The sequence below is a fragment of the Sturnus vulgaris genome, chromosome 3, assembly GCF_052056855.1.
Source record: "Sturnus vulgaris isolate bStuVul1 chromosome 3, bStuVul1.hap1, whole genome shotgun sequence".
NCBI classification, from domain to species: Eukaryota; Metazoa; Chordata; class Aves; order Passeriformes; family Sturnidae; genus Sturnus; species Sturnus vulgaris.
Genome location: NC_142245.1, coordinates 22,737,620 through 22,809,708, shown reverse-complemented (window position 1 = coordinate 22,809,708; position 72,089 = coordinate 22,737,620). Strand labels below are relative to the sequence as shown.

At 41.5% G+C, this 72,089-nt stretch overlaps 1 long non-coding RNA gene across 1 annotated transcript; it reads right to left on the bottom strand.

Annotated features, from left to right (window-relative positions):
* Positions 1 to 21,420: 21,420 nt before the first annotated feature.
* Positions 21,421 to 25,676, bottom strand: LOC148224226 (uncharacterized). Its single transcript, XR_015802840.1, has 3 exons — positions 25,602 to 25,676; positions 23,916 to 24,069; positions 21,421 to 22,256 (listed from the first exon to the last, which is right to left on the bottom strand). It is a non-coding gene; the product is annotated as an uncharacterized LOC148224226 (long non-coding RNA).
* Between the last annotated feature and the right edge of the window lie 46,413 nt (positions 25,677 to 72,089).

Here is a 72,089-nt window from a genome sequence, read left to right as displayed (position 1 = left end):
AGAAACCTGTGGGCAGCTCAAGTGATTGTTAGAGCTGGATGTGTAAGGAGTACCCAAGCCTAAGGTGTAAAACACCAGGGAAAGAAGAAGACTTGAACAGATTACAGAATGAAATTAAGAGTGCAGAAAAGAGATAAGAAAAGCAAATGCTGAGGATGAAAGGAAGCTTGTACAGGAGGTTAAGAGAGAGAATGAAAAATGCTTCCAGAGTGTCAGGGCCATGAGGTCAGTGAAGGAGAGCATAAGGCTTCTAAGATGCTACAAAGGTAATTTATGGTCAGAAAACATTTCTAAATGTAACGTATGCTGTGGCTTGATACTCACAAAAGGAGGACAGGGGACAGATGCCACAGGCGGACATAAATTTCCCCAGAGAGGAAGAAGAAATATGGGGAAGGGGGAAGGTGTCAGGCTGACACAGGACTGCTTTGTGACCTTCGAAGACTGGCAAACAGTGTCAGGATGGGATATTAATTGAGAAAAATAATGTTTTATCATTGTGCCAGCTGAACTGAAGAGAGCTGAAAGCAAAACCAGTCTGTCACTTTGGGCCACGACTAACGCCTTTGAGTGGCTTTTGTGCAGCATCCTGTGGCCTCACAAAGAACCAATTTGTCTGGAAAGTGAACTTTACTTTGCCAAGTGTGAGTGAAAAGACTGCAAAATGCTTCTGAAGTCACGGCTAGCTTTAAGTTACTCAGTTTATATATGTCTTGTTTTCCTGAAGTCCTGAAATAAGGGAAATACTTAACTATTGTGGGGAATATGTTTAAGGCAATAATGACTTCCCATGGTACTAATAACCAATGGCTTCAAGCCAAGATGTTTGTACTCATTGAGAAATAATTGTGACTATATGAATGTGTATAGGGAACTTTCTCATGATAGGCCAGTAGGAAATATACCTCTAAGCTGTAGTCAAATTACCTTTAAAATACTGCATTTTGCTATTTGCCTTCTACAGATGTTCCTGGGTAATCATTGAACAGACCTTTTCTTGAAAAAGCCTGGGACTTGACTCTTAGCTGGTGCAAGTCAGTATTGCTGCAATCAATGGAAAATGGAGTTTGATGCAATACTCCAAGTATGTTTATGTGTCATTTTGCTGTTCCTAAGGCCCTTATAAAATCTCCCTATGGTTTCCAGTGCTGTTTTCTCTGTCTAGACTTATGAGGCCAAATTATTTTTAATTCTCCCAAGTCCTTTCCCAACTATTGTCTGACAATTTTTAATGAAGAATTTATCTGAAAATGAAGAATCTCTAAGGATGAGAGTTACTGGGTCTGCCTCCTGCACCAGGTGTTCTCTCCATTCCCTGCATAAGGCAGAAGACAGGGAGTGTCCTGGGAATAGCATACAGCTGTGCTTTGTTCTGCTCAGTTGTCAGCTGGTATGAAGATACTCACTCCAGCAGCATACACAAAACCAAGGGAGTTGAGAGAGCCACAGATGGCTTTTCCTTTTACCTGGGGCAGTTCAGATGGAAGCAAAAAATCCAGTCTAAAGTTGATGAGGCAATAGGAAATTTTTCACGTTCTTCACTGCAGGTAGGTTGAGTTGGTACCACCATATCACACAGCCCTTAGTTTGGTGAGTGTCTCTTCCCAGGATTATTCCTGTTTGTTCCTGTGGGGGTAACGTGTGTGAGCTGGTGCGTGCTCACTCATGTGAACGAGGGGGATGTACTCTATCCAATAAATGCTTGTGTGATTAGTCATTCCTGTAGTGAGGGAACATCTAAGTCAATTGCCTCAGTTGAATGTAGCTCACAATATCCATTCTCAAATTCAGTAACCACTTGTTTGACACAGCATTTAAATTAGAAGCACATTTTCTTGGAGACGTCTATGGGCATAACCAGTCCCAGAGTGCTGAGAACACTGACAATCTCCTTTTAAAGCCCTGCTCACTGGTGATGTGGGCATAAAGAACAACTGTTAGCTTTGCACTGCTTAATACTGACATGTGTGAAGCCTGGGTAGATTACAGATTGGCTAGTCTATCCCAATATATCAGATGGTGCCAGTCTGTGGGACCAGGCCTTGGAACCTGCTTGTTTATATGATTAAATTATTGGTAAAACTTTTTCTTTTGTCACCTACCAGTGTCTAAACAATTGTCTGGCATGACTTGGGCTTAGCACAGCCCAGAAGCTCTTCACAGTGAGTGTTTTGGATGTGGCCACCCTGTTTTGGAGACAAGGAGAGTTAAATGCCATAGATGTCCCCTGTTTCATGCCAGTTGTCCTCTGTGCCCAAGGGACTTTTCATTACAGTGGAGACAAGCTTTATCTGTCAGTAAGTGACATAGCATTAATGTCAGAGGATGGTGTGGAGGATCTGACTTGTATTTCATTCCAGACTTGCACTAGTGTCACCATCCCTAAATTCTTCCCTGGTTTGTTCTGCTACAAAAGAAAAGGAACACGACTATGACAGTAGGTTTCCACAGAAAATCAATGTCTGGCAGTCTAGTGGTCAAAGCATGAACATCCCCTTGGGTGGATCTCCACAGGAAGGCAGAGCTCTGTATCAAGGCCTGAGGTGTCTGACTGTTTGCTGTGACAAGTGGTGCATGTGGAGATGTCCCAGGGCAAACAGAAGCAGTCTGTGTAGTCTGTGTAACTTGTGCAAACACCAGCTCAAGGTACTGTTCAATCTTGCAGTCATTGGAAAGCCTTCAGACTACTTTTTGGCTACCTGCTTCTCCAAAGGTCTGTGATCCCTAATTTGAGCCAAGGCTTGTCTCTTGGTTGCTGTGACAGGAGCCTTAGAAGCCTGAAAAATCCCAACATGATTCTCAGGGATGTGGGGCTCTCTGCTAGGGCTGGCAGAGATTTGGGAGCATGCCACTCTGGAAATGATGATTGAGTTGAGCTACAGGACTTGAGCTTGCAGGAATCACTCAGGTTTTAAGCGTTTAAATAATTCTTGTATAATCTTATTTTTACAGAAATTAGATGTTTCCTGTGGAGTGGAATTCTAATATTACAGCTGAAGAGATTCTAACTAAAAGTTGAACAGAAAGCAAAAGGATAACAACCAAATTATGGCTGCTCCTAGTCAGCATACTAAGCAAGTCACTCAGCAGAGGACAGCAAAGAAGGAACTAGTGAATACTAGACAGTGCTTGATTGAAAAAACTTTGCTGAGAGGGTTATGGTGGGCGGGGGTGTCTGGTAATGCAGAAGAGGAAGCAGACCTAGATGGGCTTCCTGACCCTTGTCTGTCTTAAAATTTCCTATGTAATCTCCACAGACATCTCCTTCAGTGCAAATATACTTTGGCCAGTAGCCTTGAGGTTTATTAACACCATGGAAAGTAATTATTGCCTTGTCCACACTCCCCATGGTGGTTATTGTTTAAGTATTTCCCTTATCCTGGATTGCAGGAAAACAATCCACTACATAAATCTACTGACAAACAGTTATGCTGCGGCAGCTCGGGAAGTGCAATATTCTCTGTGTGCTAATTTCAGTAAAACAGCACGTTTTTGTAAATGAGCTAATCCACAGAAAGTGACAGAATGTTACATTGCAGAGGCCTGGCTGAGCTAATGGTACAAAATGAAAGAATGTTTTCACTGCCTGTCCTCTGAGTTCAGTTGGCATAATAAAATGCTGTTTTCCCCAGTAGAATATATGTCCTTCTACTTTGCTTCTCTGTCATAATAAATGACTGGCCTGGAATTAAATGGGTTGTTCCTGGACAAGGGATGTTAGTGATGGAAAAGACCTGTTAGATCACCCAGGCCATCTCCTTGCCAGTACAATGCTACTTACCTTGCATTTCATAATGCTCTTTCTAATTTAGTTTCAAAAGTCTCCTGCAGCCAGCCTTTCAGTGCTCTCCTTACAGTCTTTTGCTCAGCTTCAGAGTGTGAACTTGTAAGCAAAGACAGACAGGTTACAGAGGCTTAACGAAGTAGCCCACTGTAATTATGAGGAAAAACATATTAACCTGCCCCAGTAGCAAAATACAGTATGTAAGCTTAAATTACAGCAGCTGTAATTAAGAAGAAACCTCAATACCACATGTTAGCATGGTTTATTCCACGACTGGGCTGGAATAAAAATTCTTAAATCATCTGTGATGCTGATAATTGAGAACCAGGGTAACTTGGTCAGTTCTGCTCACAGCAGTTGCAAAGTTTCCTCTCAGTGTTGGTCTTCCTCATTTCATCTTAGAACTCCCACCTATAGGTCTGTGCAGCAATAATAATTTCCATTCCTATGGAGTTAATATGTCTGAAATGTCTGAAGGCTGCAAAAACATCCAAGGCATTGTTTCCCCTTGTAGAAGATCCAAGCTCTGTGCTTGGCAGAGTTGTGACAGCCCAGAAGTTGCTTTTTTATGTTCTCACTGGCGCTTTATGCCTGGCCATAGGGCCTCAGTTCAGGTCTGAGAAAGGATGACAAATATCCCTGCTGGTTTGGCCATGGTTTGCAGCCCCTTAAATCAGTGTTTAACACAGGTTTAAGCCACATAATGAATAATAAATACAGAAATCAACTTTCTTTCCACTGAATGCTTAGTTCAGTGTCATGAAATCTGCACTCGTGCCTCAGTGTACACTGGTAGTCTCTTGGGTCTAGGGGAGCCCATTGTGTCTGGTTAGGATGAAAATTCTGAGGAATTTAGTACAGAAACCAAATAGGGGGATTAAGTCTGCATGAAGTAGGTGTGATTAAGCATATGTTTGGATTAACTAAGCCTGAAGCAGAAATGGTTCAAACACAGCCCAATAAGATGGAAATCTCTGTCTGAGAGTGACTCTCCAAATGGCCCAGTTAATGGAAAGCCACTATTAGGTAGAGCTGGCAAAGAGCACACTAGTCAATATTCCTTACTCTCCAGCAGATCTGTGTCTCTCTGCAGCTGAATCACTGGAACATTGCAGCTCTTCCAGAGGACAACAAACAGCCTTGCCAGTCTGCGCTGCAAGGATCCTGAAACAGAGCCCTGCCATTACAATTTGTGTAGAAGTTTCTACACTTCAGTGTGCTTCTACCACCTTTTTCCACCCCCCCCTTAACTCCCTAACTTCCCCTAAATTCATGTAACTTTGGGGTGATTCCAGAGAACAAGATGGAAAGGTCTCTAGATAAAACTGCTGTAAATGAGAATGAAACCTGATCCCTACATGATTCTAGAATGTTCTTTATTAACTGACATAATTCAATTGTAAAGCAGCACATTCTATCCAGGTTTAGAGAAACTTGGTTCTTATTTTAATTATCACTATGTGCATCAAAAAGTAGCTGTTTCCAGAAGTGTGGCTTTGACAAAGATGACATGTTTAGATGTCTTTTCAATAAGGCATCTGAGGAATTTACTGGATGCTGTTCAGTATTAGAGTTGCCACCAATCTATCTCGGACTTCATATTTTTCTGTGTTAGGCCCTTAAACTGTTCTGTCTCTTCTCTCATCTTGGCCTGATGTGCCAAGTATTTTAACCACAATGAAATTAGTGGCTGCTCCTCTCATCTTTAAGAGACTACATCTTGTGATCAGCTGGACCTTTAGCTTTATGCAAACATGTCAGATAACATGTATTGCAAAAGCTTTACTTTGATTTTCACCACTGAGTCTTGATTTGTTCATTCAAATCTCCCTAAGCCAAACATAGGACACTCAGAAATAACTGGCTTGATAAACTCTGATTTTAAAACTGCAACAAGAAAAGCTCAAACACACTGTAAACCTTAAAGGGAGATGTCTACTGCAGTAGTGGAAGTGATCCAGTATCCATTGGGGAAGTTTCTTCCTTGAATTAAACTTGGTGTAATCTTAGTTTTCCTGTATTTAGAAGAGCTCTGTGGCAGAGATTAAGTTTCTGGCAAAGCAGGGATGAGCACATAGGAATGTCACCCTCTGCTGGGATTCAGGATCTGGCTTTTCTTCATGAAAACCCTTAGCTGTTTCCTATAGTGAACTTGTTGACCCTGGGCATGTTTTATTGTCCATGGTACAAGAGGGCTCATTTAAAGATCAGAAATTGTAAACCGAGCTTCTTATTCTTACAGGAAAGGGCTCATTTAACATTAGGTTACTAGAAAAGTCAAAAGAATATCCTAAGGTACTGTGAAGGGCTTTTAACTTGTACTGTCTTCTGTACCAGCTTCATGCTAATCTTACTGGAATCACTGCTTTGTTTGGAATACCATAGTCACAGATCTAGTTTCCATTTCTTTGATCCATATATTTGGGCATATATCAAATTGATATAGCATGGCCTTGGCCATGGCTTATAACAGGTGTGCCTGATATAAAGAGGGTTTCTCATATATTTATGTGTTGCTGATTAAAAAGTCTGAATATTCTTGTGCTCACTTGCAACCTGACCACCAAAACAAACAAACAAACAAAAAAAAATCAGTTGCATCATTCGTTACTGCAGCAAGTTCATGAATCCACTGATAATTGTGAAAGCAGTTGCCCCAGGCAACTACTAGTGGAATGACTGACAGCAGTTTGGGGTTTTGGCATTGTGGAGAGCTGTTATTGCAGATTCATTTTACACATACTAAATGTTTGGAAGATAAAGAAGACTCTCCACAATTATTTTCTTAGCCTTTTATTTCCTTCAAAAATATGTATGTCTTTCTATTACTTTTCCTGTTGTTTCTGGACATCTCAAATAGGCTCTTCATTTTGTATAGTGAGGTTTCTATCTATTTATCTATCCAGTAGCAGCAATGCTGTTGGAACTGGAGTGCTCTAGCATATTCTCTAGTGTTCCTGAAGGAGGACCCTTAACCCCACAGCTTGTTCCCTTTTTTCAGTTGTATCAGCTAGTCTCATAAAAGATACTAGCTCTTCCTACAAACTCTCATTTATCTAGATATTATCAAGAATGTTATGGCAGAAACACATAAGAGCAATAGTGTATTTCTGTCCTGAATATGATGGTGGAAGAGGAAAGACAGGCAACACAGGTGAAGTGCATTCTGTAAGGACACCAACAGAGCTGAAAGTTAAACTTATGCCAGCTGAGTCTTCATCCATGGCCAAGCCATAGGTACATTCATTCTGCTTTCCAGGAACACGTAGAGATTGGCAAGCTCTGTTATTGAGCAAATAGGAAATCCACTGTGAAATGTAGAATGTGCAAGGGACCAAAAATATCTATAGATTAGTTCTCTCCTTATCGTTTTCTGTTTGTTTTTCTGTAAAGTTGAAATATTTTGCTCGTATGCATTTCAGCCAGTACAAAGCAAGTGTAGAGTTCAAAGTGACATTTTTATTTTGAAATGTTGTTTTCAAAAGGATTAAACAGCTCAAAAAATGAAATCAATTCTTATTTCATATTGGGACTAATCAAATAGTTCAATAGTCAGCCAAACACATGTTTTAGCAAGGGAGATGGCCTCACAATGCTTTGTTCCTGTGTTTTTTTCCACTCCCTGCTCCTGTGTCATTCTGACCCATTCATATCACTGATATCATTACTTTACAATGTTCAGGCAGGTTCTTGTAGCAGGAATTGGTAGTGAGATGGAAGTTTGAGGGTGTCATCAGCCTGGGTGGAAATGGCTCTCCTTTAATGGCCTGTGTGAAATAGGGGGGTGGGCTCAGTTTAGTTGCTGAATGTGCCCACACTATGAACTGGTTGGGTCTGTGTTTCCCATCCTGTGCAGGCCAGCAGCAGCAGGGCTGCTCATCCCTACAGCTGGAGAGGGGGATGAGGCTTCTCTGTGTCTTCTTGACACCAGGCTTTCAGGTCTGCATGGTCATGGGCCTGCTGGTTTGGGGAAGTGTTGGACATTGTTTCACTAGCAGGGAGCAATGTTTCACACATTTTCCTTCCCTGTTGAACCACTCACAGGGGCCAATAAAAGTGGACTCCAATCCTGGACTTCAGGCTGTGCAAAAAACAAAGAGACTATGTGGAAGACAAGGACCCTCTTGAGCCTGATGTCTTGTTCATAGTTATTCCTTGTTTTTTTCCCTCCTGGCAGAGATAAATACTCTTCCACTACAAGGTGCAGCTTTGTATTTTTGCATTTATTCCAGCAAAGAGGTGACAGCAGCAGGCTCTTAAACACTGAGCTGCTCTTTGTGTGAGCGTCTACCTTGCAAGGAACTTTGGGTTGTTTGAAATCTACTAGATGCTTATTTTGATGGATATGAGCACCTGTCAGGAATAATTCCATGTAGTATTTAGTCTCTGAAGCATTCCTAGCAGGAATGAACATGTTTTTGAGACCATAAATTACATCTGCAACTTCACTGAATAGCAAGAGAAATCAACCTTTCAAGTGACGCCCGGACATTCTGCGAGTCTGGTTTGGTTCACATCTGTGAATTCAGAGCCTCTCTGCTGCCATGTCATGTGTGAATTCCATGGAAGACACTTATATCTTGCAAGCTTAGCACCTTTAATTTGGTGGCAGTACTTTGCATAAGCCTTTAGAGTTTGGTATCTTCATACTGTACACTTGGTAAGCCCTAACATTTGAGAGGAGGACATGAAAGACAAATAAAATGAATCTGAAGTAACAAGAAGTCAAAAGCATGTCTTCCCTTATTTTCTTTCCTGTTTGCCTAAGGATTATTTATTGTGTTTGCCTTGATTCCAGCCACTTAATTTTTCCAAACAGATGCAGCTGATTGATTAATGGCATTTCATGTTTAAAGTCAAAAGTGTCAGCAAGACTCTTGCACGCCTGTGTCATTCTCTCCTAGAACAATAGCTTCGGCTGAGAAGTAGGGACTTGTGCCAAGTATTCTTGAGGATAGGAGGTCATGTGCCACTTTTCTGCTAGGAGACAGATATATATATAAGGACAAGGGGAGGCAGGAGTTTGGGGGCTTGGAGGGCTAACTCTGTTCTAATAATAGGTGGATCACATGGTTGCTAAGTCACCTACAACAAGGCTTAGTTTGTGGAGGTGAATCAAAGTGCCGGGAATTAAGGACATTTCTTCGACTATCCTATGACATATAAAAATAGGCCCAGGGAAATACATATGTGATGAAGAAAGCATTGACTCTCTAGGCCAAAACTTGCCAGAGGAGCAGCGGGACTTCATTTCTCTCACCTTCTTTTGTGATTACTCTTCTCTTACTTTATAATAACCCTGGGTGTAAATATAGCCTACAGGTGATCCAGGTTCTCAGCTAATATGTAACGTGTATTTGTGTATAGTAGGGTACAGGGCAGAGCCTCAGCTGTTGGAAACAGCAATAGCTTGCCTGATGCCAATTACCCCAGTCAGGATTGGCCATATCTGCTTCTCCTGGTGTGGGAATGGGGTGAAGAGTTGCAAATGGAGGATTACGCACTCGTGCACCACATTGGAAACCTATTGCGTAGTCTAGTGTCAGTAATAGAAAGCATCTATATTTGTGGATCAAAATGAAACTGGCATAGGCTCCCCTTTGACAGCTGTTTCAAATATAGGGCTCATCACGTTGTAATTCTTTCCCAGTATATGCTTAGAAACATGCAAAACACCAAGAAGCCTGAGACCCTATTGTTCTCTTCTGCACGTTCTGAGTGTTTTGTGTAAATGTATCTTGGGCCTTCAGGGCCAGATTCCTAGATACTGAAGTCAGAGACCAAGCTTTGTTGCTTATTGTCAATGGCATTAATCAACAAGTGGGGAGTTCTTTTTGTTTCCCTGACCTTCTGTATATTTTCTGAGCCTCACAGGCTCACTAGGCTTCAGAGGAAACTTCCTCTGAAACTATAAGCCACTAGAGGCCTCCTGAATACTTGAATTGATTTTGCTTCCAGGAAGACAGAGTCTCCTAAAAAGTACATCAGGCTTGTAGAAGAAAATTATTTGCGTTTTGCCAAGCTGGGCTGACACACAGTGTGGCGAGGGTGAGCGAAAGATAGCACAACTGAAATAAAGAACAGAAACGCACTTGAAATTCAGCTCTTAAAATACAGCCCATGTAATATTGAGTCACGGTGAATTACTCATTTCTATTTAGCCTTTATCTGTTGCAACCTGATTAGAGAGAGAAACTACATTCCTTTATTCAGGCACGAGGCCAATATTCATATTAGTCATTTTTGGCCAAAATAAATTCTACAAACTTTGGTCAAAATGCTTAATCCAATAATGCAAATGTAGGGACTCTTTAAATAAACCACCCCACAGCAATCTCTCTGTTTATTTTTTGTTTACATCCTCACACCTTCTCTCTCTCTTCCAGTAGCTCTTTTTTTCTGTTGTACCAGCCTCATTTGTGTTTACCTCTTTTGCATAAGCATCCATTGCAAAACCCCCATGGATATCAGAGATACTTCGATGACACAGTTGATGCTTCCTCTCTGAGCTATGCCAGGTTTGCCCATTGATCCAGGAGCATGTTACTGTTCATTAATGCAAGGTCACCCCTAATTCCCTCCTTCTCCTCTTTACCTCCCAGCCCTCAGGGGGGCAAATACTTGGAGGAGAAACCCGTTCGCTTTCTGTGTCAAGAAGCTCGTTGGTAGCTTGCTGCTAATTACTTTGGCTACAATAATTCTTAACCCGATTACAGTGATACAAATTAAAGCACTCTTGGCGAAGGGCAGCTAAATCCACATGTCAGACACCAGAGCCTTGGTTTATTTAGGGACATCTCATTTCTTCTGATCTTGTTACCCAGTTTTCCATCTTCTTTGGGTAATCCTGAGTAAATCTTTCTGCAGTGGAAATCAGCGCCATACACATAGGCCCAGATTATTAAAGAGAGGCCTTTGAAATCGTCTCATGAGGTTCATCCTGCAACCCTTTGGGAAGGTCAGGTTCTCCTGCCCCAAAGGATGAAGAACAACTGGTGATTTTGAGAGCTCCCAGTGGTGCATCTTTGACAGGGCCTAATTTTCAGAGACATGGCCTGCACCCCATCCTCAAAATCATCCTCTGCAATGTGTTTCAGTGTCAATCCACCAAAGGAACTTGCTCTTGCTAAAAATAGAGGTCTATGTACTTGTGCAGCCTTTGGCCTTTGCTTATGCAAATTGGACAGTTGTCAGATAACCTTGTCTCCAGTACCTTGTGTACAAAAAATTGTTTTGCTTTCTGCATTCCTTGAAAAATGTTATCTTTTTTAAGCCCTGTGGGCTGGGATGCAGAGAGAGGAATTATTTCCTGGATAAATTGGTGTCAGCTTCTATAGATAAGCAGCATCTTTCTGCATCTGTTTTCTTTGCTGTGGTGAGGACCCTTTTTATTCAGTTTGTTAATGAGACCATGTTGGCAGGTAGGAAGTTGGACTCCTCTCTCTCATATGTCAAGCTGGGTCAGAGAAGCTGATTTTCTCAAATGCTATAGTCATGTGCTATAAACTATGAAGTACTTCTGCTAAAATAATGTTTCCAGTATCCTGTGAATAACACAGTGATCACTGAATTAGTTCCTTAGTGGGAAGGAAAGTAACAAGATTAAAGAGAAACCTGGGAATGGATTTAGTTCTCTTTTACTTCTTTTACTCTGACATTTATCAAGCTGAACTCCCCACAAGTCAGGACTATATAAATATTGAGTAAAGACTGCAGGATTTAACAGTCAGTTCATGTCACATAATTATTAGCCTCTGGCACCGTCTTATTCATTTGTAAAGCCACTAACATGAATGTATTGTAACAGATAACAATATTGCTAGGTATTTTATTTAGCAGGTCTATTCTGTTGCAGCTTCCTTTCAGAACACCTCAGCTGTACAGTATGCAAAAATCAGAAAGTACATTTTCTTTACAGTCAGGTACTGCTACACTACATTACAGCTGATCTCAGTTTTCTTAGCCATGATATAACCTTCCATTGCAGTTTCACATCTCTTCTCTGAAGTGGCACGCTGCTGTTCACACTGAATTACATAAACATAAAAATATTTTTCAAGGGGGTTTAAAATCATGATGTAGTGAAGCTTAACCTTATATTTAGGATTTTCCAATGAGTTTTATACAGTTCTGGATTCACTGATTCATCTGCATTTTTAGATAGAAGCCACTACATAGCTGTAGAGGCATTATATGAATTTTGTGGACTGGGACTTTCAGGTAATATAAACCTCCCCCTAGATAAGGTTGAACTTGGCATGATAGGAAGGTATCCACTGCCTTGCTGAGAGCCTGTGCTTACATCTTACATGTGCCTGGGTTAGCCCTTTAAACTTCCTGACTCATTTTCAACAGATTTATTTTTTCAGGTGTTAGGAGTAGAACTGAAAGATTGAGGCCAAAATCTGTAAAATTTATCTGGAGAATTAGATGTATGAGCCCACACTTAGTCATGTTCAAGGAAAAAATCCTGCTAACTCCTGTTTTGTGGTGCTGCAGGGCTCTCTGAAAAAGCACCTATGGGAACAGGTGACTACTACTCGTGTATGTAGACACGGGCTTTAAGTTTTGAATTTCAAGTGTTTGAAATATTTGACTCAGCACCCCATTTGCTCTGCACCAGAGCTCTCAGGAGATATTCCTGAGGGCATTTGCACCCAGCCTTGGTGTGATCATGCCCACGTCTTCCCTCTGTGGATTCTGACTGACTCTCAGCTCTCGTCTCTCCTGCTGTTTCCAAGTGCTGATTCTGGTGATGTCAGTGATTCCTTGTGACCTTGCAAAAGCCAGCAGGCTCCTGGGCAGACCAGGACCCATCTCCCAGAGGAAAGTTGCAGGAGGTCAGATATTCCACTCCTGTCTCACTGAGCTCATCCGTCCAACTTCTTTCCTTTTCCCCCCCTCCTCGTCCCTTTTTGTTTGGTTTGACCTTGGTCACTGATGACAAGGCTGCTTTTCCTGCCAAACCAATCAATAAGCTAAACAGAGAGAAGATGAGTATTTAGAATATGGGAAGCCAAACTCAAACACAGATAGGTTATCAGCCTAGCCCAGAGCAGACTTCTAAGCAAATATTTCATTAACAAATTTTTCATGGCAACTTGCATGTTAAAAGAAAAAAAAAAAAAAGCAACAACAGGAGAGGGAAGAGTAAAGGGGATAAAGTGAAAAAACTGGGCTGGAGCCATTGGGCTTAGGCTGTTGCATTGCTGTCTTTGGTTACCAGTACTTTCCACAACACACTGCTGCTCCCCAGGGAAATGGTAAGCAGGAAGGGTGAAGACCTTGCACAAATGGAGCTTTGAAAGCCTGCTCTGAGCCACTGCACCTCGTGCTTTCCTCTCAGACAGGGAAGGGCTCGGGTGGCTCTGTGGCCATACCATGTGTTTATGGTGGAGCAGCACTCTGGGCACAGGCTGAAGTTTGTGACTGTGCAATCCTTGTGCCTCTGGTGAGGCTTTTATACATTTTCTGTTAACAAACAGGAGCCAGGTACATCACTAAGTTCCTGGTTAGCTGAGTGACCTGTAGAAAATGTATTTGTGATATTGCAAAACCTTGTGAAAACGTATCCAAAGATCTCTGATGTGTCTCTCACCCCTTCCGTGTGAGACACAGCTTTTCCTTGCATGTATTACTGCCCTTCATTTAAGACAATAAACACAAATTAATGCATTTTTTGAAGACCAGAATATTTTACAGCATTCTTAGCATAGGTTAACAAACCCTCACTTTCATATGTCATGGAAATGAGGAGCAGAGTCTTAACCATATTTTTGTCTTGACAGCTATTTTAAAAGGTTGACTGAAGAGCAGGGAAGTAACTAAATAACTTTTCAAATAATATAGAGGAAAAAAATATAGGTCACTAAGCAATAAACTCCCTACATCCTTCTGGCTAAGGAAAAGACTCAGAATCTCCATCCACCTTTTACGAAAATGAGACCAAAATTCAAATCCAACATAAAGCATTACAGCTTTAAGTACTGAAAATATTTATTATTTTTATACCAGTAATCCAATAGCATAATCTCAAGAACATCAGTGCTCCAGGAATGTCTAGAAACACAATGGATTTGCCTTTATTCCTTTATCCAGATGTTTCTATAAAATACTCTGGATACTAGGAATCTGTAGGGGAATTAAAGATTTATTTTTAATACTTGAAAAACTTGAATTTCTAATAACTATGATCCTTTAAAATGTTTTAACTGTGGATGCAACATGCTTTGACTCTTTGATGAGCTTTCCCTGTATCTTTTATCTTGCTTTCCAAATAATGGGAAACTCTTTTACACAGGCAGCTGCAAGCCAGTCACAGGACACAGACACTTTCGTGCTAGCTGTGAGTGTGAAAATTAAACTATGTGCTGGCTCTCATTCAGAATTTTATCCTTATTCAGCAAAACTGACTAGATTTTGTCTGTACAGCTCTATGTCGATGTACCTGAGCTAGGGAAGGAATCACCAGAATATTAAATAAATCCATGTGGGGCAATAGCCACCCCTGCTTATTGAGGACTAACTTTCATTCAGCTATTGCAGGGTGGAAAGCTTTCCTATATTATGTTACAGTCTGTAATGCTGCAATTTTACCTATTTCTGAAATAAGATGATACCTTTTTCTTTATTTCTGTTACAGATACTGTAGTAAGAAAATTATTTCTGAACCTTGACTGCTTGCACATACACTTTATGTTCACCTCCTGAAATAGTCATGTAGCTCCCAGAGAGGTGGTGAGCACCAGGACCCTTTTCAGGATCCCTGTAGGAAATGTTGAAACAACATAATTTCTGTTGTTTATAAAACGCTATGGATTTAATGACTTGTTTAATAACAAGATGGGTCCAATAATCATGCAGGATTTTAGAGGCAGACATCCCAAAAAGTACTGTGTTCCAAATACCAGGTCAGAAACTGACCCTCTGAGGAAATCCAATGTAGAAATTTCATGGCATGTCAGTATCCTATTTCATTTTGGATTTGTCTATCATTTATGCACTTAAAAATCTTTAATATAAGTGGAGCACTACCTAGGTTTTTATGTAACGGTTCTAAAATATTTCTAGATTTCTACATCTGATGATAAAGAGATGCTTTTAATGTAAACAGAGTGAGGTCAGAAATCAAATATTCATCACAATTTCTTCGGCTTATTTAGTTTACAAATTTAACATGAATTTGGGTCAACCAGGTTCACTGTGTCTCTTTAATGGTCACTTAGAAATTTAATAGATTTGATCTAGAAATGGCATGAAAAAAATGAAAAAATTAATCAAAAGAGATGAGCAGAACACACACAAAGAAATGCTGCTTCTTGTTTTAAAAGTAGTGTCCTGTCCACAGCTGTGGACTTGCTTGCAGGAACTGAAGCGCTGAATCAGCCAGAAGCACTGATTTCCTAAAACATGGATTAGTAGCCCACGGTAGTTTTTTGGCCTTAAAATCTGAAAATAAATCAATTAGCCATGTCTTTTGCAAACGGAGAACAATTTGGTAAGAAGGGAGGATGTAGGAGAAGAAAAGAAGAGAGAAAACTGGTTGCAAAAACACAGATACTGACAAGAGGGCACGGGGCACTTGGTACTGTTTTCATGGTCCAGTTCCTGCCACAGTTTTCCTTGATGACTTTTGTGGGCCTGTCCCTCTCTTCTGAAAACAGTGATAAAAGGCCTACCTTAGAGGAGTGGCGTGTGGATGAACCAGATCAGGGCAGGACAGAACCAGGACAGAACAGGAATTCCCTTTGTTTGCAGATCCTCTTGAGAAGTGTTGGTGGCTAAACTGTGCCTGTGGCTTTCTGATCTGAGGGGTTTGTGGCCAAGAGATGGGCACTGTGTTCATTGCACTAAATTATGGAAGGGAGATGCCTTACCTGCATCTGCAACTGCAAATAGGAACCCTCTCCCACAGATTTGACACCATAAGGTGCTGAGCACAACCCAGCAATTGCTCCTGACTTCAGCACATGGTGATGCTGGTTATGCTGACCTTTTAAAGGTGGCCTCCTACCATGATGCAGTCTCCAGATGTGTCTGTAAGGACCAGAGGCAGTGATGTCAGTAGGTGTGTGCCTGCACCTTTGCGTTGCCACCTCCCCAGCTCCTGGGGAAGAGCAGAAAGAGGAGGGCAGCCAGCTGTAGCAAAAGCTGCTCTCTCCCTGCAGCAGGACACCAGGCTTCTCTCAGTTTTCAGGGCGGAGGCAGCCAAAGGCAGACAACTAAATCTTCCTTCTTTTCTCCCAGCCTACCAGAAGACTATATGGTAAATGCCCGGCTGATGTGTCAGAGTGCCTCCTGAATTCACTTCACAGTGCTTCTGTTCAAAATGCAGTAAATCATCAAATCCCAGTCTGCCTGCAGACCACACAGTGAATTAAGAATGCTCCTCATGTAATACTGACTTGATCTCATCTTACACATACCCCAAAGCAATAGCAAGGGGAAAATGCTGTGAAGCATTTTTTCCTTTGTTAGTGCCCTCAGGGCTCAATCTGAACTTTGTAAGAGACAAAAAAGAATAGCTGGGGAAAATGGTGAATTTCTGCACGCCATAAGGACCGGAGGAGCTTACGCTGTCATCTGCTTCTGTTGTGCGGGGGTGTGCAGATGTGACAGTGAGCAGGGCTTTTTTAGCCACACTCAAGTCAAACGTGACCCATATTGCATCTCTTTAAACAACCATCCTCCACTTTCCTCTTACCTTTGTTCCAGGAGGCAGGAAGATACCATCTCTGTTGAAGATTTTTTTTTTAAATGCACTTCTTAGGCTGCTAATAAATTATGATTGTTGTTTTTTTTTTCCTTCCCAGATTCATTTATTTTATATCTATTTCATTACTTGAACCTATTCTTTGCAGAATTGTCTCTCCCCAACCCAGCTAAATAGGGAGTAAAGCCTTTGAGGCAGGGATTATATTCCTTCTTGCATTTAGGTATGAGTGGCTGGAGTTCCCAGAAAAGGGCTGCTATAAACCACATCAATTAAAATAATCCTTGGGAATAGCTGCAGTGTGATATCTCACATAGAAACTCTAGGAAAGAAAGGGTAGGCTGCTTTCTGAAAATTATTCCTTATGAAAAGTCTGTATTATTTGGCAGTAGAGAACACTACAAACCTGAATGAAAGTTTGTGCAAATTGTCATCTGTATGAGAGTTTCAAAACTTAAACCACAAGGGGCAGGATTAAGTCTCTGAATTCAAAGTACTAGTATTTATTTGAAGCCTGAAAATTTGGTTTCTCAATTTTTTCTATTTTATATGGGATTTTCTGTGTCACAGAAAAAAAAAAGAGTAGGAAGAAGGAAGGAGATAAAGATTATTCTAAAGTTGAAAATTTAGTTGATACTGTGCTGTGTACCATAAGAAATAGCATAACAATATTTATGTTTGGTAAAAAACTTTACTACACTTGCAAAGATGTACTTATGTGATGAATTTATTTTGTTCTGAGCCATTTTACTAAACTCACAATATATCAAAAGGTCTGTGTTATCTGTATAGGAAGAGGGCCTTAATTGCAACATACATTTATAGGAGTTGGGATATTTTTACTGCTTGTATTCTATGTGCCCATCTATAAAACATGTAATAATCTTATAATAAGTTTTGTGGTTTAACCCCAGCTGACAAGTAACTACCACTCAGCTGCTCACTCGCTCCTCCTCTCACTGGAATAGGGAGAGGAATAAAAGAAAAAAAACGTAAAATTTGTGTGTTGAGATAAGAACAGTTTAATATTATACTTTGAAGCAAAGTATAATAATACTAATAACATTATTGATAATAACAGTAACAATAATATTAGTAATGAGAAGGAGAGTGAGACATAAAACTCCAGAGAAACAAGAGATCTGTAATACAATTTCTCACCTCCCACTGACTGATGCCCAGCCTGCCCCAGAGCAGTGACCAGCACCTCCTGACCAACTCACCCCAGTTGTTGTGATAGCCAGGGCTGTGGTTTGTATGTGTGAGCAGTATTTATTAAAAAAATTGTATCTAAAAAGAAAAACAGTTCCTATTATATTGGAAAACACTTTGTAAATATTAAATCACTTTCATGATAGCTAGTCCATCTATCACACATGAAAGAGCTGCAGGCAGTGGGTGCTGCCTGTTCCTTACAGGTCCTCATGGGAGGCTCCCAGTCTTCACAGCACCTCTGGGTGCTGCATCTTGTACCTGGAGCTGGAGGAGATGGGAGGAGCATCACCTACAGGGACAACAGAGGTGAACTGCCCTGTTTGGAATTCCATGTCTGCTGCCTTGTTCAGCACTTCCCAGATCACATAATCGACACAGCTTTCAGGGGGAGTGAGTGGAGATAAAAGTCCAGATTTATAATAATATCTATTTTTTTTTCTATTTTATGCTCTAGGTGTCCAGACATCACTGCTGAAAATGATGCAGACTCAAAGACATTTTAAAATTTCATTTCAACGACTTCCCATTTCAGCTCTGAGACAAGCTGATCTGAAGTACTTCAGGACAGGTTGCAGGACACAGCCTTGGCCCAGCAAATGTGTTTTCCTCCACTTTGGTGATGCAAACAAGGCACTGGGTGGGCTTCTCTTTGATAGACTGATGGGGCTAGCTGATATGTTGTCCACTTGTGGAGAGAGTACAGCAGCTCCAGAAAGGGCAGTTCAGTGATGTGCTCCAGTCTGGTGATCCTTCTCTGGCTGAAGATGCCCTCAGCCCACAAGGTGCTTCCATTTCCAGTTTGGTCTCTGTTGATGCTAGGCTTGGGAAAGGCCTGAAATTGGCTGAGACCTTGGTATACCCAGGGTAACATGGTCACAATGGTGTTGCATGTCCTAAGTTTTTCTTCTGGGCTTGCAGGTGATTTTCCAGAATTTCAACGTGAGTTTCAGAAGTCTGTGGGAGGAGCTGAATGCAAAGTAATGGAGAGGACAAGAACATTGATAAGAAGCTGAAAATGTGCAGAACTGAAATTAATATATACCCAAGGGCCATCTGGTATGCAGGCTTGAAAGAAATACATTCACACTATGATGAACAAGCCCACCCTCAATTAATCAAGTATAAGAAAGAGGCATACGTGAGGTATTAAACATCAAGTTCAGGGGCAGACCAGAAAGATTACAATGTGAAGTTCAGAAAGTAATAAAAATTATAAGAAAAGTTAAGGAAAAGCAATGAAAATGAAAATGGAGAATGAAAAAAAAGATTGCACAGGAGGTTGTGAAAAATGATGACTTTTTTCAAGTACACAAGGAAAAAGAGGCCTGTGAAAGAGACAGAAGGGCCTTTAAGACGTGGCAGAGAAAAATTATTGAAAGAAAATTCAGGTATTGCTTAAAATATTCAATGCACTTCTTGCTCTTGAGCTCTGAAAAGAAGGTAATGGTGGCAGACACAGGTGTCAGAAACAAGCATAAATTTCCCTAGGGAGGAGAAAGAAACGCTAAAGGAAAGCAGAATCATGCCAGAACAGGTTATTAAGAAATTAGAATATCTGAAGATTTGAAAAATAACTTGTTCAGATGGGAAGCAGTCTGTTTTCAGTAGAAAACATCAAGAAAGGTAGGATAACCCCAGGCAGGCACATTTGAGACCCTGTATGTAGGAAAATACATGGCTAAGGAGAGAGCTGATAGGCTACAGATTTCAGGATTCAGTGGATCCCAAGGGCTCTGTGGACTTCATGGAATGGGTCTGGTGGCATAATGCTTGTCACCTTTCTGTGGATTGCATCAAAAGTGATCACATAAGACAAAAAAAAACCCAAAACAAAACACAAAAAGCCCCAAAACAAAACCAGAAAAATGGCATATAATGTAGGAGTTAGCTTCTTAAAGTGGTATTTCTGTTCTGGGGATTATGGACTCTGTAACAAACTGGACTTCAATTATTTGGCAGCATCCTTAGTCCTGCAGCCTTCTGGTGAAGCAGCCTGCAGTTCAATAGCAGATTTGTTTAAATTAAATTTATATAAAAGTTTACTCAACTAAGTACCTAAATGGATAAAACAATTAGTATTATTTATTTTGATACTGAAGTCAATTTAATTGATGCTGTTTTCCTGACGTTCACTCCCTGCTTGGTTCAGCGCTGTAACGACAATGCAGAACTGCATTGTAGGAGTTGCCATGGGGAAGCTGAAGTCTTTGGCAGTTGGGTAGGGGACAGTTGGAGCTTTTGGCACCTGGGAAGGCATGGGAGGCAGCTTGGGATTGTGGAGTAAATGCATTGGCTGGATGCTTCTGCTAAAATGATCATCAGTGGAATCATTAATAATGTTGGAATTTAAATTGTCAATTTTTGCTTCAGCATTAACACACCAGTGAGGGGAATAGGGCTGCCCACACCTCTCAAAGATACAGTTTCCAACTATCTGCCATGTTAGATAACTATTGTTTTATGGCCCATTAACGTGTTCAAGGTTATCTTCACAAGCATGGTGCTCGGCAAGATAACGTGGAAGTTTTACTTCAGAAACTGTTGTGCAGCAAGGGAAAGATGCTTTGGCATTTTCCACAGTACCAATATCACAGGCTACAGGAAATTCAGCTGGTACTTCACAAATATGGCTAGGGAAGATCTGGAAAATTGCATGTCTATGGGTTTGATTGATTGTAGCAGTTGGAAGAGAAAAGGATCATAAATCAGGGTCTAAAGGAAGGAAAAGGACTAAGAGAGTCGTGATATTACAGCAGATACTGCCTTGTAGGTGCATAGAAGAGATCACCTACTGGAGTTTTTAAGAGGAGGTATGAAAGACTGGCAGAGGAAAGGCCTGGATACAACTCATGTGATCCTCAAGAAACCTTTCTGATCTGGTATCACACAAAAGGTGGCTTCTTAGGTTGGTAGGCAGGTTTGGATGTGAGGTACATCAGTGGATAAAGAGCTGGTGTGGATATCAAAGAATGCATTTGGAAATGGATGGAATCTGGGTCAAAGGGGAGAGGGGATAGAGTGAAATGAAACCAGAAGAGGTGGATTAGGTAGCATAAGAACGAGGGATGGGGGGAGGCAGAGGAAATGACCAGCATTGATGTACTAATCTATAAGGAAAAAAGAGTCAGGATGTTACAGGGATTGTTCACAAGCCTTTTAAAACGTTGCACGAAGAAATTTCTTGGGAAATTCAAATGCCATGATAGCCTCTTCTTCCTCCAGACCATTTCCCCTCCCTGGTGTTATCAAGAATGGACCAAGAAACACTGCTGCTGGAAGGAGCAAAGTTGGAGAGAGCTCAAAACAGGCAGGAAATGATAAGATGTAGTTCTCCACACTAGAGAAAACCAGAGCATCAGCTGGACTGCTGGGAATTGCAAGACAGTGATTTGAATGGTTGTGGTAAAGATATCATCTCAGAGATATATGAAAGATCATCCACATTTGTGTGCCTAACTAAAACCTCCATTTAATTTTTTTTTTCCTTTGGCTTTCCTCAATTTTTAAATTGGTTTAGTAAGTGCTTCAGGTCAGCCTTTAAGGAATACAGTGGTAATTCTATGACAAAAAAAAAAAATCAGAATTTCAATATTTATCCTTTTTATTGCAATAATGTTACAGAGGGCATACTTTTTTTTTTTTTTTTTTTTTTTTTTTTTTTTTTTTTTTTGCATGATTACTGTCCAGAATTAAAAACCAGGTTATTTAAACTAATATGAAGAGAAATAAACTGAAGTTTCTGGCTTTGCTGGCAATTGCAAGCAACATATATCTAGTTTGTCTGCATCCTTGGGTCCCAGGAATTCTTTCTCAGGGAGTGCCATTCCCTTAGCAGAGCATCACCCATCACCTCTGCACACTGACAGCCCTGGCTATCTTCTTCAAGACGGGCACATAAGAATGCTGAGATAAGGTCCCCATGTTTTCAGAAGTAGGACAGTGAAGTAATCTGATCCATGACAGATTCAGTGTCAAATGTTCTGAGCCTGGACAAGTTCATTATGTGTCTTGGAGCTCTGTGAGTGCTGGAAGAATGACTCACTTCAATTAAGATTGCACACACAGCCTAAAAAAGGTCTTATGTGTTGCTTCATGGTGATTATTCTCTTGGTTTGTGAGACGATTTCTCAGCTTGTGCAAGCTGGTGGAGCCTTGTTGAGTTTAGTAAAACTTCACAGCAAACAGAGACCAGTTGTATGTTCTTCCTGTTCCCTGTAAAAATATGTTTCTGGTTTAAAATATAACAAAGCAGCCATGTGACAATCGTGGCCTTGTACTCATCGTAGTGAAAACAGGGTGCCAAACTGTAGGAGGACTGCTTAAGTCTCATGTGGCTGAATCTGCTGGTGTGTCAACATCCAAAACAGCCATGGAAGAGTGAGCAGGTTTGTCTTGGGCCTCCAAGTCAGCACAGATCCCAGGAAAGGTCTGAGCAGTGGAAATCATGTCACTGCTGAGGTTCTTACTAGCAGAGAGGTGGCAGATAGATTTTCAAGTTTCAGGATGACACGGCAGTGTTGGCAATTGGAAAAATCATCTTTAGATCTGTAAACAGAAGAGAAGATTGTATGGAAGGTGCACAAAGAGAAAGAATTATACAGAATTCCTCATTTTCTACACTACTGTTTTACATAAGGCTAGATGCACTGTATTAAGCAAAAGCTAATAAATCTATTTTAGCATCCTAATATAGTTCAGATACCAGTTGCTATTCCTAACATTGCTGAGTAATATTTTGACTTCACTCCAGGGCTAACAAATAGTTGCTTTACAATTCTGATATGCTGTATCTTGAAATCTGTTATGACTGCTGCTGCTGGCCGGGTTGGGAAGAAAGGTGCTGTATATTCATTAACTGGTGTGCTGACTGTTGTTACATCTCACACACCTCACAGGCTGCTGTGAGCAGGTTTGAAAGGTGGGGCAAGGGACCGAGCACACATCTGTCCTATTCCTGCTGGAGTGCAGCACCCCAGGCTCACCCTAAGGAAGTTACAGTCATGTCCCAAGACAGATCAAAGGTTTGATTGGCTCAGAGCTGCAGGAGTACCTGGGATTTTCAGTTCTTAGTCCAAGCACCCTCAAAAGATAGAAAGTATTCTTTTAGGTCAGATGATACAAGAAATTATTTCAAAATAAGACATTTTTGAAAAGTCCCCCCATTTGAGTCTCTTGGTATTAATGAATACTTTTGATTGACTCAGAACAGCATTTCTTAGTGAACAAATTGTTAATTGAAAAATTCTGTCCTTTCCAAAATGTCCTGAATCTCTTGTAAAATATTATTAATGGAATAAATAATTTCGTGCTTCTTAAGACCTGTAAAGCCATTCAGGATACTACCAGTAAAGTCTTAAGTACTCCCATGTCATTATAAAGGCTAAAGAAATATATTTTGGTACTGGGGATAAGTATTAGAGGGATACTGAGAAGCTGCTAGTCTGTTTAACATCTGTCTTACAAATAAGCTTCATATGCTCTCTTTCTAAATTCTTCTCATTTAATTTGCAAAAATAATCAAGAAGGAACATTTGCTGTCTTTGGACCAAATCTTGAGGCCTTATTCAGGCAAATGCCGACTGAATAATTAGTGATCTTTCCAGCAGAAGGAATATCCAACTGAGTGTGGAGTATACAGAACAGCTTGACATGGTTTAGGCTATAACTTCATCACCCGTTGCTCTGAACACACAGGGATTTGCCTGGGTGAAAAAAACACTCAAAATTAACTTACAGTTTGGCTTATTGCCTTTTAATAGGATCCTTGCAAAGGAGTAATTGAAGAAGTGGTATCTTCCAGGGATGATTATGCAATGCCATAATATAATGAGCTCTTTTCACTAAAAAAGATACCACTGCATGTTCCCCACGGTATTATTCAGGTCCCAAACATCCTTTACTGGTGGGGCAGAGGCTTCTGTCCTGTTTTCCTGCTGGATGAGGATAAATGCCAAACAGTGAACATTCTCTCAGGCTGTCTTTGGCCTTGCACCTCTGGAGCTGCCAGATGGTGAGTTCAGAGGGAGCAAGACCCCAGTTAATGCAGCTGCCCCTAATCTTTCTTCAGCCTTGTATCACCTCCCTCATTCCCAATTCCCCTCTGAGTTTTTGCTTTTTCACTTGTTCTGGTTGCTTGTGTCCTGGATAGCCCCAAGCTGCAGTGAGCAGCCCTCTAGAAATTTAACAGGATGAAATTCCTCTTACCTCTAAGGTACCCATGAGTCTGTGTCTTTCTTGTCTCTTGTGTTTTCTTTGGTTTATACTCTGGACTGTGTTTGGAGGATGTGCTTCCCAGGCTGTATCAGACAGGCTGATTCATGAAACTTCAACACAAAAGAATCCCAGTGCTTTAAATCCACTAAATGAATAAGACAAAAGATTAAGCAAAGAAAATACATTAGGAAGTAGAGAAGAATGGACACTGCTTGCACATTTTGCCTGCTAACTTGTAACAACACGGAGAAAGAAACTGTGAAAAGAAATTCCACTCTTTTTCTTACTTGTACTCTTTTAATTATGCTGTCTCTTGTGCAGCTATTGTCCTTACAAATGCTTTTACTGATGTTCAAGAAATGTCCCTGAGTTCCCCCTAGCTTTTGTACTTTCACCTTGGCTCCTTTTTGTGTCTTTGCACTCCTTCCCTTTGTTTTTCCTCTCCACCTACCTTTTATTTTCTCCTTTTCACTCTTCTACTATGCTTCAACCAATACCAGGAAACAAAACTTTTTTCTAAGAATCAGAGCACACTCTGATCACTGCCACATATGGATATCTTCCTTTCAGGAGATTTGCTTGGCCAGGTGAACATCTGTTCCTTAGTATTTTTATGAATAAAGAGCAATAATTCTGACAGAGTGATCTTAAGATGACAGCTTAACTACTTTCATGCAAGAACTTAATCTTTCTTTCTTATCTGACTCCCCCTCCTGGATTTGCACACACGCGCACACACACACACACACACACACACACACACACACACTCACTTTCTTATCTGAGCTATTAGATTGAGTTTCAGTCTGGAAGATAAATCTGCCTCTCTCTGTTCTGATTCAAATGAAATCTTTGTTCAATTGTACAGCTTTTTTTTTGTTGTTGTTGTTGATGTTATTGTCACTTGTTTATTTATTAGGTAAAGAGGTTTGATGTGAAAGAGATTTGGAGTGACCCCTGTGTCCTGTCTCAGGTGAGCTCTGTGTTTGCTGGCTGCACAGTCCCTCTCCATCCCTCCCAACCTGCTCTCCATACTGAGACAGCTCCTTGGCAGTGTTGGGGGGACCCCCCCTCCCCGTGCCCCTCTGCTTGCTGCCTGCAGGTTTCCTACAGCAGTCCCTGCTGGTTTGACTCTGTTGCCTTTGCTTGGCAAAGTCATTCGGGCAGTGATTCTGAGCAGGTCGTGGAGGGAGCTGACAAAGGATATTAAAGAGGAAGTACCTGGGTTTTATCTGTGCGCGTCCTTTGAGGCAGAGTGGAGCCTCACCTCCCTCACTAAAATCTGGGAGGCTCATCCACAGAAGGTGCTGGATTTGCACTTTGTTCTAGTCAGAGTGAGTGGAACTGGGTGTGTAATGAAGAATAAGAAGTGGGAATGTGAAAAACATAGTACACTTCTGATACTATGGCTGCTGCTGCCTAGTGGTCCCCAGGTTGTGTAAACCTGAGTAAGAGGCACATCCCTGGCCCTTTAGCAAAACGAGGATTAATCCAGGCAAGGCCCTGTCCGTCATTTTGCGGGGACTTTGCAATAACAACTGCAAATGGCACAGATTCATCCCGCTGCTGGGAAAGAGGACATGGCATGGGAGCCTCCTGCCTCATGGCTGCTCGTTTCTGTCTTGGCCTGTGCGTGGAGCATGAAGCACTGGTGCCTGCCATTCTGCCTTTCCCTACCTGGAAAAATGGCTCTCCTCCCTCAGTAAGCCAAAGTCATGCCTGTGCCTTGCTTCACTTAAGGTACAAGTCCTGTGAACATGTGAAAACTAGTCAGGGAAAGGAGTTATTTTTAATTCAGGAAAAGGGTGTGCACAAATAAAACGCGGTTAAAAGCTGCCGACACGGGAGTGCCCTTTTCTTTTGAAGACCAGGACTGGAAATGGGAAGAGCAGACAAGGAAAGGCAAGAGAGCACAAGAAACGGAGCAGGATGCAAAGTGAACAGGATGAAAGAGTTGACAAGTTGTCACTTTCGCTTGCGTCGCCGAGGAGGAAGCGCGCAGCCACCGCCGCGCCGCTCGGCACACTTGATGTATCTCAAGGCATGACAATATGGCTCTGTTTGTTCTGCTCCGGGGGGAGGGGGACAGTTTATTTTCTTAAGACTATTAAGTCCTTCTAAGTACCACTATCAGCATTCTATGATTGAAAGTGACAAACAGAAGCAACCCTATTTAAAAACTGCCACTTTGAATTAGTGGAAGTATCAGCTTAAGTTTTACAATATTTTACTGCTCCGTTTTTGCACTCTTTTACATAAGGACAGCCAAACAAATATCCCGGCGACTTGTCTTTGCCAGAATTCCTCCCCATGCTCCCGCCCCATTAGCTGCTGCCTTATGAACGCTGCGCTAAACAGAAAGTGACAGCAGCTGACAGCGCAGCCAGGGCCAAATTATCCAACGTCTGAAGTTGCGCCCGCGCGGCCGTGCACAGGCTCAGGCTTTCACAGGCAAAGCAGATAACCACGTACAAACAGGTGCTCACACGTGTGAAGACGCTCTGAACAGACCCTGCTTCCCAAGCCAGGCACCGTTGAAGGCTGTATCTCAGAGAGTTTGGTACCTGCAGGTCCCTGGGCTTGGAAGAACAGATTTTTGACATGGCGAGGCGTTGTCTGTAAAGAAGGAAATGGTTTTTCACAGTTTAGCTTTACACTGTGAATGTAGTGCTTAAATTCTGAATGTAGACTGCCCAAAGAGTCAACAGGGATAAGAAGAGCAGTGCTGTAAGCATGCAAGTACTCAACAGAGCCACTCTGAGTTGGTCATGGGAGAGCATGATCTGTAGGTGCCTGATCTAGCTGCTTAAATTTGCAGTGCCCAAACCTCCAAAAGCTTCTTCCCCACCCCAATCCCACCACTGGCATAGCTGCAACTCCAGCTCACCTAAGTCCTGGTGGTGGCAAGACATCAGCCTCTGGTATATGAGATGTGAGCTTCATTGTGCTGTGCAAATGTAGTGTGATAAAAAGCTTGAGTTTCTACCTCAGATCTCCCCTTGTCTTCAGTGATGTCTGGAAATCACATTACAAACTTCTGCCTTATCTTGTTTAACAGGAAATATCCATTTCTCATAATTTGTGTGCTCCCCTTCCCTTGGGAAATGCTTCTCTTTCCACCGTGCAGAAGGCTTTTCAGGCAGGCTGACAGGAGGACTGAACCTCAGGCTTTGCTGGGCTCCATTCTGCAGGGAAGGAGAGGATGTAGGGGGGCACAGGGAATTGAAATACTTCTTGTGGAGCCGTCATCTACTGCAGCAGGCCAAGGTGCAAAGTGAGTCTGAAGCCTGTGCATAGAAACCTTCCCTGTTGTTTGAAGGGAGTAAGGCATTTTGGCTTTCAAAACAAAGCTGCTTTTGAAATCTTTGATCTTTCTTTTCTATTCTTTGTTTTTCATAAGGAGAGACATAGACAAAATAGTGCAGACAAAGCAGGTTATTTGTAAGCCAGCTTGAGTACCCATTAAATCTTAAAGGCTGTATTATTCTGACTTTCAATACCAATGCACAAATAGCTATTCTTTTTTTCCCATGGATCTTCCATATGGCCAGATGAACAGGCTGACTGCATGGTGAGCAGCAAAAAGAACAGCTGACATATAGTTTGCAACCACGCTGCAACATCTGGGCAGAATTTGGTCAACTGCATGCCTGATAATAGTTTTTACATTCAGACAGAGAGATCCCTTTTTATGAGATCGTGTAAAGAGGCAGAGAAAATATTAATATCAACTTTGAAGTGTACAATGAGTGGTGTGTTATAGCAGCAAAACAGCCCAGCCTCTGTGCTACAGTACACAGAACGTTGAATTGGGAGGTATGAAATGAGCCTTATCTCTGCCTCTTTTAGTACCTTCTGGTGAGATCTTAAATAAATCATTTACTCCTGCTTTTTCTCCTCTCTTTCCCCTTCTCCCCTGCCTCCTCTCTCTGCTCCTGTTTATTTTGTTTGCCTTGCTGGTTAGTCTGCATACCCCTCCATGAGCTGTTGGTTGTCATCATTCACAGTTATGGCCCACGCTCACAACTGTGGCCCAAAAAGGCATTTATGTCTCACTGGTCAAAGCCTATAGTTTTCTCTTTGCTGTTCACCACTGCAGATGGCATAAAAAGGGTACCTTAGTCTGTTACTTGTGGGGATCGAGCAAAGCAATTGCTAAAGGTCACTACATAGCACTTCTGGTGGGACTGCTGCAGGAATATGGGACCACAGAGAGAGGAAAAGAAATACATGGGTGAGGCAAAGCTGGGGTCTTACATGTGTGTTAATACAGAGAAAAGACAGCCCACTGAGCAGCCTCTCTCCTTCCACCCAGAGGAAGAAAAAGCACTGTGGCAAATATGACAGCGACTTGTGACAGCGAAATGTGACTTTCTGTCCAAATGCAGCAGCATTCCAGCAGCAGCAATTACAGCTTGCAGTGTATCCCACGTTAACCTGGGAAGGTGAACTTGCTATTTCCCCTCTCCTTTATTAAGTATGAGGAGGGCAACTGGTGCATGGAGCAGTTTCTGGGAGTCTCCTCCGAGGCTGGCTGTCCCCTGGCTGGATGCCGGAATGTCCCAAAGCGCCGCAGATGCCTGGCGAGGTGCGGTTTCACAGCCCCAGCTGAATCAGCGTTCAGCTATGCTGGTTTGCACATGGAGGAAGGCTCCATATGGTGCGTGAATGGCATCCCAGCACTGCCCCTCCCACCCAGGTGTAGAGCCCAAAGCCGGGAGGTGCTGGTGGGGAGGGGGGTGGTCTGCAGGGGAGGGGAGTATGCCAGGGAGACAGCACTACCCCGTCTGTGCTCCCTGGGCCAGGATCCACAGATCCTGGCTCCCCTCTGCCTCTTCTAGCTCTTGGCCCAATGTTTTGTCCTCATTTTGCTTGTTCTGTAGCAACAGTTTCTTAGCAAACACCATTCTCAGAGTGGTGCTGATATTAATTGATGAGGCTGGTGCTCAGAGTTGTCTTGGCATGGTAAGGCACTATCTAAGTAGAAAAATAAACAGCCATGTTCACTCCAGTTCCTTTCAGAAAATGGAAAAATAAATCATTGCCTTCCAGATGGAAATGCACAAAATCATCAGCAGAAAAATATCTTAAAGCTCCTAAGAAAGCTCTGAGAAGGGAGGATGAAGAGCCCTAGTTTTCTGGGGATTTTGTTTCCATTAAACAAAGAACTACCGCTTCTCTGATGTTGTGCTTTGAACAGAGGAGTTCAGGGCTTCAGATAGGGCATAACATTTTAGGAGTTTAATATCCTTTCAGAAAGAAAATCCCTGTCTGCTGAGGAAAAATGATGATTTGTCTTGCAAATGATTGGTTTTTCTTTGAAAATGCAGCAATGGGAGATTTAGTCTCAAATTTAAATGTTTCCTTCATTCCTTTTTACAGACCTAACATAAAATATTTTACTTTTAACAAGCCTCAGGCTGTATGAGGGACACTGTTCCTACTGTAATGAAGGGGACAATTACGTAGGGTTCAGCTTTAACAACAATAAAAGTAACATTTGAGATCAAAAGTTTCTTGAGGAGACATCTACTAGACAGCATTATTGCCAATATTGAGCAATGTGGTTTGGATGCTTTTTCTTGAAGTATAGGAACTCCTCCAAATTAATTTTATGAGTTTAAAAAATATATGTTATTTCCTTAAATATGGCCTAGATGAACTATTTTTCTAGTGTAGGGCATTAAATATGAGCAATGCATTTTAGAATTAGAACATAAATGATCAATAAAAAAGAGCAAACCAAAACCATAACCTGAAATGCAAAGATTTAAGCTTTCTTTGAGACTTGTTACATTCATTTTTCTCTTTCATGTCTGAAGTGAAAATGAATTGTTTTAAAAGACCTTGAGGACCCGATACACTAAGCTTTGAAATAATGGACTGCATATTCATTTTAAAGAAACTCAGTAGCAGTTTTATAGGGGTCTTCAAAGCAGAGTTTATAAATATTTCATGCTTTGGTTTTCTATGACATTTCCCTAAATAATAATGTAGAAGACCCTTCACTCTTTCTTTTTGTTTCAAGGATATAATTTCTTTAGTTTCAAATGTTCTCCCTTTAAAAAGATGTCATTAATGTTTTCACTAAGCATTTCCCTGTTAATTTAAAGTTCTCTGACAATTGAAATAAGGCTCCACCTGTGAAACATTAGGCATTATTTGCTCAGACTCGGAGAAAATACCTGATTCAGATTTTGGGAGAAAACAGGACACAACTCAAGGCTAGCACAAGTGGTTGGTCTTCATCATTTTTCAGACTAGTCTTTTAATGAGGAAAACTGGTGTGATTCTCAGGATTGGCTATTTACTCACTATGGATATTCCAGTGTGTGTGAAGAAGTGCTAGGCTGAGAAGTGGAAATTGAGACAATAGAGTCAACACATTGTCAGAAATCAAGTGATTTCAGATTGCGAGATGGCTCATCAGCAAAGACCTGTGCAGTTGCATTTAAGTGTACAAGGTGTGCAAGAATTACAGAGTCTTTCTGAGCAGCGAGGCAATTAACAGGTATCTCCCTTTTACTGCTCTTTCAGAGGCATCAGCATCAAGGTAAAGTACAAAGTAGTAGGTGTTGTACATGTCCTGATAAAAGTTCAGCATAATTTTGTGATGCAAAATGAAAGAAATTGTTAGAATAAATGTTATGGAAATTGCCCTTTGTTACATTATTTGACTATAATTAAAAGAGAAGCCAAGTGCTGATAGCTTAGCAGAGAAAATATTTTCATACTTATCTAATCTGTGGTTTTAAGTAGGGACAGACAAACTCATTTTGCCTAGTTTCAAACCCACTTGAACACTATTCAGCAAAGCACTTATGGTCATATTTTCAAAGCTTGAGATCTTTTCTTTCCCCCACAATGGTATCACTGCTGATATTCCTTCAGTGAGAAAGTTCACATGATTTTATAAATGAATTTCAGGAGAATCTGAGTCTAAAAGCTCTATGAAAGTCTGAATTATAACTGTCTGGCTGCCTCCTTTCATCCCTCAGCCTGTCCTTTCCTCTCCTTAAAGCAATTGGCACACAGGTTGTTAGCGAGTTGTCTATCCAGCACAAAAAGTGCACGGATGAGAAGAACATAGACTGCTCCTGGATATCCCATTGGGTCCCTGTCTAGCCATGTTTTTCAGGCAAATCTATGTGCTCAGCTTGGGTTTCTTGGTACCTTTTTTTTTTTGCTTCAAGATGAAGTTAAGATTGGTTGGACATCTGAGAAGCTGCAGGGTTTTAGTAGAGTGAGAAAGACTAAACACCCTCAAAGGCTTTCCCTGTCGGGCTGAAAAGAAACTTCAGCATGCAAACCTGCTTTGTTTTAACTGACTTTATTTGACCAAGTGCAGTGGCAATGCACTAAAAGTAAGAATGACCTCAAAGGTATGAAGATACTATTTGTACCAGCAGTTTTGTATATGTGAACTGGGGATCAGAGTGGGTTTTGGCTGCAAGACAGAGGCAAGAGGATAAGGGACACTATCTACTTATTTTTATGAGGTGGAAGACTGCATTAATAGAGTCAAAATACAGTTTTTTCCATATCACTTGTCAGCTTTGAAGAGTTAGTATTCACCCTGTTTTTATTTTTGACTCCTCTTTACGCATATATGCTAACACAGAGTGCAGGTGGAAAGGGAAAAAAAGCAAAAATAATTATCTTCAGCACTTTTGGGGGCTGTTCTGTCCCATTCATACTTCCAAATTGCTTTAGAGCTGCTACTGGTATAAATACACTACTGTGATACCATGAGCTGACAGACAAAAGCAAGCACTGCTTTCTAGTCATTTGTCCTTCTTAGCTCAAACAAGACAGAAAATTAGAGTGAAAGAAGGCCAATCAGAAGACAAAGATGTGAAAAACTGTTGCATGACTGCACAGTGAGAGCAGATGGCTGCATGAACTGTCTCTCTGTACACATGAGCACATGGATAATGAAATAAGATCCACACTCATCATCTCTCTGCAACGTCCACTGTGTCACACGGAGCCTGTGACCACGTATTAAAGATCAAACAGACTCCTTTTGTCAGAATGATGATTAACACACAGGCTTTGCTCAGTCCTCTTCCTCCTACACGTAGCTTTGGAAATCTATCATGATTTGTCCAAAAATGAATTGTCTGTTGATGACCCATGTTAGCTGTAAGTCAGGAGTGCTAAGGAGGTTGGCACATACAGTTTTCTGTGGGAAGAGTTCTGTGCATTCCCTGTCATCCAAACCAACACTGGAGACTTTTTGGCTGTTTTCTCATACCTTCTGTTACGACTTTATGTCTGTTCCTACTGCACTGTTTTCCCTGGAGTCTAAGACAGCTGTAGCTACTTCTACCACACTTTGATTTCATCCTCTGTTCACATTCTTTCGCTCACATAAAAACAACCACTTCATATCTAATCCAAAGTAAAATAGAAGTGAAGTACTAGAACTGAGAAGTATTTTGGCATTCTTGGTTCTGGGAAATTGCTTTACAGCCTCTTGTTCTTGGCTGAGACAGAACTGAGACAAGAAATGGGAAACAATGATGGGACTATGAAGGATTTAATGAGCTGTTTAGCCAATACCCAATTCTCACAAACATTTCCTCATCTGACAGTATTTTTCTGCCCTATTACTTGAGTTTGTACTGCTACCGTGTATCATTCCCTGGAGCATCGTGGTGCTTCCAGGCCTGGTTTCATGTTATTAACCACTGAGTCTTTCCATCCCTTTACCTTTAAAGTACAACCAGCAGTGCTGACCATTTCAAAGATCAGATGGCCAGTGGCTGAAGTTGCAAGGTGTTTTCTTCATCCAGGAACTTCAGACTACCACTTTTAGAAGTTTTAATGTGAGAAGTCTTTTAAGCAAAGTATTGTGCTGTAAGAGTGAGGTACAATTTACTGACTTTGCTGTACGTGAATAGCCTTACAATTCTGAGTGAACACCTCAGCTCTTATCAATATGTGTTGAAATTAAATATGAGAAAATATTCCCTAAATCTCATGTCTGCTTTATCTAATCCAAGTCCCTGGTTAGGACTCCGATATGACCAGGGAATTTAAAGGTCAGGTTCCTTTATTCCTCTAGCCAAGTGAATATCAGTGTGTTCCATGTGCAGTGAAACAGCTTTAACAGAGTATCCCCAGCATCCCAGCCTGCTTTATGGACCACTGCTCAGCACAAAGCTGTGTAAATGAAAATGTATAGGTTCAAGTCACTGCAAGCAGATGGAAGATATGAGGTCCCATCTTTCATACACTAAATTGACTCCTCTACTTAAGTGTTTTTCTCCCCTCATGACTCTAGATATTGCAGTGCAACAAATCCTTGAGCCCCTACAATCTTCATAACTGAAGTGGATTTTTCCCTTTTTAAAAAAATCATTGTTATGCAATCTGTGTCCTCCCACACTTTCTTTCTGGATAGCTTTTAAAATCAGAACAGGAATCACATCACATACTTTCTCCTTTCTGAGAAGGTATTGCCTGGAGCAAACCCAAAATCCTCTGATTGAGGGAAAAACAGGTTAACAGGAAAAGTGGATGCATAATGCTGGAATGAAAGTTTTCAGCTCGATTTAGCATTCTCTCCAGGGTTTATAGAGACTAGCTGTTTGAGATCTCTGGCACCCACATGAGTTACATGGTTTATTCTTTACAGGTGGAAATGAAGTATGACTCTCCAATCTAGTCTACAATAGAGTGTTTAAATAATGCAGAACTAAGTGTGTAAACACTTACATTTAATTATATATGTTATTGCACACACACACAGAGTCAGAAGCTGAGCTAAGGTTGCCACACTGCATATTCCTCCACAGCAAAACAGAAAAAGCAATTAAATTGTTTAGCAATCTATTCCACCCATCAGCTCTTCCTTTCCACCACCCACGGCCCACATATTTCTGTCTTTTCCCTGAGCCCTCCATCCAGTTAGAGGTGCACTTCTGGGTCAATGTTGCAATGCTGCAGGGAGGTTATTTCCATGAATTACAAGGAGCTCAGCTGTGTGTCCAGCTTTGAAGGGAAGGTGAGGCAGAGGAACAAGTGGGAATGACGAAAGGTAAGCTGCTGTTTAACGTGCAGGAAAGCTTAAGAGTGTGGGAAGATAGAGGAAGAATTGAGGGGCTGTAATGCTGCTACTGATCCTTAGTGGAGAGCACTCCACTGAAGCCTGTGTCCATGCATGGGATGAAGAACCAGAGTTCTGGGAGCTGTAAGGGAGGGAGCAGTAGACTGGGAGACCCTGGCACCTTGCAGTGTCCCTAAGGCATCAGAGCTGTGCTTGAAGACATGAAGATCCTTGCTGCAATGCCACAGAAGGTGAGGACAGTCCCTGGAGAGGCTCACTGGGAAGTGAGGGCAGTGCAGAGACAGTCTTGACCCACTAAGCAGAAGGTCCTGTTTCACTCTGTGATGGCAGGGCCTGAGACAAGAAAGTGTTCAGGGTACCAGAGCTTGACCAATTTCCGGCACGCTCAGCCTTTGAGGAAGGGAGTGAATTGCATCTACAGAAAAGAATCAGTTCCCAAATCTCTTGTTGCTCATTTTTACTTGGCTGGGGAATTGTGAAAGAGCCCTTGGTGCGACTTGTGACAGCACATCTCCCTGTGGTTTTCCGTGTTTGCCCATTGCCACGGCACATATCTGAGCCTGGACACAAAGGGGAAAGAGTTCCCTCCCCACACCTACATTGTACTTCAACAGGTATTTAAGCACAGGGGAGGAATTCAGTTGCTTAAACCCAGTCTTGTTCTGCCATTTGGGACACCTGTGTTTATTCCAGATATTTCCTTGGAGCCAGCTGCCATGATAACAGGAGACCAAATCCTTCTGGAGCAGCAGTGGCCACCAGCTGGAATACCTTGCAACATCTCCCGTGGCATGTGCTGCCTACATTAGGCAAATTAATTCAGCACCTGCAGTTCATCCCAGCAGGAAATCCAGCACAGGCCTAAGAACTGTGGAAAATTTTCTCTAACTGGTCAGAACTCTTTTAGGACTCTTGTTTGTTTTGACTGAGGCAGTTCAACAGATCCAAGCTGCAAAGACTAGGTGTGGACACAGGTGATGTTCCTGTGAGTGCTGTACATCATAACTTCGTGTAAAGTCCTTGCTCTAAAACTTCTCTAATAATCTTGGTCGTGATTAGTTTTTGATCTTCTATCTTCTCTTTTTTTTTTGGTTGTCCCATTTGTATTTTGCTGCAAGAGTTCCCTTACTGCTTGAGTACACTGTCTGCAAGCATGGACAATCTTTGTCAGTCAAGTTACATTAATGCATTCCTCAGACTTACTGAAGGAGCTAAAATGAAAACAGATTTTTCTGTAGATACTTTGTAGAACGAGTCTTCAATATGAGAAGAGAAATTCGGAAACAAGTTTTACTGAAAGAAACTGGATGGGGAGGAAAAAAATTGTAATTTGTTTAAATTCAGTCTTAAGCAAAGCCAGCTCTAAGAAGCAAGTGGGAAATCAGACTGCTCTAAGAAGTAAGTGGGAAGTCTCAGCTTCTTGTTGGATGTGTGACAGTTTTTAGTGGCATCCACAACATGGGAATAAGGGACAGCTGTAGTGGAATGTGGCAGAATTTGTCCTAGGCTAGTTAAAATTTCCATGGGGCCTCATCCAAGACCATAATCTTAAGGGAGCATGAAGCTCCTATCCATTGCCCACGATTCTCTGGTGAACAAGCTCAGAAACATGATTTTCTTGAAAACAGTCTTTGACTTTTCCTGTTATTTGTCAGCCAGATTAGTTCCCTGACCCAGCTCAAGATGCCACCTGTGCCTGCCAGCAGAGGCAGTTGCAGAAGCACAAAGACAAGCAGCTGAAATCAGGGTGCCTGAAATTGGCCACCAGGACTGCCAAAAATGCATGAGCAGGTGACAAGGGGGAAATGGGCAAAATGCATGTGTAAGAGTGGAGCCTTGTAGGTCAAGAGAGAGCCTCACTTTACAGAAATGTTTGTCCAGCACCTTTTGCTGAAATATTCACTAAAAATATGTGTTTGTCATGTTGGAATGTGCTAATGGCTGCAATCAAGTTGTCTGTCATCTGCAGGCAGTTGCTGACCTCATTAAGGCAAATGGGTTTGCAGCCACATATCACTGGTGTTACATGGAGGAAGTTTTCCTTATGAAGGAACATAAAGACAGTGAAAGACTTCACCTAAGGAATTAGGCTTCAGGGGAAGCCAATCAACTTGAATTTGTGCAGGCCAAAGCATTTTTTCATTGCAAGTGTGGGGATCTGGGTGCTGAGCAGATGGTGGGAGGTAAGAGAAGCAGGGTGAAGTGGTCTTGGAAGAAATCCAAGAGAGGTTTTACCAAAACCCTTGCTGAGAGACAGGCTTGAATTCTTACATGGGGAAGTTCCTTTTCCTCACAATTTCTCAGAGAAACAAGAATTTCTGGGTATAACTGGTAAATAAAATGGATTGCATAAAAATAAATCTTCCTCATAAACCAAGTGTTTTTCTCTTAATTTCTGTGGGTGAATTAGCAAGATCAGAGGTACTAGTTAAGGCCAAGGTTCAAGAAAAAGCAAGACAAAGCATAGATGTGGAAAACAAGGGCTTTGAGTATTACAAGATGCCCCTTCTCTCCAATATACAACAGCAAAGGTGTCTTACCATAATGATGGGAGTTAACAAAGATAAACTGATAATATGTTTTAATCAGTATTAGCATTTTGAGAAAAAAAAAATAAACTCAGACAAGATACCCAAGGTTTAAGAAACAATCATCCCCTGATCATATGCAGTAAACATCTACCAAAAATGTCTCAGTGATTTTTTGCAGAGGGATACAATGTTCACATATGCAGCAGGCAAGGCTGACAAAGAAGAACTTTGCAACAATTACAAACAGGCCCATGATATTTGATGTGAGATGTATTACCTCTGTAGGTTTTAATCTGATGTCATCAGTAGGGAAATGACGAAACTCCAGTGTGAGTTAGTGGAAGTGAAAGAAGATGAATCACATTTTCTTAGATTATTTTTGTTTTGAAAACATAAACATCTTTGTGCCATGCAAGAACAGAAGTCACTGTCATCCTGAGGTCTGACTGATTTCAGCAAGACTATGTGAATAAAACAGAGAACTTCATTGCACCCTTTAATAGAAATAGATCCAAGAAACTAGAAAGCCTGGATGCTACTTTCAGCCAGCCTGATTTCTCTGTTGGAACAGTCTGGGGTTGAGTTAGTGGCACAAGTACAGTTTGGACCTAAGCTTAGCTATTGGAAGAAGTCCAAAAAACCCTAACCCTGTAAACCATATAAGAATAATAGCTCCTTCTGGCTTTACTTATATTGTGGAAGGACTGATCTCACAGTGAGTTGATATTAGTGTTATTAGTGTTGTTTTTGTTGTTTCTCACTCCATTGTGGCTACCAGCACTAGCCATGAGGCATGGCCACTGTTCTGACTCTGCATAAGCACAGCACAAGAGCCCACGGTCCAAGGGTGAGAGAATGGACCACAGGTGGAGTAAGAAGAAGATTTGGGGGTGGTGTCAAAAGAGAATGGATCCATATTGGTCAGAGAGAGAAAGGAGAGTGATCTGTTTCTGTCCCCCATCCTGCAGTTCCCTGCATACTAGAAGGTAAAAGAAGCTCTGTAAGTCATTGCAGCACCTTGTAGTGCTTGGATGGGCACCACTCATAAATGCAGTTCCTCAAGAATCAGGGATGCTCAGTGTTATTTCTGAGTTCTTTTTTCTTCATTGTTTCATGAAATAATGTGCAGTTTGTCTATTACTGTCTGTGACTGAATTGCAGTCATCCTCTCCTTGCCCAGATTTCAGAAACAAAAAGCTAAAAAGACTCTTTTTTTATTTCCAGCTGCTGTGTGTTTTGAACATGGAGACTGTCAAAGGCAGAACAATAAATACCCTGTGTGTGCACACAGGTATATATGTACACATGCAGCCAATTGCTGTGGCACTAAGAAACTGGAGAGTGGAATTAGAAAGACAGGTTGATGTGCTGGGGAAGATCAATGAATATGAGAGGTTCACTGATGACAGATGGCTGGTTTCATACTCTGAAGGAGTGACAGAGGAGGAGGAGAACCAGCTGTGAGCAAGTTGCAGGATGAGTGCATTGGAAGCACAGCCTTGTTCTGGAGAAGCAGCCCTATTCCAGCAGAAGCAGGAGGATATAAAGGACAGTGGCTGGGCAACTGAAAAGTGGTAGTAAAGGAGGGAAGAAATGTAATAACGAGAAGGGGGCTTGCACCAGTGTCTAGAACATTTCCCAGAGTTTTAATGATTCAGAAGACACAGTCTCACAAAATGATGAAATAGGTATGGGGAAACCTGCAGCACAATTAGATCAGAGAAGTGTTGATGGCAGAGTTGATGTTGCTGACAGTTGTTTAAAACACCAAACCCTCACACAAATGCGCACAACTTAAATGCTTCCAGGAGAAGGGACAGGGAATTTTTAGTCAGTGGGTTATGGCAGATAAAAGAGTTTTAAAACAAGTCTAGCATAATGGATGGTGATTTTTATAAATTATGTAGAGAGAAGACATACAGATATTTGTAAAAAGAAAGCCTTACACACCCTGGCTAGCCCATGGAAGAAGAAAGCAGCATAATTGTATTTTCCAATATGCAAGTGGCTCATTTTAGCACAGTAAAATTAATAGATTAGATTGATTGGGGGGGGCTGGGAGGAATCAGGAGAAGGAGGAATGTGAGACTTTGGCATGTTGTAAACAACAAAACAGAGAAAGCAAAATAGCAAAGGAGAGATGGCCTGCTTTATTCTACACCCTATGGGAGCAAACAGATTGTCCACTAATAAGGAAATGATCTAGCCATTTTTTTAGATTAGTGGTGTGGGAGGAGAAGAATTTAAAGGAGGGAATGCATGGATCTCTCAGTAATGTATCCGCTGGTTGTCGTTGTAGGAGATAATGAGAATGTAAAGCAAAGGTGGGAGGAGAAAATAGCTTCTATACAAATGCTGTGAGCATATTAATAAGGTCAGCAATTGAAAACATTCATTTCCAAGGCTAAGCGTGATATTCCTGGAATGTGTGAGCTAGAATGGACTGAAAACAGAGTAGGGAGATGCAAAGTTTATTAAGGGGGCAGGCTGTGTTCTTCAATCACAGCAGAGACAGCAGTGTATATCCATGTCCAGAGCAGGAAACACTACAAATGTTTCATCTGTCAGAGCAGAGACTGTTTGGGCAGAAGCTGAGGAAGGACAATGAATGCAGTCATGCTATTCCAGGATGTTGCTACAGACCCCCAGGGCAAGCAAAGAAAGTAGGTTGGGAAATGTTTTTACAGATAAGAGAAGTCTGTAAAACAGCTAGAACATTGATCATGAGGGATTTTAATTACTCAGCTATTGATTGGGACAGCCACGATGCAGAAGTGAAGCGGGGGAATGGGTTTCCAGAAGTAATGCAAGATTGCCATCTCACATGGCCAGCTGAGCAGCCAAGCTTGTGTAGTCTGAGCCTACACAGTCCTAATTCTAGGAAACGTGCCAAGTTCGATCAATTAAGTTGAAGTTGGGGAGTAGTTAGGATCCAGTGACACGGTCTATCACCAGGAAAGAAATGCTCAGGAAGAGGCAACACAAACACGAAAGACACGGGAAGAAATTCAACCAAATGAAAGTTGTGCTAATGAAAATTGACTGGCATATTGTAATGTGTTGGAAATATGATAGGGGATATTTCTTGAAGAGGCTATAAAGCTGGAAGGGAAGGGAACAGACCAGTAATTGAAATTCATCCTAGTTTAGCCTAGTGAGGGAATACAGCAGCAGAGGCTAATAGTTGCAATGATCCTTGGCTAATGGAGAGTTCAGTGGGGGTCAGGAACACCTGCATATTTTAGAACAGCCCTGACACTGCTCTGAATTATGTGGCTGTCTGGCTGTCCCTGGCAGCTATATTAATATCTTTACACCTTGGTCCTCTCAGGTACATCACTATATCAGTTAGTGCTTCACTTCTAAAACTTAGCCTTGTATTTCCTATGGCACGAGCATTCTGAATAAGGAAGTGTCTCTATGGCAAAAGTAGAAACACTGAAGAAAACTAATTCTTATCCCAAAAGGCGAGTATGAAGATGGATTTAATCAGGCTAGGAAACAACGGCATTGAGAATGTGATGGGCTGTTTCTTCTCTTTTAGCAGCAGTAGGTGAGGGAAAGTGCCTTACTTGAAAAGTACTAAACCCCACTAAATATTGCAGGTGATATAACAAGCCCCTAGTATGGAAAAGTGTAAACTTTTTCTCAGATAAATGAAGTTATTTGGCAGTACCTGATTGCCATGAAGCCTTCTAGGAGACTGTGGAAATTCGTATACATAACCACAGCATGAAAAATGACGTGGTAACTAAAATATGAACACATGACCTGGTGAGGACTTTCTGTCTAGAGGATGAGCTGTCAGATGTGAAGTACATCACTCACCTCAGATTAAGCAAGAGAAGCAAGCAGAAGAGCAGACCAGGACATTGCATTGCCTTCAAAACTCACAATGTGATGTGCAAGCGATCTGCACACAGCAGAGAAGAGCAGATGATGTTGGAGTATGGCAGCAGGAAGCACCTGGAAAAGGCAGCCCCTGAGCCAGGTAGGTGACCATACCTGTAGGAGGTGGGATGAGCCCATCTACCTTTCCTGCTCACTGTTTTATTCATTGGAGTTGACTGAGTGTCCAGGGGGTTCTTTCTCAGCTGCTGGGTGTGCAGGGTAGAGCTCTCCCTCTGATGCATTCCCTCTGGCTCCACTGGAGAGCAGCAGTCATACTCAGGGCTTGAGTAGCAGGTACTAAAAATTCCTGTATCTCTCCAGCAGCCATAAGGCAGGATGGATGATGAGCTCAGATGTAGAAGCCTGTATTGAAGGCGTCTCTAAGGGGCCAGATGAAGCTTACACTCAGCCTGCCATGTCAGAGCAACAAGTTTGATTGCATTAGGCAAAGCAGGGACTCAGACTGTCTCCTACCTCCTTCATTACTGCCATATTCACTGGGCTTCTGGCTGTCTGGGCTCTTCACTTGAAGTCTGTTTCAGTACCTATCAATAAAGAGTGACAGTGTTGATGAAAGGCACTGCTCCATCTAGATCATTCAATTGAATGTTTGCTATCAAATCCTAAGACATATGAACAAAAAATATGAAATTTTCCATTGCTTTCTGAGCAAGTATTGCCAAGAGTGTCCCATGGTTTTTGAAAATGAACCAGTGGCTGATGGTGTATCTTGGTCTGCACAGATAAAATACTGCTCACCTTAGTGATTCCTAATCTAGCAATCAAGTCAAAGGCTGTTTCCCAGATTCATAAGAAGTAACAGAATAAGAGAACCACAAAATACAGCATGGAAAGTTTCTTCACACATAAGCTGTACTGGCTTGAGCAGGTGCCCTTTCCTATGAGTACTGAAAAGCACATCAGGGTATAATGTTGTCAGAGGAGTTATATTTAGGATACTCCCTCATGCTTTGGAATACATGTTTAGTTCTCATCAGCCTTCAGCAGCATGTGTGGTTACAAAGATTAGCATCTGGGACTTTGGTGTGAATATTTTGTAAATAGCCTTTGTTCTGATGTATTTGGCACTCTAGTCCTAGCCCACCAACAGAATCCAATGGCTCAATATCAGGGGATAACTCAGCCTGTGTATTTCCATGTGTCCCTATCTCTACCTGTGTGCTGAATTTTGCCTACTCATATGGAGAGATGGGGAGGAAGGAAAAGACCAGCAATGAGGAGATATAAGAGACCAGAGCACAAAGTAAAGAAAGACTGTAAAGCCTAAAAATAGTTTATTGTAAGAGACCAAGAATATTGTCCTGAGGGCAATACCCACAGACTATAGGAGCCTGGCAGAGAGCTTTCATCATGAAAGCCCATATTTTTATGTCTTCATCATTTATTTTCATTTACTTTGTTCCTGAAAAGCTGTTTTCTGTTGAGGAGTATAAGCCCATGGTCACCTTGAGATAAGATCAAAATTTTGATATTAACACTAATAGATTTTTTTAGAAGGAAGCAAAGATGGAGAGATCTCTGATGTAGCTCCAAAAGGGAAGCAAGTGAAGAAAATCACTTTTCCTCCACGACCAATGATTAATGAACAAGTATGTGACAAATAAGTGAGAAGTGTAGTATGTGAGATATAAAGAGGTTCTGAGCATGACTGCAAAACGAGACAGTAAACAACGATAAAGCAAGAACAGACAAAAAAGTGCAGTTAGATTGCAGAGGAGGTTAATATAAATAATAAGAAAGTGTTCAAGTATTAAGGAACAGAGGATCAGTAAAGGATATGCTGAACATGATTTATTGACAGCATAGGTAGACATAGCCAGACACATTAACAAATTCACTGCTTCAGTGTGCTCACATACGAGGATGATTGCATAAAATAACTTCCTGGGGTTGTGATGCTGAGGGTTGAGGAGGAAGAAAAATGAATAGTTAATAAAATGGGAAAGTTTCTATGAGGTTGCCCCATGTCAAAACACGTTTTCCAAAGAGTACCTTCCTTATAATTAGAGCTGAAGCAAGACATGCCTTTCCTGTTAAGATAAGTGATGCAGATGAGGCAATTTACTATACAAAATATTTTGGTGGAAGCAAGAAATGGAAAATGTGGTCAAATAGGGATAAAGTGGTGACAAAGAGGAAAGACACATTTGTAGGCTAAACTAGACGAGCATGATGCCTAAGACTACTCCACCTCAATATCAAACTCCCCAGGAAGTGAAATCAAGAAAGAGGAAAACTTAAGTGGGCTACAGAATAAAGCAAGAAATAAAAGTTTTTGATGGAGTACAGTGTACAGAGGGACTAGAGTAACTGCATCAGCTGCAGAAACTCAGGTTTGGTTTTTTTGGTTTGTTTTTTGTTTGAAGTTCTCTAGTGCTCTCCAGGGCTCTCCAACAGTTCTATGACTCTGGATTGATCTTCCCAGCAAAGGCCAGCCAACAGGACTGAGAGATCACCTCCTGGTCAACTCCATCCTACCTCCTGTGGTCTTCATTTTGGTTCTTTCTGCTCCACATTGTGGAAATGCTACAGCAAAACACTGTGAGAGGTTTGGGGAGTAGGACATGCTGCCATCCTCCCACCTGCCTGAGGACATGTTCCACTTGGGTGTGAAGAGATGAGGCAGCAGGCTTCCAACATGATGGTGATCTCAGGAATAACAACTATTGTATGCTAAAGCACAGGAATTACTCAGAGCAGTGAAAGCCAATGCTGGGTCTCCAAGCATATGTTTGCCTGAGTAGTGCAAAGGAAGGCTTGGGGAAAATGAGAGACAAGACAAAATGCCCAAGAGCATCAGAAGCATAATGATCACAGTGCTTTCACCTTCTGATTCAGGAGCAGGGGTCCCATCAAAATTGCAATCTTATTTACGAGGCTGAAGTTTTGACTTATTGCTAAATGTTCTTTTCATTATTGGTCCATGCCACCCGTTTTCCTTTCTCCACACAGGTTATTTCCTGACTGTCTTGTTGACTGTCTGTTTTCTGGGGGCAAAGGCTGTTTCCTTTGTCACTCAGTCCTGTAGTGTTGCATGGGCCCTGATCCAAAACTGAAGTTTTTAGATGCTACCATCACCTAAGTATTGATCACAAAAGAAGCATCTAAACCTGAGCGTCTGCCCTGCATCTGCAGCACAGGCAGAAGGCTTCCAAAATACAGTCCCTACCAGACTGCAGGTGTGCCACGTGGCTGTGGGGTGATGGATGGGAATGTGTGGGGGCAGTGATGGCGAGGAAGGTGGCAGGGCACACCAGGAAACAGGACTCAACTGGCCTCACTGGCACCAGCCCAGCATTTGTTTGCTGAAAGATTTGGGGCGAGAGGTGTTTTAAGAAATAATCTGAAGTCCAAGGGTTCTTCTTATGCAAACCCTCAGCAGCTGGCAGCACGGAGGAAATGACTAAGGTTGTGTTTGTTGTTTCCCATGCGGCACTTGTGTGCCCAGGACCTGTGGGAGGGGGAGAGGGGGATTTTCTCAAACCCTGTCTGCAAACAGACCCTGATGATTGCTTTGCTTTCACTGCCAGCAGCCCAGAGGAGAAAAAAGGGCTCGTCCTGGTCAGCTTCACTTCACATGGGAAGAGAGATGCATTTCCCCAGGGAAATGGCCAAGGCAGTAGCTGGAGGGAGGAATCTAGAGTAAGATGTGTGATGACTAATGCTCCAGATGCTCAGCACCTTCCTTGCAGGCTTAATAAAGACTTACAAAATCCTTTGGGTTCAGAACCATGGCTCACCTTCTGCAGTCACCACCAGTCACACAGTGCTGAAATTATGCCAAGTTAAAACTCTCCCTCCCTTCTTAACTTCGAGTTCCTCTGTAGAGTTGGAGCAGTCAATGCCAGTGTTGATATTTTACCTCCAAAGGGTCTGTGTAGGAGGTTACCACCTCTAATCCTGCAGGGAGAGGAGACAAAGAAATGAGGGAGATGGAGGGAGACTCCTCCCTTGCTTCCTGGGCAGCAGTGTTGTCCTCCACAGAGGCACACAGACACTTTGCATTGACTTCCAAGGGCCTGAAACATGGCTCACTAGACTACCTGTAGCTGCACATTTCTCTGGTGAGCAGAGAGGGGTACTGCTGGCAGCCTGGGAACTGAACAAATGCAACGATAAGAAATGAACACTGGAGGGTATTTTTGTTGTCATAATTATTTTTGTTTTTCGTTTTTGTTTGATTTAGTCTGTTTGGTTGATTTAGATTTTGTCTTTCTTGTGGGGTTTTTTGCTTTTTTTTTTTTTTTTTTTTTTAATTTGTTTGTCTTTCTTAATAAAAAGAAAAAAACCAACCCAAACCACTCTTATCCTATTCAAGTCAAAACTGAACACAAGGGAAGGGGAAATTCTGATAAATACATCAGGGTCCCTATGGCAACATATTGGTTTTACTAAGTCAGTCCTTGCTGCGAGCTGATGTCCACTCAAGCAGAGTCCTTATGAACAAACACAGAGAAGCTGGAATGCACTCAGACAAGCAGAGGTCAAATGTTTCTGTTGATGGGAATATTTTCTCCTCAGTGCTTGGGGCATTTGGGGCAGTTGTTTGCTGTTGTTGCTGCAAATCTGACAGAAGTTCAGAAAACTGAAAGTTGACAGTTTATGTCACAGAAACCACCTGGTCTTGAACGAGGCACCAAAGCGAATCAAACTTTTGGTTTGTTTATGCTACTGTTGTCCCCTTTTCTATTCTTACTATATAATTATTTTCAAATAAATGCCTAAGGACTTTTTTTGTTTGTTTGTTTTTAACCCTGAGTTCTTAGAGGATTATTTTAGTCAGAGAAGCCATAAGCCCCATTTGTTTAACTGTTCTGTAAAAGCTTTAGTTCAAGTATTTTAAGAATACACTGAAGAATGGTCCTATCCCACCTGCTTTCAGAGAGGGCATGGAAGGAAAATGTATTTAGCAAGAACTGGTGGATCATTAAGTGACTTTATCTCCCTTCAACATCTCTCTGTAAATAAGTCAAGGTTTGTTGCAACCTTGTGCAAGTGCTGGCAAAATTTAAAGCCTTAAACAGTGAACTGCTTTGAAGAAAGCTTATCTTCCTAATGGAAACAAATTGTGCCTGTTATTTATATATGTGGTAAAGCTTTATTAAAACATGGGGGGGAGCCTTACTTTCCCTCCATAAACAGGTCGATTATTTCACATCAAACTCAAACCTTGGATTATATTGATAGAATGTGAACCGTACACCATAATAAAAGCAAATAAACTCATTCTTTATGTACCACCAGCAATGTTTTAGAACACAGATGTGAGCTCAGAATTATCCATTAAGGGAAGTAACGCAGCACCACGAGGGTAGCAGCTTGGAGGAATGCCTACAGAAGTCGATGGGATAATCTCAGTTGTGCTCCTTGGGTGTTGGATCATACCCTTGTTGAGCCAGATGTGTCTGACACATGTACCACTGTTCTGGAATAAAGTCTACTGTCATCATGGAGAAATAAATACAGCATAGGCTTCTTGCTACCCCCATAGGATGTCACAGGTTTTTTGACACGCAGGATAGCAACTGGAAAAAAAAACAACAATTTTCCTCTCTTTCAGTTATGTCAGCTTTTGAACGTTTTTTCTTAACCTGATTTTTTATCTTTTTTAATTCTGCTTTTTTCAGTCAGGAAAGGTTAGCCTTGATAATTACAGCTTTCAGTTACAGATCTGGTTTCCATTTTTTACTCTTACAGAAATGTGCAGATTTGTGGTATTAGGATTGCCTTTTCTTCAAGTGAGTAGGAATATCTTTTTTCCTTCCCTTAGAAAAATAGAAACAACACAATTGGATTATGTTTATAATTAGGTCGGATAACTGGAACATTTTTTTATCTCTTGATATATATATATAGGCACATATCTTCTTTTAGGTCTGAGCTGTTCAGAGGTGACATCAATGATTCAGTTTAAGATCTGCTTCTGCAGTTTTAGGCAGGCTATTGTGGTGGAAAGGACCTGACCAAAAGTCAATTTATCTGAGTTCACTCTGAGTAATACTTGAGCATTAAACTAGTTTTCTGTCAAGACTTGATACTGGGAAAAAGTTTCTAAGCTCTTAATGGTGGAAGGAGGTCCAGTGGATTACCTGGTGTGATTGCTGGTGCATCCTCAAGTTCATCCCATGCTTTTGAGTTGAATAAGGACTAATGGAGCTGAAGTACTGCCTTGAAAAGTGTCTCAAACACAATGGTGTCACTCTCTGGACAATCTCATAGCAATACTTTTAACATGCATACCTTGCCCAAGCCATACCAAGCTAGCCACAAGACCCAGGATGTTCTCTGCAGGGGAGGTGAGGAGCCAGGAGGTTCAGTGTACATGGTGGATGCTGTTGGGCTACTGGCATTGAGAGCCCCAGCACAGCTGAAAGGAATGGACAGTCATTCCAATTTTGTTTGCAGCTGCCAGCTTCTCAGGGACCCTATTGAATTTGGAGGCATAAGATGTCAGATGTCAAGAACTACATTTGGTATTTGGTTTGCCTCAAATTAAAAAAAAAGAAATTCAGTTTCAAAATTAAGACAAGAAAATGCATTGGTAAAGCAAAAAAAAAAAAACAAAAACCAAACAACCAAACTTAAAAGTATTGCTTCCTCCCACCAACAGTTCTGTAAACCAACAGCTTTAAAACATTCCCTGGATAGGGCAGCTTCATCTCCTGTCTGCCATTCAGAAATGGTACCTTAGCCTTTGGCCTGTTGTCCATCTCTGGGAAAGATGGTTGAAGGTGAGGTGTGTTCTGTGCTGAACAGCGACTGCTTTGCCTTGTAGGGACCCACACAACCCAAAATAAGTGTTTTGGTACTTATTCCATGCATGGGCTGGAGCATCTGAGGGCCTTACAGCCTTGCTATATATTTATTCCCTTGACAAATACCAACAGACCTGGAAAACAAGAAAGTCGTGATTGTATCCTCCCACTGGGTGGAGAGTGCAGGCAGGGAGAGAGGGACAAAAGGGACACACACACACACTTTGACCGTGCAGCTCAAAAGCTTCTCTGGGCACCAGCAGCTGGGCCCCCGTCATGAAGGAAAGTAGAGCAGGGAGCTGGAACCCATCTCTGAAATTGCATGACCCCAGGCATGGGAGTGTTTTGCCTTCCTTTTAACTTTGCTTCCAGACTGATAGGGGAGAACACAGAGAGCATTGTTATTAGATGCAACATGAAGTAACAAACAAAAGAGTATCTCTCAAAATGTTGAAAAATAAGTTTGGCCAGAAGTACTTTGTTGACCTTACTGAAATAACTCCTTCTCTGACCCAGATACAGCATGTGTAATCCACTTTGTAATGCCACTACAATGCTCATCAAGATTTCTACCTTGATATGACATCTGTAGATCAGGCATTCATTGTTCTGATCAGCAGCGTTCTCGTGGTTGTGTTGCTACCTGGGCAGCTGCTGACACCAAAGAGACTTTGGCTGTATAAGATCATTTGAAATTTGCAGCAGCAGAGCATTTAGGATTTGCAGACAAAACCATTAAAGTATGGGCAGGATAGTTTTCTTTCCCTCTAAATATGAAGGAAGAGGACACAGGGATGACACTTTATTTAATTTGGATTAAAAGAATGCTGTGAGGTTTCGTTTTTTTGGAAAGGTGAGTTTTGATGTTACCTTAAACTGGTAAAAAAAAATATATGAAAGTTCTGGCTGAAACTGTTTCCTCTGGAGTTTATTTCTAAAATCAAAACGCCTCTCTGATTTGAAGTTCTGAAGCCCACTGCTGTGAATAAAAATGTGCAGCCATTTCATTTATTCATTTTGGAAGAATGAAAGAGGCAATGAGTAAAACTGCAGTGGGGTGAGGAAAACCTGCTGATCAGAATGAAGGTTACTTATATTACAATAAACATGTGTTGGTCTTGGCTAATATTGGTTTAAGTCACAGTCTCATTTGAACTCAAAGTGCCTTTTGCTTTGGCTGCTCAAAGGACACAATTGTCATCAAGGAAGTAAAATCTCTTCTGTTCCCCCAGCTGGAAGAAAAGAGATTGGAGGTGGCAGTGGAAGGGACAGGGCACAAGAAAGAAAAGGAAAGGAAGGCAGACGCTCGCACATAACTTCTTACAATGGCTCCAGCATGCCCTTCCATTGGCAGGAATCCTTTTGATCAAATCCTTGCCCTGGGCTGAAAGCGTTTTAATGAGCATACAGACACCGTCTTTTTTTTCTGGGTCTATTTTGTGTTCTTAAGGACAGCGAAGTAAAGCGTGCACTTAAATGATCATGTCTGTGCTCCTTAAATGTGCTCGAGAGGAAAGGCACGCTGCCTGAATGTGGAGGCTGAGCAGGGCCAGCCTGAAGGACAGAAGGGAAATAGCAGAGGAGGAAACTCATTTTCTTCAGCATTTTGTTTGCTTGGGGAAGAGGAGTTCACAAACTCCAGAGAGGTGAGGATTTTGAGGTCAGGAAGTGTTTTGTGGAGACCCCCATGTCTTACTAAATCTCCACAGCACTGGTTTCTTTGAGATTCCCATCAAGCCTGCTGTGGTTCACCCAGCTCCTTCTAGGTGCACCCACGAAGTCTTTGTGTCACCTGCTGGGTGATTTCACTCAGATGCTCTGGAACAATGTCCTGCACAGCTCCTTGGGGGAGTTTGGTCCTTGAACTCAGTCCTTGACCTCTGCAGTTAATTCTCCTGCTAGGGAGGACATGCTTGGCTGGATCTGCAGTCGTGATCTGTTGGTTCTTGTCTCCACACTGCATTGAGGGCAGGGAGGGGATTATATGGATGAGCTCCATGAATAGTGGGTTTGTGGAGCTGAAGAAAACTTTTCTCACCTGGGCTGTCAACATGGATCTTCCAATGAGCTGTAAAATACATTAAACATGGAATAAAAACATAATTTAAAATAGGATTATGCTAGACAAAAGGCAAATGCAGTTTAATTCGTCTCATCTCATTATTCTGAAGCGTTTGTGGGAAAAGAAAACCTTTGTCAGTATGTCACAGGGTACTAGCAGTTGGGCTTGAAAAAAAAACAAACCATCACTAACTTCCAATTTTCCTGTTGGGCTTCAAAGATGCAGGTGGAAGAGGTGGGGGCCAAGACCTCTGTACAGAAGAAGCAGAGCCTTCCCCAAAATAATATGGAAGGGGTTGAAAGAAAGTTTTGCCTTGGCAGTAGCTGCCAAAATGAAAACATTTTAAAAGTTTTTTTGATGTGCATCACAGGAAGTCCACCAACTGGGATTTGCATCCAAACAAGAACCCTACAGGTTGTTTTTTTTAAATCCTGGTGACAAAGGTATGAAATTTATGATTTATGACTGCTGTTCCTCAAATGTGAATTGCCAAAACAAAGCTTCCAAAAAGGTAACTTTCATTTGTGCATTTGTAAACAGGACAGTGCCAGCACTGGAGCTCTGTCTGGTTTAGCTCAGGGTCCCACTGCTGCTGAGGCAGAGCTGTTGCCTGGAACTGGTTGCCCCAGCTGTGCAAGCAATGCTCTTTCAATAAGGGGAGTGTTACCCCTGCATGGCTTTGGTGTGCCTAACAGCTATATCTGCAGTGGCTGTGTACTTTTAGCAGTGTTGTGCTGGATAAACAGTGGAAATTTATGTCATGAGCCCACAGCTTATCTAATTAGATATTTTGCCTCCAAAGACAGTACCAATTGCCCTGGAATAAAGGTAAGACACCAAATACGGATACCAAGTTTAAAAATCCCTGATTTATAATATTTAGGTATTTACATGGGTTTTTGTAACTAGAGGAAATTCACTTCATGTCATCATTATTCCCACTGCTGCCTTTTTAACCATCTCCTTGGTTATTTTTCTCCATACCATCCTCCAACAGAGTCTATTCTACAAGTTTAATATATGAAATGTAATGTATGTGTGCTTCCAGTTTTAATTTTACTGCATTAGTTTATTTAGGAGTCTCAGATTTATTCCACGTAGAATATGCATCAAGTCACTCCTTTCTGCTCATTTTCATGTGAAGTAACCTGCAGTACTGAAGGAAGAAGGCCACTGCATCAAACCATTTTGGTTTCCATTCTTGGTAATGATTCTTTCTGCTGCCCCTATTTCAGTGAGGTGACCAGATATGTTACACCAGCTAAGAAATACATCTTTTTGGTTGGTTAGTTGGTTTTTTCTTTAATAATACAATATTTTTAGAGTAATTCTTTCACTCAACACACTTTACAATTCAAAATATATTCCACGTGGTAAGACTTAATTTTAAAAATTTCATTAGTTTAAAGGTTTGTTAAATTTTTCCGTTAGTTTTACCCTTCCAAATTTGGGGTGATTTTCTTTATCCAAACATAATACTAACAACAGACATTCTACACATGCACATGCATACAAGCATATATTTTTATAGATCTACCTCCATATAGATTTGTATATACATATGTATATATGTTTTTATAGATACACTCTCACATCTGAACTTGCTCTGCTTATTTCACTCAGCTTTTCAAACAACCCTCCCTTCATGCTTCCTGGCTACAAGCTGTATTGGCACAGGGCAGTTTAGAAAATAATTAATTCATTAACTAATCTCAAGGATACCTGAACAAAATTCCAAAACTGACAGAAACAAAAACTTCGGGGGCTTCATCTGTGAGAATGAACATGTGGGGAATTCAGATAGCATGCAAGTACCTCAGAAAATGTTTATGTGGAAAATTGTCCATGCATTTTATTACTTGTTCACAAAAAATCTCAGTGCACAACTTAGCTAAATTACCGGCAAAGTTAAATTAGGCATGCACACTTAGAATTGAAAACACCCCTTCTGCCTGCCACACAGAGGCCATGAGTTCATGGAGAATGGGAGCACACAAATACCTGATCTACAGTCTGTAAGAAGATGGGCTGCCTGGACATCCACAAAGCAAATTCTTAGCAGAAAAAATTGACTTAAACACGGATGTTTAAAAATTACAACAATTCTACTATGGCATTTTTATATGAATCACGCCACCAAAGTATCAATTCACTTACCAGGAAAATGCAATATTCACTACTGATAGTGTTTCAGTATCTCATTTGTATGTATCAGCATTTTGGAAACATCCCACAGTTCAATATTTGGAATATTTCAGTTTTAAAAGTGGTAGTCTACATGATTTTTTGTTTATTCCCTCGTAGTTGCTTTTCTTTCAGATAGGACTTTATACACACACACGCACACACATATATGTGTGTATACATATATATATACATATATATGCCAGTCTGTTTCATGTAGAATTTATCAGTATTGTGTATTTACAAATTAATTGAACTAATCAGATTGCTGGGGTACATCCCTAGCCTGAACACACCTCAGCTGTGCCATGATGCACATAGAAGGAAAACTGCACCTTCAAAGAGCAAAAGGTCCAGCACATCAGGGGTTTGGATGCTGCAGATACCAGGCTTGTGCTACAGCACTAGGCATGCTTCTCAGGAGAAATTTGTGACATTCCTTGGAATGATGGCCACTTTTTCAGAGTTTGAGGTGGGATCATAAGATATATTTATTCCAGGCAGGGCTATGTGACAAACATTCTTGTGAATTTATATGTTCTCATGTGAAGAAATGATATTTAAAGTGCCAGGGGCAGAGAGTGGAGAAAAAATATGTTTCTTTTATTTCTCTGTTTTCCTGTCTTTAGGCAGCTTGCTGGCATCCAGGCTTGCATAGGTATTTGGGTACTGGAAGATGCAATCAGTGTCTCATGGACCTCCCAGACCTTTTTGTAACAAGAATGACGTATGGTCAGAGCAGAGGCTGCAGACACTAACGGAGGATTTTCAAAGATCTAGCAAAGGAGCTCTGTGAACCATTAATGATGATTTTCAACAAATCTTGGTGCCCTGGGGAGGTTCCAGAAGGCTGGAAGAAAGCTTATATAGAGCCAACATTTATAAAGGTTAAACGGGATGACTTGAGTAATTATAGGCCTGTCAACCTGACATCGATCCCAGGCAAAATACTGGAACAGCTGATATGAGACTTGATTAATAAGGAATTAAAGGAAGGTAATATAATTAATGCCTTTCAACATGGGTTTATGGAAAATAGATCTTGTCAAACTAGCTTGATATAATTTTTATGAGATTACAAGCTTGGTTGAGAAAGGTAATGGCACTGATGTAATGTACTTAGATATCTGTAAGGCATTTGACTTGGTACCACCTGACATTTTGGTTAATAAAGGAGAATGCTACAAAATCATTGCAGCAAACATCAAATGCATTAAAAATAGCTAACTGGTACATCTCAGTGTAAAATTGTAAATGGAGAATATTCACTGAGCAAGCATGTCACCACTGCAATCCTGCAGAGAATGGTTCTGGATCCAAAGCTATTTAACATTTCTAAACATGTCCTGTGGGGAAAAAAAAAGGCAGTTCCTACAGATTATATAGACTACACTTACAGATCACACAAACACTAGGAGAGTAGACATTATTAAAATGAATATGTTGTTGATAAGCTAGATGTTTTGGACAAAATCTAATGGTTTTTGTCTAGAAACAGCAAAAGTTGGCATTACAGGACTTTACTGTAGTACGTGTGACTTTTAAAATTACTTTGAACTCATTACAAGTAGATAATCAGGCAAAAGACTTCCAGTGCCGTATGGTACCTAAAAGGGTTATAATTGAATGTTCAGCAGGGAATGGCAGGTCTGAGCAGAGTAGGTTTATATTACTACTAATATTGGCATTCCCATTGTGAATTTATCTTAAGAGGGATGTTGATAAGCTGAGGAGCTCAAAGAATACCCCCAAGTACATGTAAGGAACTGCAAGAGGTGATTTATCCTGAAGAGCTCAATGAATTAATTTTCCTTCAGAAAACAGAAGACTAATGAAGTGAGGTGATCCCAGTCCAGAAGGATGGGATTTGTTTTGCCCAACTTTCTCCATGCAGATGACAAGAATAGAGTTTAAACTCACAGCTTTGTCCCCTTATTCAGTCAGTGCAGAAGTTAGATATCTCCAGTGGGGAGCTAATCCTGTTCTGGGATAGCTGCAATGGATTGCCCTCAGGTAGCACCTGTTTCTCTCAATTGGTTACAGAAGGATCCCCAAATACTGGGTGAGACAAGATGCTTCATTTCTGCATAGTTAACGTTGACTGAGATAATCCCACACTAATTGCCTCCATGGGGAATGCAATTTTTTAAATGAAGCCTCTTCAGTCTGTTAAATAGCAGGCTCTGAAGGCTCGAAGTTTTATAGGGACAAATTCAGATTAAAAATCAGGTGGACATTTTTCCGCGGGAACGTAATTAACCTTTGGAACAAATTGCCAAGGGTTGTGGCACTTTCTACACTGGTGGAAATTTCAAAATTAAGATGGAATGTTTTTCTGAAAGATTTGCTCTACTTAAAATGCATGCATTTGGGGAAGTTAAGTGGCCTGCATGGTACAAGAGGTCAGAGAAGATCATTGCTTTTGTCCTTTCTGGACTAATGATACGTGCCTCTACATCTTGTAGTGCTAGCGCACCTTTAAAAAAACCTTTCCTTAAGTCTTTCTCCATTCTTAAATTTCCTTCCTGTTAACAGTAATTAGAATTCCTTACCTAGGAGAACAAAGTCATTAAGGACTTCAGGGTGTGCAAAAACAAAGGATGACTAAAAATTTAGGCTGTGCTGAAGAAACATAGATTATTAGAAAGAGCTTGAGTAACGTGCACTGCACAAGTGCTAATTGTGTGTCAGTCTTGTTGGATGTGGGTGCTGACTGGCTACCAAATCTATTGCCAGCTTCCATGTAATTAGGGCACAAGTGTCTTGAAAAAGACATACAGTGTTTTCAAAAATATCCCACAAAATGCCCCACAGCTTCCTTTCTGCAACAGACACTGGAGCAAGGCCAGATCCACCCTGCTCTTGGCCTCCACACCCTGATGGTTCATGGTTCAGACTAGCAAGGTCGCACTCTTGATGTGGGGTTAAGTGAACAGGAAAGCCATTAAAATTTATGTGATTTTGGCAATGTGCTGTATTTTCCCTGTCTCAATTCTATGATTGTCTACATTAAAAACAAAAAACAAACCGGCAAGTAGAAAAGAAAGAAAAAAAAAATAACAAGGAGAGAAAGAGGGAAGGATTCGAGCCATTCAGAGAAAATTTTCTTCAGTTTAACATTGGCTTGACCATTTAGGTCAAAGTCCAGATCCCCATCACCAAAAGATGATGTGCTGGTGGAGAGAGCACACTTCAGAAGCATTCAAAGTGTGCAAAGAATTGATCAATGTCTAGACATGGTCACAAAGTTTCCATATATATTTATTTGAGTGACCAATTGGGTTTTAATGCTTTATGAAAATTATCTACTCTGGAATTTTTCACATTTTGTCTTTACATATGTACAAAAACAGGAGAGAAAGTTTTTAATTTTAAACTGGTAATTATCAGCAGCCTGTGCTTTAAAAGCCACCATATTGGCTGCTCAAGTTTGGACTTCTGATATCTTAATTTCTTATTCTTTTATGTGGGCCAGGTTTTTGCCTACCTTTCCTGAGATGCACTGTGATGTGCTGAGATCAGAACATCCATTCTCTACCATATAAATATAACATATTCTTATAAATAAAAGGTGTTCTGCAGTTTGTCAGTGGGACTAGTAAATCGTGGAGCCAAAAGGTGACCAGACTGTCAGAGTGACTAGGAAACACATGAGCTACAAGCACATGAAGTACCAGGATTTTTTAAAATCAAAACTCATAACCTTTGGGAAAAAATTTAAAAGATGAACCCTGAGGGAAAATGAGACACTTTGGAAGCTACAGGGACATTCAGGTATATAAGTAAGAAAGAGCACATGAAAAATATATAGGTGAGATAAACTGAAAGCAGACTGAGCAAGTGATATCATGTTGGGTGATTCCTAAAGAAAAATATTTGAGGCTGAAACAATTTCAGCTAGTGTGTGCCTTAAATCCATGGATCCTCTGATCCTTAGGAGTGTACCTTGATGTGAGGACAGGATTTTGTTGCTTCCCTTTTCTACATGCTTTACAACGTTTTTAAGAAATTCTAAATGTGCTGGGAAGTGAAAGCTCTTGGGCTGTATGGTCAAATCTCCTCCAGACAGCTTTGGAATGACATCTTCAGTGTGTGTGCTGGGCTCTTCTTTCTCATTTGAGCTGGGGACACTTTGACCCTTGGCTGGAAATGCTGAATACTCAGAGGGGTAAGGAATTTACAGTGAGCCCAGGTGGATGCACCATTGTGGTTGTTCTATAAGGAAGATCAGCCATACTTCACCAGGGGGTTTCTCCACCTGAAATGCAAGGAAATTGCACCTTGGTGACTCCAACTTCTCCTGCCCCTGTCGCTCAGCAAGCAGTTGGTCAAACGCTACCTGGAAAATTCAAAACAAGCCCAACCCAAGAGTCAGGCCTTGCTTCCCAACTTTCAGTTTCCATGATGATTTTCTGCCTGAATACATATAAAAGGAAGTAAATGGGAATTCAAATTCTGTGACAACTCATTATAGTTTTTTTCTGCTTCAGTAACCTTATTGATTACAGAAAAGACTGATTGAACGTTATGTTTAATATTTTTTCCCCCAACACTTTCAATAAATCCTCTTTATGTGCCACAAAAAATAAATAAATAAGTAAAGTGTGTCTTCCTGACAGCTGGCTGTAGAGTAAACTTAGAGCACCTGCTTTCTTCCCTTTTGTTCATTTTTTACTGCTAAATGAATAACACTTAACACTAAATAAAGAAGGAGGGTGACCATGACTACTGAAAAAGATTCAAAGGCAGCCTGTGCGTTGCTTGTAAAGAACTGATTGCAAACATGTAGTGTATGGCAGATAACAATATTCCTGCACAATAATCTAGCAGTAATTCACACTGTGGTTTAAGTGCCAGATCCCCGTGAAAGACACTGAATAATCTAAGGCAACTCTACTCTGTCAGGTGCCACGCGTTTCTCTGGCAAATTTAACCAATAACGCATTTAAAGGTGCTGGTAGGACAAGCAGTGTCCTTGAAAGCTGGCAGGAGGGGACACGAGCAACTCTACCTTATTTTGGCCTCATCTGTAGGAGGGTTTGGGGGGAAAAAAAAACCCCCAACCTTCTTGAAGTCTTGATTATTTTGTTTGTAAATAACCATCTGCTTCTTTCTGATCAAGAGCCAGCATAGTAAGGTATGACCCCAGGGAAAGCTGTGATTGATACTCCGCCACCTCTGTTAGCAGGGGTGCCACACAAAAGATAGCGTTAGGCCCACCAGTGGCCCATGATGAAAAAGAATACACTTTCTTTAAAAATGTAAATGATGCGATATTATAAAGGGATGCAGGTGGCATAGGGGAAAAGCCCAGCCATCAAACACCTCATTTCTGTCATACCTACCTAGCCTCCCTCTCCCACTCGTTTGTCAGTCCAGCTGCTGATCTTCGCTCCGGAGACAGAGGCTGGGCCGGCGGGGCGAGCCAGGCGGGCACGGCATCAGCCCCGGCTGTGCCGTCTGCCCCCGGCCACCCCTTTGTCACCGCTCCCTCTGACTCCGGGTGTGACCTTGGGCAAGTCCCCTAAGCCCTCTGTGCGTCAGTTCATCTACTGGTGAACTAGATCTAATACTTTTACGGGGGATTATGGCAATTAAATGCTGTTTGTAAAGCACGCCGGGATCCTCCGTGCTCCAGAAATGAATATTCTGGCTACGAGGCTGCTGTGCAGATCTATCACAGCACACCAGTGAGAGCGGCTGCTAAGTTCCTGTGCTGTCTTCCTTGTTTCCAAGGACTTTGAGGACCTGTCCTGGGAAGTGGGAGCACTAAAGAGATCAAGAGTTTTTTGCTGATCAAAATGGTATGCTGTTGTACTGTCACTTGTGGCAGCCCTTGTGTATTCTGTGTTTTTTTAAAAAAATAAATTCAGCTGCTTATAAGTGTTTCTATCTAGTCAACATTTGAAAAATCATCTGCTGATAATTTTTTCTGGCTATTCAGTGTTTGCATCCTTCCCTGCAACCCAGTATTCGCACTGGTAAAGAGCGAATTTTACCGGGCAGAAGCTGGTGGGGAAACTGTTCAATGAATTAAAGAAAAAAAAAAAAAAGGGAGTGGGAGGAAACAGGTTATAGAACCCTCTGGTGTCTGGTGGATTTTTTCACTTAGGTATTTCAGCCTAATATGCTTTTAGTGGAAAGATTCCAAAATGTACAACCAGGAAAAAAAAGGAGGGGGGGGGGGATTTCCCAGGCAAAATAACTAGAGGTAAATTCAGTGTTTTTCCACTCCAGTGAACACAACCTTTGCTTTTATTCTGGTGCAAACAGCTGCAGGTGCCTCAAGTCAGCCAGTTCTATCTATCTGCAATGTCATCCATGTTTACTTGCAGCACTGGACTTTCGATTCTGTCAGGGTGCCAATCCAACGGGCCGCCAGGCACTGCAGCTGACAGTCAAATCTGTAATGCTGAATCCTTCTTCTGGAAAAAAGGGCTAAAGAGGTTAATACACTCAAGTAAGGATAAACACACCAGCTGTTATAGTTTCTAATATTTAATGTCATTATCAAATAAAATAACTCCTAAGAAATAAAAAAAATATGCAGCCTCCAAATCACTCATCTTTGTTAGGATTAATAAATTATCCAAAAAACCTACACTATAAAATAATAATAGAGAGCCTACACTTAAATTAATATTTGCTCTTCTGCTCTGCTGATGTTGCTCTGTGCTGATACAATTACCTTTTGGTGTTTCATCAATACTGATGTCATGGGCCACACAGTATATATAGGATGGATCATTGGAATATAGAAATCAGGGATGAATTACTGGAATATAGAAAAATACTATTTAACTCTTTAAAAAAATTATTTCAAGGTGCCTGTAGAAATATTTTCTCTGATTTACTGAATGCTATCATTCAAAGATTTCATGACTCTTGGTCTTTTTCTTTTATAAAAAAATCTCCTTAGGATCATAAGAATAATGAATCTTGCAAGAATGAGAGCGCTTTTTGTGTGTGTTTGTGCGTGAAATTTCAAAGGATGGCCCCCAACACATTACTGGGGCTAAATATTTTTAAGAGTGAGGAAGAGAATCTGTGTTTTCCTCCTGTCATTACAGTTTCAGCTTCTAGTGCTTTTTTGTCAGTGTGGAATAAACAGGAGCTAACTTGAACGCATTCAGAAAGGTTGAGAAATACACACAACCACACAATGGAAGAGGCTTCACAGCCTGCAAAACAGCCTGCAGTGGGCTCAGCTTCTAGTTTATGGTCTATGTTACAGCAAGACACACTCACTGCCTTGTACTCAGTCTATGTAATTACAATTGGTCTCTGACCAATTCCATAAATATCCTTGAATTTTAGGATTTATTAGCCAGCCCTTTCAAATTGCATCAGACTGAACTTGCCAATGAATTTCCGCTTTCTTTGGGTTTTAAAAGATTTTTCTCTGGTTGTTGCTTAACTGTGGGCAAAGGCACAGGGTTGGTGGGGATTTTGGGGTTGTTGGTTAAGGCAGTGCTGCTGCTTGACCTGGGATCACTGCTCCCACCAGACACTTCGAGGCACACAAGGAGACATTTACCCTTGTTCTGTGACTTATCCAAATCAATCTTAGGTGTGATTAGCGGTGTTCTTTCACTGACCACGCCAGTGTATTTATTTCCTGCATTGTAATATTGTACTTCTTACCAAAAGAGAGAGCAGAAGTTCTTTTCCCCACCAGTATAGTACCAGGTGTAAGGTAAAGCTGTGCAAATCAGAGAAATATCTTGTCATGGGAAAACAATAATTTTGAAATTATCCCTCTCCCTTCACCGCCCCCCCTGCTTTAAACTGTGAGATTTAAATTTTTATTTTCAAGCTTTTTTTTTTTCCCCTAGTAAATGCTACACAGAAAAAAAAAATAATAAAAAGAAAAATCTTTTCTAGGGGAAGCAAACTGGAATTTCTTGGGGCTTGCCAGCTGCCTGGCAAAAAGGGAGAGCGGCGGGAGCCTCATCGGCAGGCTGCTGCAGGCTGGCCACCCCATGCCTGCCTCTCCTCCTCCTCCTCCTCCTTCTCCTCGCCTTCCCCCTAGCCTGGCTGCTGGGGAGGCAGCTGGGCTGCAGGGCCGGCAGAGCGCCAGGGCACTCAACCTCCCCTCCTCCCTCTTCCAGACCTGCTGCATCTCCCCAGCTGCCTGCCTGGAAGACTATTGTCAATTTTGCTCTCTCCCTGCAGACGACAACAAAATCGACAGGAGCCTTCCAGCCAAGCAGCCGTGGAGCCATCAGTTTGATTTTTCCTAATAGCAAATCAGAAATTTCTGGCAAAATTGAAATTTTCCCATAAAAGAAATCCCGATTTTATAAAAGGCATATTTTTCCCCCAGAAAGTCATTCCAACAGAACATTCCCAGCTGCCGTAGTTTGAGAGACCTTTGAATTAAAGTCTATAGAAAAAAATTGCTCGTGTGCTTGGCTGTGAAATAAGGGCAGGTGAACAGTCAAATACAAATAGAAACTGCCTGGGAACCAATGTGCGGGGTCCCATCATCTAAGGATCAGGCCCAGGGTATTTATTTGACCTTAAAGGAGCTATGAGGGGTGGTATCTTTCCTATGAGGTACTAGAGACGATAATTAAGACTTACATAGCAAGGTTATGTCTCCTCTGAATAATTTACACAGGCCTGAACTCTCGTGAGAATAATTCCCAGCTCGCAATTAAGACCAAACTGGTTCAGAAAAGTATTCCAGCTCTTGTGGCCTCATTGGAACAGAAACCTCTTCAGCAGCAGCATATCAGACACTGCGAGAGAGACAGGAAAAAAAAAATAATTTTTCACTCAGAGTTGTGCTACAATGTCACCTTTGTCGCTGTTTTATCTGCCTGCTGTTGGGGGCAATTCTGTAATCAGGCCAGCTGCCCTGCCTGTGGCATCCATAGCTCTGGATTTTCAGGCAGGGCTGCCCCGATGCCAGTGGTGCTGGGGAGTCTCAGTGCATGACCTGAGCACATCTTTCATAGGGGTGTGAGACGAGAAGCTGCAGACAGCCAGGACCCTTTGTCCTGTGTAGTTTTCTCTCTGTGACATCTTCAAATCTGTGCTGAAGACATTGCCATTCCTTCAGCTGCAGGAATGTAGATTGGACTAGAAAATGCCTCCACTTCTGTGGTTTTCCCCTATCAGGGATGCCAAATGGCAGCCCCAGGTTTCCAGAGGAATGGGGACAATCCCTGTTGTTAGCACTTGAGTGGGGCTGTAAAAAAACCTTTCCCTGGGATGTGATGCTCCCTTTTCCCCAGTGCCCTCGCAGCAGCAGTGAGGAGCAGGCAGCACAGTCTGCACCCGGGCAAACCTCCCGCTGGAGGCACCTGGAGCTTCAGCTGAACAGGAGCTGCAAGGGGGGCAGGTGTAGCTGCTTTTGTGCTCCTGAGCTGTGCCAGGCCTTGTGCAGCTCTCTGCCACAGGTGACTTTCTGCCCGACGGGAATAGCTTTCACAGAACAGCACAGGAGCCTTTCACATGCTCTGGAAATATTCTGCAAGTGAAGCATCGTTAAGTAATCAAAACGCAGTACAAAAGAACTTCCATCAGATGTTTGGATGTAAATAAAAGTGGTCAGATGCAGAGCAAATCCATGGAGATGTGGTGAGGTGAAGCCCCCCTGTGTGGTTCCTGGTGGGCAGAGTGCCTTGCCGTGGGATTGCAGGATCCACACCCGTAGGGGCTGCACATTGCCCCTCCTATGGTATCGATTATACTCCACCAGAGACGCCTGCAATACAGAAGCACAGCAGGGTGAGTTAAAGGATGGAGTGGCAGCTTTCTTTCTGAATGTGCCAGCCTTTGCAGATATAAACCAACCCCTTTATTTGCATGTAAATATTTGCAATTAATTCTTGATAGTTTTGTTTTCGAGTGTTCATTAAAACTTCTCTCCCCTATATTTTATTCATATAGATCAGTCTTTGGCCAACATCTTTCATAAAGTGCTGAAATTTGCCCTTGAGGCATCAGATGGAGTAGTCAGATTGTCAAATAAGTCTCCTAATTGAAGTTAACACTGGCACAATATTTGTCTTTTGAAAATAAACATTGCCAGCAAAGTTGCAGGTCCACCACTCTCTATGTGCTGTGGCAGTGTGGGAAAGCCATGGAGTATAGTGCAGAAAAGGGGGGAGTTTGATATGAGAAATAGCTCAGAAATGGGTATGTGAGCATATTGTTTCAGTGAAATACCAAACATGCTGCATTTATTAAAACAAATCCAGCAAAACTGCCTTTTGTGTTGAAGCTTCTTGTGTGCAGCAGGTACAAGGAATAAATAAATATTCTCTTTAAGCAATGCATTTGCATTTTTATATCTTAAAGGGTCAGAAGCAGACATGGGAAATCAATAGTTCTCCTTGTGCTGTGTGAAATTAATCAGTAACTTTGGAGACACTCTGTGTTTAAGAAAACAAACTGAAAGAACATCACATGGCTTTTAAAGACGTCCTCATGTGACGTTCCCAGTGGCTTTGAGGCGATAAAGGACTCAGTATTTTCCAGTGCAATGCTTACAAGGAAACTGGAACCAGAACACGAGACAAGACATCGTTTGATGATGCCCACTTCAAGATGAACTGAGGAGTGTTACTGCCTTTGTAAGAAGCCTGATAATGTATTGTGCTGGTTAGCTCTCTCTGAGGGAAAAGTCACAGACCTGGGTTCTGCCTCTCACCTTGAGTGCTGATTTACCTCTCCACTGCAAATCTGGCAGCTGGCTTTAGCACAGTGCTCAAAATGACTGTTCTACCAAAGCACATATTTGGCTTGAGTGGAAGTGGGGTGCATGCTTCAGGGTGTGCTGGGACTTCTGTGGGCAGTGCCAGTGACCAGATAGAACCACTTCAGGTACCAGGTAATATGCAAAAATAACAGAATGTGGGTCCTAATGAAGCCTCTATAGCCTGAGTTTCTCTTTTTCCTATTCACATAGTTCACAATAAAAACTTCTGATTTGTGTTTGCTGTTTGCCATAATTTTGAATAAGAATTTTCTGTGAAGGTTCTTCATAAATGCAGAACCTGTGCTCCATGATATCTGGTTATGTACATCACCTGATCCTGTCTCTGCTCCCTAGCTATTTGTATGTTGAAAATCCAGAAGCATTTACTATTCAGGTTCATATCACTGGCAGGTTTCAGAATTCATGGTCAGTGGTAATTCAAATACCTGGTCTCAAAATTCAACTTCATCAACAGCAAGAGAGCTTTTAGATAAACTGAGGCATTAGCAGTCAGTGATCACACAGCTGACTCCTACCTGAAATCTCTGTCCTGCCTGGGAAGCTCCTTGAGTACTCTGCATCCCCACTGCTAGGGAATTTCATTCCTAACCAAGCAAATCCTAAGAGTGAAGTAAAACAACTTTGTTTAAAATGACTGTGTACAATGGCTGTAGCCACTGGTGCTGGTGGGGTGTCCTTGATGCCCCTCCTGCACGCCCAGCCCGGTGCAGGGCTGCCCCAAAGATGTTGATAACCCTTGATCAAGCAGGGCCTCAAAGGGCTCCAGAGTGGAACTGCTGCAAGGGGAGCAGAAAGATGATGTGAAATTGTCTGTGTGTCCCTCTCGGTCTCCCCAGGCAAAAAGCTCTCGAGAGCTGAGTGCTCTTACACACGCTGCAGTAAGGACAGAGCGCTCACAATGAGGTTGAGTGAGTGGCCCTGAGCCACGGGAATCCAGCCTGGGAGCTTCAGTTTAAAGCACTAATACCCTAACGGGGCTCCCACTGATCAAACAAAGCCTGCTGACTTTGAGACGAGCAGAATGAGGCTTTTGTGTCAATGTAACACAACACAGAAATTGCTTGATGGGAAGTGAGGACTCACTGATAGCACGAGAGCAATTGCTGATCCTACTTCCATTACCTTTATTGGGAGCAGACCCAAAATATTTAAGTGGAGATTGGCATATAACACATATATATAATCTAAAGTATCTCAGGATTTATGTTATGGTTTCAGCCCTGAGACGGACAGATGAAATATTACTGCTACTACATTTAATTTATAATCTTCATCTGACTAGACCTGTACCTACCTACTTATATGGACCCCATTACCAAAGTAGCTGAGTGGCTGCCAATTAGATTTAGAAATATAAATAAAATAGCAGAGATTATTCTGTTTTCTGCCTCTCTACTTCTCATGTAGTTTGTAAGATTTCCTGTAAGGTTTGCCCTTGGTTTGTTTAAGGTCTTGTGCATAAGTGAATGGCAGTGGGAATCTCCAGGTTTGTTTCAAACCTTTTGAGAAGAGCAGGTCTTCCAAAAAGAAATGAGCATTTATTTCTGAATATATTGAGATCAATGACTATCAGAAAGCATAAAAGCAAATAATGAAGTCTAGCTCCAGGAGCTGTGAGAATTTCATTGCACAAGCTCACAAACTTTCCCTGTTGGTTCACAGTTCAGATTGCTCCCGTCAAATGTCATGGGAGGTCATGTTGGTGGAAGGAGATGTGATATCTCAGGAAGCAAAGTCCAATACCCTGAATGGCTTTGACTATCAAGACAGAAGCACTGGACAAACCAAAGGAATTTGTGCCTCTGAGTAAATGGATTGATGTGTTTAGAAGTTTCCAGAGCTCATGGCTTCATTCCTAGATGTGATAAACAGCCATGGCAAGACTTCAAAGTCAAACAGCGCACCCATGTCCAACCTGTGTCTCGTAGGGGTGGCTGCATGCTTTTGGCTGGTCAGTCACAGCCAGAAAATTGATTGCCAAGGACTGAGTAAAGATGTGCACTTACCCTCTTTGTATCAACAACTCTCCAGCCCACAGCAGGAAGCACTGCAGCTCCCAGTGCTTCAGAGTGGTGCTCTCAGAGAATGTGCTGGTGGTTGGGGTTGGATTGAGACATGCAGGACCAAAGCTGCCACCTCTTTGGGATATATACTCAGCCTAGTCCTCACCATGTTCAATTCTCATCATGTGGCAATCAGGGGCTGCATCTTGGGAGGGTTCAATATGGAGCAACAGTTGCTCTGAGAGTGGTCCAAAAGGAGGAACACGAGATATTTCAAGATGTTTCCTTCATATCAGGACAGGACTATATTTTCTCTTTTCTATTTCTGGCTGCTGCTTGAGGTCATTAATCTCCACCAATGGATAAAAAGATAGCCCAGGACACTTTTCATAATTGTTTCTGGATATATCCTTCCTCAATCTTATTCTGCACAAAACTTCTTGAATAGCTCATTTAAGGAGAAAACACTTGAAAAGAATATTAGCAAACTCTTTTAGTGGGGTAAAGCCATCCACATGGAAAATTCAAGTTTTCAAGAGAGCCATTAAGTGTGATTAAACCTTTAAAAAGGGAGAACAATGAATGCAGCCTTGTATTTAGCAATTTCATATCTTTAATTGTACAAAGATTTTCTTTAAAAGCACAAGGCTGAAAGGAAGCTGAATGTTACAGTATTTACTGAAGGAAAGCAACGAGAGAAGGCCTGATCAGTAGCTAATGGAGTGAAGCCCAGAAATAATGACAAAAAAGCGGTAACGACCGCTCTCCAACACAACATATATAAAAGAGGAAGCCATAAAAAGGCAACAATTCTTGACTTAGCTTTGAGTTTCACAATGACAGTGATTACAGATAGCAAGTGGAAGAGCATATAAGCCATGATGAAATCTTGTTGGCTGTGCAATTGAGATTCAAGTGAAAGAAAGCAACAGGGACATTGAATTTCTGCAGCACAAATTTTGGATGGGGTATGAGAAATGGAAAGAAAGGAAGAAAGAGCAAGGCCATCAAAAAGTTCAGCAGAAAATGAATATATTCTCATCCATTCCATCTAATAATAAACACGGTAGGGACCAGATCCTCAGCTGAACTGAACTGGTGATGCCAGTGTTTGAGCTAGTTTGCTGTTCCTGCAGATGTGGCTGTCACACTTACACATATCCCAGCACATTGTAGCCTGTGCCACCTTGCAGCAGCTTCACAAGCAGAAAAACTTTGACTGTCACAAACTTAAATAAAAATTGAAAAAGGGGGGAGGGCTAAAATCAAGCTGATTAAAGCATACAGTAATCGTATTTATGGGTACATTTAATGCTTAATGTCACTTTAAATAGAAAATATTTTGATACACTTATGACACATGCTAATTACCAGTTTTACTTTTCTTGACCAATATTTTTAAAAAGCAGTGTTAACATCTGATCTGCAAACACATGTGCATGGCTTTCTTCATGCATGTAATACTAAGATTACATATGCATGCACTTTTTTGTGAAGACTTATGTTGTCTCAGTTACAGCCTTAATTGCACTTCAAATGTTAGTGAGCATCCATTTTTTCCACTTCTTTTTAGGAAAGCTTTTCCAAAAGCTTTCCCTCTGCATATCTGTGAACACCTTGAAAGTGCAACTTTTATTCACTTCTATATTTAGAAAAGTTTTTTATACTTGTGATTCTAGAGAAATTAAAAAATATAACAAAAACCAAACCTTAAAGGTACAGAGTCCAGAAGACAGAAGAATCCCAAAAATACTGAAATTGCAAGTGGATGACTAGCAGCAGGAAAGCCTCAGCCCAGTGTTGGTGGTCCTGGGCAGGGGGAATATCATAGAACACAACACAAACCCAGCAAATTCACAGGGTAAAGGCTGACTGAGGTTTGATGCTGTCACATAGAAAGGTTGAGCAGAACCATATCAGCTCTCTGAGGAATTTGCCTGCACAAGTTTCTTGCACTTACACAGACTAACATGAGCTGGAAGCTTGTTATTAAGTCATGGCTACTTGCATGAGCAGTGACATGAGGAGGCAGGGAGGAATGAAGGGATAATGTACAGGTGGCAGCACACTGGCAGGCAGAAAGATAATGAAAATAGAGATGATTTCAAAAACTGTAAAAAGCTAGCAAGAATGTGGGACAAATGCATGAGAAACTTAAATGTCTGATGCCTACCATGGAAGCAGTGGCTTGCTGATGGTGGCCATAAGGGAATACTTCTGATAGGGGTGATCAAAATAAAGAATCGGATGGAAATGCTGTTCCAGAGAAGCCAAAGCTGTCTGCAAATGTGGTCTCATTCACAGAATAGTTTCAGTTGGAAAAAGAAAACACACCAGTTCTGAATGTGAGCAGTGGTTTGTGAGCCTGATGACTTGTGGGTAGATCTGTTGGCTTAACATGTTACTTTCCTCTCTACAAAAACATACCTCATATATACACACCTCATGAGAGCATCAGGACTGTAGCAATAGTGTTAATCCTCTTTGCACTGAAACACATATACCTCACAGACCAGCCTGGGTTATCCTAGTGAGCATACACTTCTTTGGTGTTTTCTTTGCTTTTATGTTGTAAAGATAAACAGAGATAGTCCTAGGAAAATTGTCTGTTTTCTTTAATTTTTGATCCTGGTATTAAATTACAGCAGGTGCCTGAAGCTGGAGGCTCCTTGCTTTTAGAAACAGCTCTGCCACTGAGACATATTTAGTAAGTGGGCATAGTGATCAGAAGAGTCCATCATGGCATGGCCCCTCCAGGTTTGGCTATTAATTTTGGAACACTTAAATTTTTAATTACAAATATGGTTCATTGAGGGCTCCTGGTAGGCCTGAAAACAACATTCAAATTTGAGACATAATTGTTGTTAGAGGCACTGAAAATAATTGTTATTAGAGGCACTGATATTTCCTGTAGTCCCACCAACTCTAGAAAATTTTGGCTGGAGACGTCATCACAAACCTGTTGCCTGAAAAATGAAGAAGAGGGCAATGCCTGTAATTTAGATTTTTCAATCTGCCATCAGAGAAGATGTATGAATATCACTGGATTGAAAAGGGGTTTTGAGTGGGAAAGATGAATGAAAATGCTCCCTATACACAGAGCTTTTGCTAATAAAGAAACAGTGCACATACGGAGTTCCACTGTCTAAAATAAAAACAAACTAAATTTCTTTGTGCCATAGTCCTTAGCCTGAAATAATGGGCACTTAAGCAGGATGATATTGTGTGTTCATAATAAAAAAATACATCTTTATATAAACAAAACTATTAATTGATTTGTATAGGCTATATCCCTGACACTCCCAGGACAGTAGCATTTTTTTCCAATGAAACCCTTAGGCAGCTACTCTTTATGGATAAGGCAGGAGAATCTGGATGTCCCATGGTTCCTGCATTAGTGAAGTTGTTGGGAATATAGTCTGTTTGCATCGATTAACTGGTGTCATTATTTCCGAGGGATACAATGGCAACCAGAAACATTACACTCACAATACTGAAGAATGCAAATGCATCAGCTCATGACCTCCCAGGAAATGGTATGTGGCACTGCTGTTACAAAAGTTTTGAAACTGGTTTGCGAGGTACTTGTGTCTACTTGCTCATGGAAAATGACTCCTGTCTTTTGTTTTGACCTCTGAGGAGAATGAATGACTCACATATATGTTCTTTAAAAATATATCACCATCAAGAGCAGGAGGGCTCAGACTGCACAGGTTGGGGAGGCTTGACAGAAATGAGCTATTGTGGGTGGGGAGTGAAATAAAAGCTTGGTCACACTGGGGAATAGCAAACAAGGCAGCAAAGCTCTTAGAGAGATTTTCTGGTTCCCAGTTAAACAAAGGTGTTTTTCAAAGTGTATCACCAGGCCTTCACTAGCCACTCACCATCTGTGGTCCATCAAATCTTATCCTTGTGCAGGTCAGGGCTATCTGGCACCTTCAGGGAAGATGCATTTGCTCCAACTAAGCCTGAATTTGGCCAGCACTACAAGGAAGAGAGATGTGCTACTGGAAGAGCACAATGAGAATCACATACTAGGGACTGCAAAGATAAAAAATTATACTGAATGGATGAGCCCAGCAAGATCACAAATGATAATTGTCCCCCATTTCTCCCTCTGCACTACCCCACGGGGTGAGTGATACATTTTGACCCATCATGACCGAAACTTGGGTCAAGCTGACATTTGCTTCATTTTATAACTGTTGTTTTTCTCCTCATTATCTTACTGTGATGAAGTGGTAAAATTGTCTTTACATCTTAACTGCGCATTTCTTATATTGACAAGCTGGTAAACAATTTTGACCTTTAGTGGGTTTTATTAGGGTCACTGAAGCCCTCAGTTTCCTAGCTTTGCTGTATAAAGCTTGTTTTTGCCTTTGTTTTGCTCTCCCTCTCACATGCACAAACATATACACATGTCCATGTGCACCTGCTTCTATATTTGCTTTCATGCGATTCCTTTTTCCTGGAACCTTTTTCCAAACAAGTTCTAAAGGCCCCAACAAAATGCTGTTTTGAAATTATTACTGTTGTTGCCTCCCTCTTAACTAGGAGCTCGAAAATATTCAACAAGAATATTGTCTTTTAGAAAAATGCAACCAAAATTTGAGCTTTCTTTATCATTGGTGACTTGTAGTCTCTGATTTCTCATTGACCCCTGGCTCAAAGTGTGTGTTGGGCTGCCTGTGGAATATTCTGGGATGACCAACATGGAAATGCAGGAAGTCACTATCTGTCTCCTGCTTTTCTTAATGTTTGGGAGAAGGACAAATTGTGGCAGGTGGGTATCTGGTACAGCTCATGCTGCTGGGCAGACTCAGGGGGGCCAGAAAGAAATTCCACCAGCACATTTTCTGTGAGATAGAGACAGAAAGTAAGTGCAAAGGAAAAGGATGTGAGCTAGATCAAATTGAAGGTGTTTAAAAATCCCAATAAGAGTTTAGAGAAGTGCAAGTGTCCCTGAACTGAGTCACACTTTCTTAAACTGCCTGCTGGAGTGCCAGCCATGGGGAATGTTGGAAATGCCTCTAAGGAATGCAGAAATGAGCGTGTCTATAATGATACAGGGATTTAAAGATACACCCAATCTTATGAGATCCTCTATTAGAGTATTCCTAAACTGCAGATAACACAAGCTACATGAGCAATCTGCAGGAATGAGGCTCCTTCATCAGGAGTAACCCAGTCCCACATTCAGGAAAACCATCACCATGCATGGCTGGTTTCAGGGGTATGCTGTTTCCTTGCAGCTGAGAAGTACAACTGGTCAGTGTGGTTTTGACTTGGGAAACAAGCTTCTGAAAAACTATTGCCATCATGGTACTGAAATGTTCTAATTCTCATGAGAATTTTCATGAATTTTTAAATCTGTATTTCTGCACAGAAATGCAGAAAGGATGAGAATATTGGGGAAAAGTAATGATTGTGCAAATCAGAAATTAGTAGCAATACTGACCTTGCAAAAGGGGAATATTTGCCCCATCTTTAAACTTCTTTCCTCACCTCACTGAAGCTGGCTGCAAGCACAAGAATTTTGTTGGACTCAGGCTCTTGACTCTGTGATATGAGGTCAGCCTGTTGCTCAGCCTGGTGCACTAAACTTGAAAGGAAAGATGCTGGAAACCCCATAAAAAGAACTATACTTTCAAGCACAATGGCAGTAATATCTTTTCCTCACAAATTTAATGTTACTTCCAGGTACAAAGGTATCCGTGTTCACTTTGTTTAAAATAACAGGAATACCTTATTTGTGTTTCACCCAGTTTTATGTTGTTTTTTAGGATAAAGATGGGGTTTCTACCACATTTGTGAGAACCTAATTCCCACTAGAGTTCTGCCAAAATGGTCCAAGTGTGGCCACCAACTGACTTGTCATTTCCATGACTGTGCTGTGTGGCCAGTGGGGCTCATCCCTGGTGCCTGTGGGAGCTGGTGGGGAGAGCAATGCCTGAGGAAGAAATAATTGCCAAGGTGTTTTCAAAAGAAATATCAGGGGCAGGCAGGACTTGACATGAGAAAGGATGGGAAGGTCAGAGTGGGGAGCATCTTTGGCATTCAAGCAGGGCCTTTTTGTCACCATTGGGTTTGGGGGCGTTTTTCACCCCTTTATGGAAGCATAATGCAGTGTGTGGATGGATGATAGTGAATGTAAGTGCCTTGAAAACAAAATAAGCAAGTACTTGGCCAAGGCACTGTGGGTACAATTGCTTATCCAATCGAATGGAGATAGGTTTCACAAGGCCTTCTGTTGTCCTAAAACATCTTATTCTCCTTGTTAAAAGGCATTTAAAAGCACAAAATACTTTTATTAAAAATGCTTTTCAGGGCTATATGATGCTAAAGGCACTTTCTATAGCTTGCATTGCTATTTAGGAGAGCATGTTATTTCTTTTTAATTTGCTCACTCATTCCTGAATAACTTTTCATAGGACTCCAGACACTGCAGTGTGACAGCTAAACCAAGGAGCATCGGATGCGATGGAATTGCTCTACAAGCAACCTTGCCAAAGGCCCTTTTGCTGCACAAAGCTGGCTCTATCTTTGTATATTGAGGGAGCTAAATCAATGTTAAATGCTTGGCTCTTTTCACAGGACAATGACCAGGACCTAAGCTGCGTCCTTCCTTTTTGATTGACACTTGAAACGTTGAGTTGGAATCAGCCAGAGGCACTGCTACAAGCTTGAAGCCTCTGCTGGGGATAACAACTGGTGACATCTGCAGAAAGGCCGACAAAAGGCAGTTGAAAGCCGTGTTTGTTGCTTTCCCCTCTCAGATCTCCTCTCTTTCATGGAGCTCCTTACTTGCTTTAATATTATGATTCAGCACCTGGCTCTTTTGAACCTTGCTTTAAACTTCAAAAGGCGAGGTGGTATTAACAAACATGAAACGAAAAAGTGGCAGTAGTTTGATTTACTGTTGTCGTCTTATCAAGGGGGTTTTTTGTCACCAGCTGCCACTTTCTGTCATCTTTGGAACCATTATCATTTCTCTAAAATCTAAAAGACTCCACTTAATAACAGCTTTGAATACAGGCAGGATCAGTAACCTATACAGTTCTGGGATGACAGAACCATCAAATGAAAAGAAAGATGTTGCCAAAAAAAAAAAAAATCCTTAAGAAAAAACCCCAATAAAACAAATAAAAGCTGTAGTACTTCTAAGTGACCTTGATTTCAGAATTAAACAAATCAAGCGCAATTCCATTGTTCTTTTTGGATTCATTCTGCACTTTCCTTGCAACATTTCTTTTTTGTTCTCAGGACTAAGAGAAAACAAAGCCAAGGCTTCCAGAACAACTGCTCACTGCACAACGAGCACTTGGTATCACATGAGCCCCATAAGCTCCTCACTTGTAAAAGTGCCAGTGATAATTGCCAGTCTCATTCCACTGCTGTCCTGGAGCAGTGGCTCCCATTCAGGCTGGGGTGGAGCCTCAAAAGCTGCCTCGTTAGGGCAGGCTCACTGGTCAAAAATCTATTTAATTCTCACTTTTACAGCACCTCTCCATGTTTCCCTGCTGTCTTTACCAACAGTGCTGTGCTGTCCTTTGGCTGCCAGGGCAGAACCTGAAATGCCTCTGTGCCTTGTCAGGCCAGTTTGTCCATCAAAGCTTTCCAGGTTCAGTTAAAGGCAATCAAACAAAAGCAAACAAGTTTCTGATCACAAACCTCCTGCACTTTCTTTCTTGTCACTCTACTGTCCTCTGTAGAAAACATCCTTATCCCTTTTGTTGGTTGTTGTATGATGCTATCCAAAATGAAGGAGAAATTTCTCTTGATGTCTTCTAAAATCCTGAATAATTTGATGGACGTGCCTCAGACCAGTGCCATGTGACTTTTATCTCATAGATTTGAACCTGCACTTCTGCTCCCGTGCATTTTGGTAGTTATTTCCACCTATGCAAAAAG